Below are 72,089 nucleotides of genomic sequence, written 5' to 3'. Positions count from 1 at the left end.
CACGAGCACCACTCGGCAATACCCATAAAGCTGTAACATTATTCTCCTGCGTGTTTGTCCATCAGCCTGTTCTGTCATACTGTGACATACCTCTGCTACAGGCAGTACTTCAATCCAGGCCTTCTCATCCAGAGCTAGGAACACTACCACACAAGTTCAGGAATTGGAATCAAACCCCAGAGCTCTGGCTCAGAGACACGGACACTGCCCACTATACTACCATACCCAGATTTTGGGTCATATTTTAGTGCCCGCTTCCAGCTCAGTGTGGATTGATTATAATCAGGTTACTATTACTGAATTACAAAAAACACTTTGTATTATTAAACAAATGCAAGATATTTGTCTCAACTGTAGGATATTGAGTGTACTTGCTGAATATTGAAATTAACTATGACACATCTTTAATCGCTATTATCTGTAGTCTGCAATATTAGGGAAAGACATCCCACAGAAACACTCTGCCCAATGAAGGGTCTCAAATAGATGTTTATTACTGAACACCAGAGGCGAAGGAAGGATTAATTTCTGACCCCAAAACACCGATCAATCTTACCCACCTCTAAACGTGTGTCTGCCCTCTTCCTAAAACCATGAAATGATACCAGGCCGCTGATTCCTGTCCACCTCTCCTCCCCACTGACTGTGTCTGCAATCTGTCCCTCCTCCCTCTAACCACACAAGGCAACCCAAGCTCAGGGTCTTTGTGAAAATCAAGGCCGGAGTGTGCAGGCCTCCTGGAGAGGGGTGGGCATTTTAAAATTGAAGGGGGAAGGGGAGGTCGCAGTCATATCACACACTGGGCTGAGGGGTGGCAGATGGAGGATAGTCTGGATAATGCCAGGCATTGGATTTGGTAAATCAAACAAGAACAGGACCTATACAATTTAAAAGTAGGGTCTTTTGGTGGTGTTGTAGTACAGAGACCTAGGCTGTCAGGTTTAATTCTTTAAAATTTGCATCTGATATAGAAAGTGGCTAAGGTGTGTAACACACTTGTCTTCATAGGTCAGACCTTTGAGTATTGGAATTGGGATGTCGTGTTGTGGCTGTACTGGACATTGGTGAGACCTCTCCTGGAATACTGTGTCCAGTCTGGTCACCCTGCCCGCTCATTCCATCGCCACACCACCCTCGGGTGAAAAAGCTGCCCCTTATGACGCTTTTTAAATGTGACTCTCTCAGCTTAAGCCTATGTCCTCTAGTTTTGGACTCCCCCATACCCTTAGCAAATACCTTGACTATTCACTTTGATATTATGACCTTGATATTATTAAGCTGGAGAAGGTTCAGAAGAGATTAACCTGGATGTTGCTGGGAATGGAGGGATTGAGCTATAAGGAGAGGCTGAATAGGTTGGGACATTTTCACTGGAGAGTATGAGATGGAGGGTAACTTTACAGAGGTTTATAAAATATGAGGGTTACAGATAAGCTGTAGGGCTGATGTCTTTTCCCGAGAGTTGGGGATTCAAAACGGAGGGATATTTTGAGGCGTGAGGAAAAAGATTTACAAAAGTCAGGGAGAGTTAATTATTTTAGAAAGAAGCTGGCTTGTGTTGGAATGGCACCCGCATGGGACCCAGCTATGCTGTCTCTTCGTAGGATATGTGGAACAGTCCATCTTCCGCAACTACACTGGCACCACCCCCCACCTTTTCCTCCGCTACATCGATGACTGTATCGGCGCTGCCTCGTGCTCCCACGAGGAGGTTGAACAGTTCATCAACTTTACTAACACCTTCCATCCCGACCTGAAATTCACCTGAACTGTCTCAGACTCTTCCCACCCCTTCCTAGACCATTCCATTTCTATCTCGGGCGACCGACTCAACACAGACATCTATTATAAACCGACTGACTCCCACAGCTACCTGGACTACACCTCCTCCACCCTGCCCCCTGTAAAAACGCCAACCCATATTCCCAATTCCATCGTCTCCACCGCATCTGCTCCCAGGAGGACCAATTCCAACACCGCACAGCCCAGATGGCCTCCTCCTTCAAGGAACGCAGATCCCCCAGACGTGATCGACGATGCCCTCCAACGCATCTCCTCCACTTCCCGCTCCTCCGCCCTTGAGCCCCGCTCCTCCTCCAACCGCCACCAAGACAGAACCCCACTGGTTCTCACCGACCACCCCACCAACCTCTGCATACAACGTATCATCCGCCGCCATTTCCGCCACCTCCAAACGGACCCCACCACCAAGGATATATTTCCCTCCCCCCCCTATCAGCGTTCCGCAAGGACCACTCCCTTCGTGACTCCCTCGTCAGATCCACACACCCCAGCAACTCAACCTCCACCCCCGGCACCTTCCCTGCAACCGCAGGAAATGTAAAACTTGCGCCCACACCTCCACACTCACTTCCCTCCAAGGCCCCAAGGGATCCTTCCATATCCGCCACAAGTTCACCTGTACCTCCACACACATCATCTATTGCATCCGCTGCACCCGATGTGGCCTTCTCTATACTGGGGAGACGGGCCGCTTACTTGCGGAACGCTTCAGAGAACACCTCTGGGCCGCCCGAACCAACCAACCCAAACCACCCCGTGGCTCAACACTTTAACTCTCCCTCCCACTCCACCGAGGACATGCAGGTCCTTGGACTCCTCCACCAGCAGAACACAACAACACGACGGCTGGAGGAGGATCGCCTCAACTTCTGCCTGGGAACCCTCCAACCAAAAGGTATGAATTCAGATTTCTCCAGTTTCCTCATTTCCCCTCTCCCCACCTTGTCTCAGTCGTTCCCTCAACTCAGCACCGCCCTCCTAAACCTGCAATCCTCTTCCTGACCTCTCCGCCCCCACCCCACTCCGGCCTATCACCCTCACCTTGACCTCCTTCCACCTATCCCACCTCCATCGCCCCTCCCTAGTCCCTCCTCCCTACCTTTTATCTTAGCCTGCTTGGCTCTCTCTCTTATTCCTGATGAAGGGCTTATGCTCGAAACGTCGAATTCTCTATTCCTGAGATGCTGCCTGGCCTGCTGTGCTTTGACAGCAACACATTTGCAGCTGTGATCTCCAGCATCTGCAGACCTCATTTTTTACTGTGTGTGAATGAACTTCCAGAGGAACTGGTGAAAATAGGGACAGTTACAATATTTAAAGGACATTTAGATCAGTACATGGATAAGACATCAGTTTGGATGGTGCTGTGAGCAGCTGCCCTCTCCCTCCCCCTCTCTGAATGAATCCCTGTTGGTTTTCACCCTCTGCCAATGCCTGTGCAGTGGAGTGTGGAGGCCAGCAGAGGGAGGCATTGCATCACTTTCAGCACCACAGAGACAGCCAGACCTGCCCCACACAGAGACACAGATACACACACAGCAATTGTTAGGGCACAGTGTGAAGCTCATCTGATAACTTAAACTAAACATAAAGAAATGCTCAATTTACCTTGTAAACTGTTAAATATGAGTGATAGAGAACTCCCAAATTCTCGTGTTTAAACAAAAAGTATCAATGTAATTTTTTAACTCTGAAAGTGAACATCTTGCATCAACTATTCACAACTCTGGGACCCTCTTTCTCCTCACTGCTTATTACCATACTCCAACACTACAGCAATATACCGTTTCAATGAGATACTTACAAAAATTACATAAACGTGATTTCAAAACCACACAGCAGCTGTTGTTTCATCTGACCTCACACCAATCTCCCTTTTTTCCATCTTTCCTGGGAGACTGGTTCATGTTACAGGATGCTATCGAAGTGTCAGTTTTTCAGCATTCTGACACCTGGGAACACATCCTTCCATGACACTGTCTCTCAGTCTCCCCCTCTCTGTCTATACCCCAAACCCCTCCCATGTGGTGATATTTAAACTGATTCCCCCGCCATCTCTCTCTGGCAGTGATGTTCACACCCACAGCACCCCCTTGTCAGGGCACAATGGAGATATGGAGCTGTAAATGGGTGGGAGCTGTACGTCCTGTCACTTCCAGTATGGGCTGCAAGCTTCCCCTCACTGGGCAGGGATCTAACACAGTGTTAAAGAGCAATGCACTGGGGTGGTGTACACAGTCCTACATGCTGGGTGAGTAACTGCTCCTGGGTTACAGATCAATGCACTGGGGTGGGGGTACACAGCCCTACATGCTGGGAGGGTAACTGCTCCTGGGTTACAGATCAATGCACTGGGGTGGGGTACACAGTCCTACATGCTGGGAGGGTAACTGTTCCTGGGTTACAGATCAATGCACTGGGGTGGGGTACACAGCCCTACATGCTGGGAGGGTAACTGTTCCTGGGTTACAGATCAATGCACTGGGGTGGGGTACACAGTCCTACATGCTGGGAGGGTAACTGTTCCTGGGTTACAGATCAATGCACTGGGGTGGGGTACACTGTCCTACATGCTGGGAGGGTAACTGCTCCTGGTTACAGATGAATTCACGGGTGATCACTGCACAGGTCTCTGTGCTGGTCAGACTGTCTGGTTGAGGTTTATAGATAATACAATGATGTGGTTAGTGCAGCTCCCCGTGCTGGATGGATATTTGTGCAGGTTCACACATTACTGCCCTGCTGTGGTCTGCACAGCTCCCGGTACTGGACAGGTATGTAGCCTGTGCACAGTACAGCATGGTGGTGGGGTGGGTAGGGGGGGAAAGGTGATGGACGGTGAGGGAGCTCCCTGGAACGTTCTGTCCCTGACATTCTATAACTGACATTCCCCGGAACGTTCTGTCCCTGACATTCTATAACTGACACTCCCCGGAACGTTCTGTCCCTGACATTCTATAACTGCCATTCCCCGGAACATTCTGTCCCTGACATTCTATAACTGACACTCCCCGGAACGTTCTGTCCCTGACATTCTATAACCGACATTCCCCGGAACGTTCTGTCCCTGACATTCTATAACTGACGTTCCCCGGAACGTTCTGTCCCCGACATTCTATAACTGCCATTCCCCGGAACGTTCTGTCCCTGACATTCTATAACTGACACTCCCCGGAACGTTCTGTCCCCGACATTCTATAACTGACATTCCCCGGAACGTTCTGTCCCTGACATTCTATAACTGACATTCCCCGAACGTTCTGTCCCTGACGTTGTTTGTTTGTGAACGGCCGGACATCAGTGAATTGAACAAACGATAAGATCCCGAGGGAAGAGATCCCGTTCCAGGGAGAAGGAGACACTGTTCCGAAGGCCCCTCAGGCAGTGGGGAATACGTTTTCCCTGCGTTTACATTTCTCCACGATACAGGATCGACCACAATTTAGACCAAAATACAGAAATTCCCAAACTCCGTCTGTCTTCAGGAAACTGGGACAGAATTCTTCAGGACAGCAACGTTTCCACCCTCCATATTAGGAACTGGGAAGGAGTGACCTGTGTCTGCTCTCGAGTGATCGAGTGTGTGGGAATGTTCTAGAAACTGTCTGTCCTTATGGATGTGTCTCTGTGTGTTTGGGGAAGGGAGGGTTTCTTGTGGTTTATGTCACATTTTTGTCAGTAATTCCGACCTTCCCATTTGTTATTCCAGCTCCAATTATTTTAATAAATCCCTGAATACAGGGACACATTTGAAAATCTCACTGGGTCCCCGATCAAACGGGTCCCTTTGCCTCCAGGCTGATGGATAATGGGTTTGTTTTCCTTCCACACAGTTAACGTAGTGACCATCTACGTCCTGCTTTATAAAGATTGTGGATTGTCTCCATGTGTCAGACGTTACCTGGGGGCCATGGCAGCGGCGGATCTCCTGGTCATTATCCTCGACCTGATCCTGAGACACATTCCCATTGTTTATCGGGAACAGTTTTATTTCCTGTACACCGTCCCCGTGTGTAATATCCACGCCGTCCTGCTTTATGCAGCCACTGACTGCTCTGTCTGGTTCACCGTCACTTTCACCTTTGATCGGTTTGTGGCCATTTGTTGCCAGAAGCTGAAAAGTAAATATTGCAGTGAGAAAACGGCGGCTGTGGTTCTGGGAGCAGTGACTGTGCTGAGCTGTTTAAAGAACATTTCCTGGTATTTTATGCTCACGGCTCGGTATTTCCTGGGAAACGCCCCCTGGTTTTGTGATGTAACAGCCGCTGTTCTATTCTCCAGTGTCTGGGTCACAATCGAGTTCCTCCACCACATTCTAACCCCGGGTGTCCCATTTCTCCTGATTCTGCTGCTCAATGTTCTCACCGTCAGACACATTTTACTGACCAGCAGAGCCCGCAGGAGACTCCGCGCTCACATCAATGGGGACGCTCAGTCTGACACTGAAATGAGAAACCGAAAAAAATCATCATTTTACTGTTTGTGATCTCGGCCAATTTCATCCTGTTATGGTCAACGTTAATGCTGTATTCTTTATGGTACCGGATGACGTGGATTGTGCGTTCCCCTGTGTATCTCCATCGCTTTGTGCAGGAATTGGGCTTCATGTTGCAGCTCCTCAGTTGCTGCACAAACACCGCGATTTATGCCGTGACCCAAACTAAGTTCAGACAGCAGCTGAAGAATGTGGTGAAATATCCCTTCACCCAAATCCATCAATCCATCAAATTCCCTCAATAATCACACCATCCGGGATTTTCTCATTTCAGTTCAGTGTTTCAGCGATGGAGCAGCCTGTCGCTATGGTGACAGACTGAGGGTAGTGCTGGTTTGTCCATCCTAATCCCACAGCGGGGTTACAGAGAAACATTTCAATGTTTCTCACAACTCAGGGGCCAGTGAGAAAAGGCACCATCCCACTGACTGTATTCATCACTTCCATTTGTAACCAATAAAAATGCTGATGAAAGCGTGCCGAGCAGCAGAGTGACCGATGTTGTTGTGTGTCTTTGTGTTGGAGAAGCTGAGCTGGAGAGAGGCAGACTCAGCCCCAAGTCCTCGGCCTCAGGGAAGGGGAGGGGACCGCGCCCTGAGCTCAGGAGCTGGGTATAACTCCCTCTGTCCCCCCAACTCCAAACGTGGCCTTCCCATTACCTCCCCCTTTCTTTCTCTTTCTCCTCAATTCTCTCTGTCTCTCTCTTTCAGCACAGACTCTCTTTCTCAAACCTCTCCTCATCCCACTCTCTCTCTCTCTCTCTCACACACACCCTCCAAACCCGGTTTCTCCACCTGCCTCCACTCTTCCCTCCCCCCCCCCTCTCTCATGCCATCGCTGTCTTCCTCCCACAATTCCATCTCCACCACTTTTCCCCCACCTCCCACATCTCACCCTCCCTACATGCAGCCTCACCCCCAAACACTCCCAGTCTCTTGGTCAGAGGGAGAGGTAAGGACCAGGGAGCCTAAGAGAGGGAGGGAGGGACAGGAGGGAGAGAGATTCAGTCAGAGGGAAAGAGAGGGAGCTGGGAAGAGAGAGACACTGAGGGAGGTGGAGAGTGAGAAGGGGGACAGAGAGAGATAGGGTGAGAGGGAGAGAGAGAGAGAGACAGGAGGAGATAATGAGAGAGGGGTGAGAGAGAGAGTGAACAGAGAGAGGGGCGAGGGAGGCGGCAAGAGAGAAAAAGTGACACAGAGAGAGAGGGACGACGACGGAGAGAAAGGGGGCAAGAGAGTTAGGGGAGGCGAGAGAGAGAGAAAATGACAGGGCAGAGAGAGAGAATGAGGGTGCGAGAGAGACAGGGTTTGGGGGATGGGTCAAGAGAAAGCGGGATGACTAGAGAGAGATAGAAAATGGAAGAGAGAGAGATAGAGGTGCGAAGAGAGAAAGGGTCGAGAGAGGGAGGTGAGAGAGAGGGAGAGAGAGAGACTGGATTAGAGAGAGCAAGGGCGAGAGAGAGATGGTGAGAGAGAGGAAGGGCGCAATGGAGAGATGGGTGTGTGAGAGCGCGAAAGAGAGAGGGAGGGGGGGGGCGGGAGAGAGTGGGAGGGGTTGAGAGAGAGGGGGAGGGGGTGAGAGGGAGGGGGGGGCGAGAGAGAGAGTGGGATGGGGCGAGACAGAGGGAGGGAGGGGGCGAGAGAGAGGGAGGGAGGGAGCTAGAGAAAGAGAGGGAGGGGGGCGAGAGAGAGGGAGGGGGCGAGAGAGAGAGAGGGAGGGGGGCTAGAGAGAGAGGGAGGCGGCGAGGGGGGGCGAGAGAGCGAGAGAGGGAGGTGGAGAAAGAGCGGGAGAGGGGGTGTGAGAGAGAGAGAGGGAGGGGGTGAGAGAGAGAGAGACAGAGGTGAGGGAGAGAGAGGGAAGGCGAGAGAGAGACAGATGGAGGGCGATGAGAGAGAGGGAGGAAGGGGGATGAGAGTGAGAGAGGGAGGGGGTGAAAGAGAGGGGTCGGAGAGAGGGAGGGGGACGAGAGAGAGAAAGGGAGGGTGAGAGAAAGGGAGGGTGGTGAGAGAGAGAGGGAGAAGTTGAGAGAGAGAGGGAGGGAGGGGGCGAGAGAGAGAGAGGGCGGGGGACGAGAGAGACAATGGGAGGGCGGGTGAGAGAGCGAGAGGGAGGTGGACGAGAGAAAGGGAGAGAGGGGGACGAGAGACAGAATTGGAGGGCGGCCGAGAGAGAGAAAGGGAGGGGGACGAGAGAGAGAGGGAGGGGGTGAGAGAGAGAGAGGGAGGGGGGACGAGAGAGAGAGGGAGGGGTGCGAGAGAGAGAGAGGGAGTGGACGAGAGAGGGGAGAGGACGAGAGAGAGAGGGGAGGGGAACGAGAGAGAGAGGGAGGGGGATGCGACAGAGAGGGAGGGGCGAGAGACAGATGGATGGAGGCGAGAGATAGAGGGGGGCGAGAGACAGAGAGAGCTGGGGACGAGAGAAAGGGAGGGGGGCGAAAAAAAGGGAGGTGAATGAGAGAGAGGGAGGGGAACGAGAGACAGAGGGAGGGGGTGAAAGAGAGAGAGGGAGGGGGGGAGAGAGAGGGAGGGGGCGAGAGAGATATGCAGCGAGAGAGAGGGGGTGGGGACGAGAGAGAGAGAGGGAGGGGGACGAGAGAGAGGGAGGGGTGTGAGAGAGAGGTGGGCGAGAGAGAGGGAGGGAGGGGGACGAGAGAGAGAATGGGAGGGCGGGCGAGCGACAGAGAGGGAGGGCGATGAGAGAGAGAGGGGGTGGAGGGTGAGAGAGGGAGAGGGAGGGGACGAGAGAGAGAGAGGGAGGGGTGCGAGAGAGAGAGGGAGGGGGGTGATAGAGCGGGAGGGGGCGAGAGAGTGAGGGAGGGGCCGAGAGAGAGAGGGGAGGGGGACGAGAGAGAGAGGGAGAGGGCGAGAGAAAGAGAGAGAGAGAGAGGGAGGGGACGAGAGAGAGAGGAGCGAGAGAGAGAGAGGGAGGAGGGCGAGAGAGAGAGGGGGGCAAGAGAGAGAGGGAGGGGGATGAGAGAGGGAGGGGGTGACAGAGAGGGAGGGGGATGAGAGAGGGAGGGGGTAAGATAGAGGGAGGGTGAGATGGAGGGGTGGAGACGAGCGAGAGAGAGGGGGCGAGAGAGCGGGAGGGGAATGAGAGAGAGAATGGGAGGGCGGGCGAGAGAGAGAGAGGGGTGGGGGACGAGAGAGAGAGGGAGAGATTGAGAGAGGGAGAGGGAGGGGTCGAGAGAGAGAGAGGGAGGGGTGCGGGAGAGAGAGGGAGGGGACCGATAGAACGGGAGGGGGCGAGAGAGAGGGAGGGGATGAGAGAGTGGGAGGGGGATAAGAGGGAGGGGGACGAGAGAGAGATGGAAGTGGATGAAAGAGAGGGAGGGGGCGAGCGAGAGGGAGGGGGCGAGAGAGAGAGAGGGGGCAAGAGAGAGAGAGAAGGAGGGGGACGAGAGAAAGGGTGAGGGGCGAAAGAGGGGGGCGAGAGAGAGAGGGAGGGGAACGAAAGAGACTGGGAGGGGGTGACAGAGAGAGAGGGAGGGGGACGCAAGAGAGATGGAAGGCGACGAGAGAGAGGGAGGGGCGAGAGAGAGAGAGGGGGACCAGAGAGAGAGGGGGGCTAGAGAGAGAGAGGGAGGGGACGAGAAAGAGGGTGAGGGTCGAGAGAGAGGGAGGGGTCAAGAGAAAGAGGGGGCGAGAGAGAGGGGTGGGGACGAGAGAGAGGGAGGGGGACGAGAGAGAGGGGGAAGGAGGTGAGAGAGAGAGAGGGACGGGGAGGCAGGGGGTTCGGAGAGAGAGAGGGAGGGGGGTGAGAGAGAGAAAGAGAGAGGAAGAGTGAGAGTGAGGGAGGGGGGTGAGAGAGAGAAAGAGAGAGGAAGAGTAAGAGAGAGGGAGGGGTGAGAGAGAGAGAGGGAGAGGTGAGAGAGAGAGGGAGGGTCGCGAGAGAGAGAGGGAGGGGGACGAGAGAGAGAGGAAGGGGGATGAGAGAGAGAGAGGGAGGGGTCGAGAGAGAGAGAGAGGAAGGGGGCGAGAGAGAGCGAGGGAGGGGGACGAGAGAGAGAAAGGGAGGGGGGCGAGAGAGAGGGAGGGAGGGGACGAGAGACAGAATGTGAGGGCGGGCGAGAGAGAGAAAGGGAGGGGGACGAGAGAGAGAGGGAGGGTGGTGAGAGAGGGAGAGGGAGGGGGATGAGAGAGAGAGGGAGGAGTGCGAGAGAGAGAGGGTGGCGAGAGACAGAGAGGGATGGGGACGAGAGAGAGGGAGGGGGCGAAAGAAAGGGCGGCGAATGAGAGAGGGATGGGAACGAGAGATAGAGGGAGGGGGATGAGAGAGAGAGGGAGGGGGGTGACAGAGAAAGAGGGAGGCGGATGAGAGAGAGGGAGCGGAGCGAGAGAGAAGGGAGGGCGAGAGAGAGGGTGGGGACGAGAGAGAGAAGGAGGGGGCGAGAGAGATGGAGGGGCGAGAGAGAGAGAGGGAGGTGGACGAGAGAGAGAATGGGAGGGCGCGCGAGAGAGAGAGAAGGAGGGCGACGAGAGAGACGAAGGGGCAAGAGAGAGAGGGAGGGGGCCGATAGAGCGAGAGGGGGCGAGAGAGAGAGGGAGGGGACGAGACGGAGAGGGAGGGGGACGAGAGAGAGTGAGGGAGGGGGCGAGAGAGAGGGAGGGGGAGAAAGAGAGGGGGGAGAGAGAGAGTGAGATGGGATAAGAGAAAGAGGAAGGGATTGAGAGAGAGAGTGGGGAGGGGTGCGAGAGAGAGGGAGGGGACGAGAGATCGGGAAGGCACGAGAGAGAGATAGGGTAACGAGAGAGAGAGGGAGGGGTGTGAGACAGAGAGAGAGTGGGCGAGAAAGATAGAGGGATGGGGGCGAGAGAGAGAGGGTGGCGAGAGACAGAGAGAGGGAGGGGTACGAGAGAGAGGGAGGGGGCGAGAGAGAGAGGGAAAGAGTGGTGGGAGGGGACGAGAGAGAGGTTTGGCGAGAGAGAGAGTGAGGGGGACGAGAGAGAGAAGGAGGGGGTCAAGAGAGAGAGGGAGCGGGATGAGAGAGAAGGAGGGGGTTGAGAGAGAGAGAGGGAGGGGGATGAGAGAGAGGGAGAGGCGCGAGAGAGAGAGGGAGGGGGCGAGAGAGAGAGAGGGGGGCAAGAGAGAGAGGGGTGCGAGAGAGAGGGGTGGGGATGAGAGAGAGGGAGGGGGACGAGAGAGAGAAAGGGAGGGGGCGAGAGAGAGGGAGGGAGGGGGACGAGAGACAGAATGTGAGGGCAGACGAGAGAGAGAAAGGGAGGGGGACGAGAGAGGGAGGGAGGGTGGTGAGAGAGGGAGAGGGAGGGGGACGAGAGAGAGAGGGTGGCGAGAGACAGAGAGGGATGGGGACGAGAGAGAGGGAGGGGGCGAAAGAAAGGGCTGCGAATGAGAGAGGGATGGGAACGAGAGATAGAGGGAGGGGGATGAGAGAGAGAGGGAGGGGGGTGACAGAGAAAGAGGGAGGCGGATGAGAGAGAGGGAGCGGAGCGAGAGAGAAAGGAGGGCGAGAGAGATGGGTGGGGACGAGAGAGAGAAGGAGGGGGGCGAGAGAGATGGAGGGGCGAGAGAGAGGGAGGGAGGGGACGAGAGAGAGAATGGGAGGGGCGGGCGAGAGAGAGAGGGAGGGAGGGCGGGCGACGAGAGAGAGGAAGGGGCGAGAGAGTGAGGGAGGGGGCCGATAGAGCGAGAGGGGGCAAGAGAGAGAGGGAGGGGATGAGACGGAGATGGAGGGGGACGAGAGAGAGGGAGAGGGCGAGAGAGAGAGAGAGAGGGAGGGGACGAGAGAGAGAGGAGGCGAGAGAGAGAGAGGGAGCAGGGCGAGAGAGAGGGGGGCAAGAGAGAGAGGGATGGGACTAGAGAGAGGGAGAGGGCGAAAGAGATGGGGGAGAGAGAGAGGGAGGGGGATGAGAGAGAGGGAGTGGGGCGAGAGACAGAGGGAGGGGTACGAGAGGGAGTGGATGACAGAGAGAGAGGGAGGGGGTGACAGAGAGAGAGGGAAGGGGATGAGAGAGAGGGAGGGATCGATAGAGAGAGGGAGGGGGCGAGAGAGAGGGGTGGGGACGAGAGAGCGGGAGGGGGACGAGAGAGAGTGAGGTAGGGGGTGAGAGAGAGGGAGGGGAGAAAGAGAGGGGGGAGAGAGAGAGTGGGATGGGATAAGAGAAAGAGGGTGGGATTGAGAGAGAGAGTGGGGGAGGGGTGCGAGAGAGAGGGAAGGGACGAGTGAGCGGGAAGGCACGAGAGATAGATAGGGTAACGAGAGAGAGGGAGGGGTGTGAGACAGAGAGAGAGTGGGCGAGAGAGGCAGAGGGATGGGGGCGAGAGAGAGAGGGTGCAAGAGACAGAGAGAGGGAGGGGTACGAGAGAGAGGGAGGGGGCGAGAGAGAGATGGTGGGAGGGGGGACGAGAGAGAGGTTTGGCAAGAGAGAGAGTGAGGGGGACGAGAGAGAGAGGAGGGGGTCAAGAGAGAGAGGGAGCGGGATGAGAGAGAAGGAGGGGGTTGAGAGAGAGAGGGAGGGGGGATGAGAGAGAGGGAGAGGGTGAGAGAGAGAGAGGGAGGGGGCGCGAGAGAGAGAGGGGGGCAAGAGAGAGAGGGGTGCGAGAGAGAGGGGTGGGGATGAGAGAGAGGGAGGGGGACGAGAGAGAGAAAGGGAGGGGGGCGAGAGAGAGGGAGGGAGGGGGACGAGAGACAGAATGTGAGGGCAGACGAGAGAGAGAAAGGGAGGAGGACGAGAGAGAGAGGGAGGGTGGTGAGAGAGGGAGAGGGAGGGGGAATGGAGAGAGAGGGAGGGGTGCGAGAGAGAGAGGGTGGCGAGAGACAGAGAGGGATGGGGACGAGAGAGAGGGAGGGTCGAAAGAAAGGGCTGCGAATGAGAGAGGGATGGGAACGAGAGATAGAGGGAGGGGGATGAGAGAGAGAGGGAGGGGGTGACAGAGAAAGAGGGAGGCGGATGAGAGAGAGGGAGCGGAGCGAGAGAGAAAGGAGGGCGAGAGAGATGGGTTGGGACGAGAGAGAGAAGGAGGGGGCGAGAGAGATGGAGGGGCGAGAGAGAGGGAGGGAGGGGGACGAGAGAGAGAATGGGAGGGCGGGCGAGAGAGAGAGAGGGAGGGCGACGAGAGAGAGGAAGGGGCGAGAGAGTGAGGGAGGGGGCCGATAGAGCGAGAGGGGGCGAGAGAGAGAGGGAGGGGATGAGACGGAGATGGAGGGGGACGAGAGAGAGGGAGAGGGGCGAGAGAGAGAGAGAGAGGGAGGGGACGAGAGAGAGAGGAGGCGAGAGAGGCAGAGGGAGGAGGGCGAGAGAGAGGGGTGCAAGAGAGAGAGGGATGGGGACTAGAGAGAGGGAGGGGGCGAGAGAGAGATGGTGGGAGGGGGACGAGAGAGAGGTTTGGCGAGAGAGAGAGTGAGGGGGACGAGAGAGAAGGAGGGGTCAAGAGAGAGAGGGAGCGGGATGAGAGAGAAGGAGGGGTTTGAGAGAGAGAGGGAGGGGGATGAGAGAGAGGGAGAGGCGAGAGAGAGACAGGGAGGGGGCGAGAGAGAGAGAGGGGGGCAAGAGAGAGAGGGGTGCGAGAGAGAGGGGTGGGGATGAGAGAGAGGGAGGAGGGACGAGAGAGAGAGGGAGGGTGGTGAGAGAGGGAGAGGGAGGGGGACGAGAGAGAGAGGGAGGGGGAAATGAGAGAGAGAGAGAGGGCGGGGCGAGAGGGAGAGAGGGAGGGGGGCGAGACAGAGAGAGGGAGGGGTGAAAGTGAGAGGGAGGGGGCTGAGAGAGAGGGAGGGCGGGCGAGAAGACAGAGGGAGGGGGAGAGAGAGAAGGGAGGGGATCGAGAGAGAGAGGGAGGGGGACGAGAGATGGAGAGGGAGGGGGACGAAAGAGAGGAATGGGGCAGAGAGACAGAGGGAGGGTGGCGAGAGAGAGAAGGTGGCGAGAGAGAGAGTGGGAGGGGGAAGAGAGAGATGGAGGGGTTGACAGAGAGATAGGGAAGGGGGCGAAAGAGAGAGGGAGGTGGGCGACAGAGAGGGGGTGAGAGAGAAGGAGAGAGGTGGAAGAGAGAGAGAGTGAGGGGGACGAGAGAGAGAGGGAGGAGGGCGAGAGAGAGAGGGAGTGGGGCGAGAGAGTGGGAGGAGTGCGAGAGAGAAGGAGGGAGGGGGCTAGTAGGGGGTGAAAGAGAGAGGGAGGGGTGCCGAGAGAGAGAGGGAGGGGGCGAGAGACGGGGGGCGTGAGAGAGAGGGAGGGCAGGCGAGAGAGAGGGGAGTCAAGAGAGAGAGGGAGGGGGACGAGATAGAGAGGGAGGTGGACGAGAGAGAGAGGGATGGGGCGAGATATAGAGAGGGAAGGGCGCGAGAGAGAGAGGGGACGAGAGAGAGAGTGTAGGGGGCGAGAGAGAGGAAGGGGAGAGAGAGAGAGAGATGGTGGAGGATGAGAGAGGAAGGGGGCGAAAGAGAGAGGGAGGGGGGGCGAGAGAGAGGGGGGCGAGAGACAGAGGGAGAAGGGTAAAAGAGAGAGGGACGGGCGAGAGAGAGGGAGGATGGGCGAGAGAGAGAGTGAGGGGGCGAGGGAGAGCGGGAGGGGGCGGGAGAGTGAGGGAGGGGGCGAGAGAGAGAGAGAGGGGCGAGTGAGAGAGGAAGGGGCGAGAGGGAGAGGGAGGGGGACGGGAGAGGAAGGGGGCAAGAGTGTGAGAGAGGTAGGGGGGCGAGAGAGAGAGGGAGGGGGCGAGAGAGAGAGGGGGGATCGGAAGAGGGATAGGGAGGCAGACGAGAGAGGGAGGGAGGCGAGAGAGAGGGAGGATGGGCGAAAGAGAGAGTGAGGGGGCGAGTGAGAGTGGGAGGGGGGCGAGAGAGAGAGGGAGGGGCGAGAGAGAGCGAGGGGCGATTGAGAGAGGAAGGGGCGAGAGAGAGAGGGAGGTGGACTGGAGAGGAAGGGGGGCGAGAGCGTGAGGGAGGTAGAGGGCGAGAGAGAGGGGGAGGGTTTGAGAGAGAGGGGGGGCAAGAGAGAGAGGGAGGGGGCGTGAGAGAGGGAGGAGGCGAGAGAGAGAGAGGGAGGGGAGCAGGAGAGAGAGGGAGGGATGGGGACGAGAGAGGGAGGAAGGCGAGAGAGAGAGAGGGAGGGGGCAGGAGAGAGAGAGGGAGGGGGCCGAGAGAGAGATGGGAGCAGGGCGAGAGAGGGCGAGAGAGTGAGACAGAGGGAGGGGGCGAGAGAGAGAGGGAGGGGTCGTGAGAGAGAGTGAGGGATTGAGAGAGAGAGGGAGGGGGCGAGAGAGAGAGAGCGAGGGGGCAAGAGAGAGAGAGGGAGTGGATGAGAGAGAGGGAGGGGGCGAGAGAGTGAGTGAGTAGGCGAGAGAGAGAAAGGGAAGGGGGCGAGAGAGAGAGGGAGGGGTGCGACAGAGAGAGGGGGCGAGAGAGGGAGGGAGGGGGCGAGAGAGAGAGTGAGGGGGTGAGAGAGAGAGTGAGGGGGTGAGAGAGAGTGAGGGGGCGAGAGAGAGAGTGGGGGGGGCAAGAGAGAGAGGGACTTTCGTGTTGTCTGCAAATTTACTAATCCATCCACCTATGCCTGTTTCTAAGTCATTTATAAAAATGACAAACAGCAGTGGTCCCAAAACAGATCCTTGTGGCACACCACTAATAATCGGATTCCACGCTGAATATTTTCCATCAACCACCACTCGTCTTCTTTCAGAAAGCAAGCTTCTAATTCAAACTGCCAAATCACCCTCCAGTCCATGTCTCAGCATTTTCTCCAACAGCCTATCATGTGGAACCTTATCAAAGGCTTTACTGAAGTCCATGCATACCACGTCAACTGCCCTACCCTCATCTACATGCTTGCTGACCTTCTCAAAAAACTCAGTGATGTTTGTGAGACTCAACCTGCCCTTGAGAAAACCATGTTGACTATCTGAAATTAAATTGGTGTTTGCCAGATGTTTATAAATCTTATCTCTTAATAATCCTTTCCAAAATCTTTCCTACAACATAAGGAAGGCTCACTGGCTTATAATTAACTGGGCTATCTCTACTGCCTTTGTTGATCAGGGGCACAACATTTGCAATCCTCCAGTCCTCTGGTACCAAACTTGTAGACAATGACAACTCAAATATCAAAGCCAAAGGCTCTGCTGTCTTCTCCCTAGCGTCCCAGAGAATCCTCGGATAAATCCCATCCAGTCCAGGGGACTTGTCTCCTTTCACTCCTTCTAGAATTGATAACACCTGTTCATAACTAACCTCGATATTTTCTTGTCTAATATCTCGTCCCTCATTCTTCTCCTCTACAATATTCTCCTTTTCCTGAGTGAAAACCTTGGAAAATTTTCGTTTAGCACCTCTCCAATCTCCACAGGGTCCACCCTCGACTTCTCACTTCTGTCTTTGATTGGTCCTATTCCTACTCTATCCTCTTATTCCTCACATTCCTACAGAAAGCTTTCGGGTTCTCCTTTATTCTATTCGCTAAAGACTGCTCATATCCTTGACTAGCATGACATGCATGGACCCATTGCAGTGCCTCAAACTCCATGAGGCAGCCATACTCTCTGTGACAGACAGAGTCAGTCTGGAACCTCCTCTGTCCTTAAGACCTTAAACACTGCCTGCGCTCCTCCATTTCCCCTTTGCACATTCCCTTTCTTAACCACCCCACCTGCATCATCCACAATTGGAGCTGTCAAGGGCAGGAGTCTGTAGAATCGCCTCCCTAACCTTCTCTATCCTACTATTAAGATGTGTTTTAAAATCATTCGCCTTTATCAATGTTTTGATCATCCAGAAAGCACCTTAGGAGATTTGCCATTGTAAAAGATTCCATTAAATGCAAGTAGTTGTTGTTATTACTGTACATGTGGAGAAAAGGAATGATGCATTCACAATTTTAACAAGAAAGTCAGTGATAGGTGTAGTGTGTCGGCCACGAAATAATAACATCACATTGTGTTGGGCAATAAACAAAGAAATAACTAATGCCTGTGAAAAGGGTACAGCTATTATCATGGGTGATTTTAATCTACATGTAGATTGGTCAAACCAGTTCAGCGTAGCCTTGAGGAGTTTATTAAGTGCATCCATGATAGTTTTCTTGAACAGTATGAAATGGAACTGACAATGGAGCAAGCTATCCAAGATCTGGCCCCTGTGCACTTAGACAGGAATAATTAATGACCTCAGAGTTCTGGATCCTATTGAAAGAAGTGATCACTGTATGGTTGAATTTAGAATACATATGGAGAGTGTGAAGATAAAATCTAATACCTGGGTCCTATGCTTGAACACGGGAACTACAATAGAATGAGGGAGAACTTGGAGAAAGTAGACCGAAAACAAGGATTTTATAGTGGGACAGTTTATGAGCTGTGGAAAATTTTCAAAGACATTTTACAAAGTGCTCAGCAAAAGTATATTCCAGTGAAAAGGAAGGACAGTAAGAAAAGGGACATTCTGCGAAGGGTATCTAAGGAAAATGATCAAATTTAAAGAGAAAGGATACAAAGTGGCCAAAAACAGCATGAAACTGGAACTGGGAAAACTTTGAAGGTCAACAGAAAGCCACACAGCTAGTGTTGGACTGTTCAAGCTAATTGTTCTAATGATAGAAAAGTCTCCTGACCCTGATGGAATCCATCCCAGGGTAGTAAAGGAGATGCCAGGAAAAATAGCAAATGCACTGGCAGTAATTTTCCAAACTTCACTGGATTCTGTGGCAGTCCCAGCAGATTGGAAAGCAGCAAAAGTGACGCTACTGGTTTAAAACGGAGGTGGACAAAAGGTGGGGAATTATACACCAGTTGGCTTACTCTCTATAGTGGGAAAGATGCTTGGGTCTATTATCAAGGAAGAAATAGCAGGGAATCTCAGTAGAAATTGTCCCATTGGACAGACACTGCAAGGGATCATGTAGGGGAGGTCATGCTTGACAAATCCTTCAGAATTTTGTGAAGACATTACGAGCAAGGTGGACAATGGGGACCCAGTGGATGTGAAATACCGAGATTTCCAAAAGGACTTCAACAAGGTGCTGTTGCATAATACAATGGTGCATGGCATTAGGGTTAGAGTATTAGCATGGATCGAAGATTGGTTGACAAACAGGAAGCAAAGTGTGAGGATAAATGAGTACTATTCTGGCTGGCAATCAGTGACTAGAGGTGTGCTTCTGGGATCAGTGTTGGGACTACAAATATTTACAATTGATACAGATGACTTGGAGTTGGGGACCACATGTAGGGTGTCAAGGTTTGCATATGAGACTAATATGAGCAGCAGAACAAAGTGTGTGGAGGACTGTGAAACGTTGCAGAGGAACAAAGATACATTGAGTGAGTGTGCAATGGTCTGGCAAATGGAATACCATGTTCATAAATGTAAAGTCATACTGTTTGGTTGGAGTAACATTACAAAAGAGATTATTACTTGAATTTTAAAAAGTTGCGCCATTTGCTATGCAGAGGCACCTGAGTATCGTTCTGCATGAAGGTTGGTCACCAGGTACCACAATCAGTTCAGAAAGCAAATGGAATATTGTCCTTCATTGCTGAAGGGATTGTGTTTAAAAGCAGAGGTTATGTTCCAGCTGTATTGGGTGCTGGTGAGGCCACACCTGGAGTACTGCATGCAGTTTTTATCTCCTTACTTGAGAAAGGACCTACTTGCACTAGAGGACGTGCAGAGGAGGTTAACTAGGTTGATTCCAGAGTTGAGGGGCTTGGCTTAACAGAGATTGAGTAGATTGGGATTGTGAGAAATAAAACTCACAGTATCATAAATTTCAGTCCGAGTTAAAATCTAAAGCAGCAAATCTTATTGGAACCTGCTTGCAAGAAGGGGTGACCAGTGGGCACACACATTCACAGATTACTTTACAATTTATACAGTTTTAATTTTCCGTACTCCCTGTTTAACTCATAGGTCTTCAGACCTATCAATCTCCCTGATTGCATTGCTGCCTCACAGCACCAGAGACCCAGGTTCAATTCCCGCCTCAGGCGACTCTCTGTGTGGAGTTTGCACGTTCTCCCCGTGTCTGCGTGGGTTTCCTCCGGGTGCTCCGGTTTCCTCCCACAATCCAAAAATGTGCAGATTAGGTGAATTGGCCATGCTAAATTGCCCGTAGTGTTAGGTGAAGGGGTAAATGTAGGAGTATGGGTCTGGGTGGTATATCGCTTTGTGGTGGAAATGTTGGGCCGAAGGACCTGTTTCCACACTATAAGTAATCTAATCTAACCACAATTATACAATAAAGTTAGTAATTATTTACCTATATCCCACAATTATACAATAAAGTTCGTACTCCATTATACTAACAGAAGTAACGCTGTTTTACCTATATCCTGCAGGATTATATTATTTGTAATTTAGAAGAATGGAAACGTATAAAATTATGCATGGAATGGATAAAATAAAAATAGAGAGGGTGTTTCCACTGGCAGGTGAAGCTAGGAAAAGAGGGCCTCACCTTAAGATTAGAGGCAGCAAATTGAGGACTGATTTGAGAAGGAACTTCTTAACTTCTGTGGAATTCATTACCCAGGGAAGTAGTTGATGCTAGTTCAATTAACATTTTAAAAGCTAAGGTAGATTTCTTTTGTAAAAAAAGAAATAATTAATGATGGGATATCGTGAGAATGCGGGTAAATAGTTCTGCGTCCATGAAATGATTTTGATGAATGGCAGAGCAGGCACGAAGGGCAGGATGGCCTTCTCCTCTTCCTCGTTCTTTTGTTCTTATATTATGCATTCCTCCCTCACTCGTGACTTGGAGGGGCTGGTGTTGGATTAGGATGGACAAAATTAAAATTCAATGAACACCACTTTAGAGTCCAACAAGTTTATTTGGAAGCACTAGCTTTGCTGCTTTTTCATCAAGTGATTGTGTGTTTTTTAACATTGTCCCTCTCGTAAGTTATGAACAGCAGCAAAAGCCACAAAGCAGTGCACATTCTCCAACCAACAATGGGCCCCGGGTGATTGATGTCAGCGGCAGAGCAATGCAAAGACAGGGGCAGAGCTGGAAGACCTGGTCCTACGACCAATCAGAGTAAACGAGGGGAGGGACTAGACTATGGCACATGACCATCCATGTCGTAGGCGCGCATGTTCCGGATGCGTGGCTGAAGAACTGTCGGTAAGGAAAGAAATAAACAGCAGGAAGCGGGAGGGAAATGATGTTGGACTGGGCTGAGAGGGTTTACATACATTTGGTGCACATCGGAAAATACAAATTTGAAACTTACAGTCTCGTTTTTGCAGCAAACGGGAAAATGCCTCATCGAGTGATCCCGCCATCTTTATTCGGGGCAACGATTCACTGGACACGTGCGGCCGCCAGCTTTGTAGGGGGCAAAGTTCAGAGGGGAGTATGTGCAGCTCTCCCTGACAGAGAGTCATAGGGCAGGATTTACACAGAGCACATTCACACCCAGGGAAATGGATGCTTTTTATTCTGGATATTTCTCGTCATTCATTAAAAAAATTTTGATGTGAAGAGAGGCGGTACAGTTAGTAAGTTTGCAGATGACACCAAAATTGGAGATATTGTGGACAGTGAAGAAGGATATCTCGGAGTACAATGGGATATTGATCAGATGGGCCAATGGGCTGGGGAGTGGCAGATAGGGTTTAATTTAGATAAATGTGAGGTGCTGCATTTTAGAAAAGCAAATCAGAGCAAGACTCACACACTGAATTGTAAGGTCTTAGAGAGTCTTGCTGAACAAAGAGACCTTGGAGTGCAGGTTCATAGCTCCTTGAAAGTCGATAGAATAGTGAAGAAGTTGTTTAGTATGCTTTCCTTTATTGGTCAGTGCATTGAGTAACGGAGCTGGACAGGACATTAGTTAGGCCACTTTTGAAATATTGTTTGCAATTCTGGTCTCCCTCCTATCAGAAGGAGGAACTGAAACATGGAAGGTTTGAGAACAGATGTTCAAGGATGTTGCGAGTTGGAGGATTTCAGTCACAGGAAGAGGCATAATAGGCAGGGTCCATTTTCCCTGGAGTGTCGTAGGCTGAGGTGTGATGTTATAGAGGTTTATAAAATAATGAGGGGCATGGATAGTGTAAATAGACGAGGTGTTTAACTTGGGTTCGTGGAGCCCAGAACTAGAGGTATAGGTTTAGGGTAAGAAAGGAAAATTCAAAAGGGGCTTAAAGGGCAACTGAAATTGTAACATTTAAAAAGCATTTGATTGGTTCAGAGGGATGTCGGCCAAGTGCTGCCAAATGGGAATAGATTATGTTAGAATATCTGGTTGGCAAAGACGATTGGACTAAAGAGTCTGTTTCGGTGCTAGTCATCTCTGACTGTGGGATCATAAAAGTGAACACTATTCTGATTCTTCTCTGATCTTCTTGATGTCTACCTGTTCATTATCTAGCTTCCTCAGTCTCTCGTGTGTATTTTTGCTCTGTTTAGTATTTTACTATTACGTTAACAGACCCTTTTGTAAATGAATTGTCTCCTGCTGCCCAACTCGTGACCATATGCTTCTCATTATCAGGTTTTTTTCCACAATATCTTTGACAGACAAGAAATCTTTTTTCCAATAAGGGAGTGGATTTTCCTTCCATTTCTGACAGCCCAAATCTGCACCATTTTCATTCCCTATAATTTATTTTGCACTCCCTGAAACATCATGTGTATTTCTCCTTCCACAGATACCAGTGATCAAGACCAAAGCCCTGGTGCCTGTGGAGAGGGTAATGTTTGACTTCTTGTACTTCTGCAGTTTGTATGGTGAAGGTGCTCCCACAACGTGGTTGGGTAAGAGACATAACAGATAATTCACTCAGCGATAGTGAAGAGTAGAAGATACCGGTAAAAATCAATATGTTTTTAATTTCACAAAAACATTATTGAGAACTTTTGACAAAAGGTCACTGATGGAGAATATTATGCCAGTGCTGGAGCAGTACTTGTCTTGGTGGGCAGCAAATTCTGGAGCACAGCCATCAGTATTATTGCCACAATGTTGGCAGGGCCCAGAGCCTTTACACTATTTGTCCATTTCTTGATCTGATTTGAAATGAGTTTTCAACCAATTCGATTCCCATCTGTGTCAGGGACCAATGGGGAAGCTCAGTCACTTGGCACTGCTGTCTAAAGATTGCTGCGAATGCTGTTGTCTTATGTGTTGCATGGATGATTGAGACCCTTCTGTCTGTAGGGATGGGGATATCTATGATGCTTCTTGCACTGAGTCGTTTAATTGTCCATCACCATTCCTGACTAGGTGTGGCAGAAATGCAGAGGTCCCATCTGATCCATTGGTTGTGGGATCACATGATTCTATTTGGTGTTGCCTGCACTGTTTGGTATGCAGGTATGGGAGCTGCACCAGGTTGGCACCTCAATTTTATGTATGCCTGGTACTGCCCCTGGCACGTTCTGTATTCTCCATTGAACAAGGGCTGATCACCTGGCTTGATGTTATTGGTTGAGTGCGGGATATACCAGGCATGAGATTTCATATTGGGCTGGAGTACAGTTCTGCTGCTGTTTTTGTCCCACAGTGAGGCAGAAGTTGCAGTGTCAAGAGGGTTGATTGTGTTGTTGTATTTTCCAGTGCATTGGGAGATGTAATGTGGTCCATCCAGTTTCATTCCTTTGAGACTGTGCACTGATTAATACAATGAGTGATTGGGTGGGCCACTGTCTGGAATGCAATTTTAAAAACAGGTTTTGTGATTTACATATGAAAGAAGTGAAAATATCATGGTATTCGAACTGATGAAAGACTCAACAGACAATCAAGGTTTTTTTAATTGTATAATTTCAGTTTCATCACAATGTATATTTTTGCTATTAATTCTGTGCCTTAGAATTGTGCCCTCCACAATCACCTGATGAAGGAGCGGTGCTCCAATAGCTAGTGTGCTTCCAATTAAACCTGTTGGACTACAACCTGGTGTTATGTGATTCTTAACTGAGAATATGACAGCACTATAACAGGACTGCATGTAAACAGCCTCAGTCCAGTTAATCAGTACATTCGGAAGGATTTCCTCCAAGTTTGATGACGCAATATTAGTCAAAACCATCAACTTCAACCTGCAATGATGCTCTTAACGAACACTTCAGGCTGACACAAAGCTCCCCACCCCACTGCAATGTGGTAACCAGGCCCGGCCCAGGAACTGGAACTGGGACACTTGTGGACTGTGATCTCAAAGGAAGCGAGCAAACGCAATTCTGACAGATTAGTCCTCAAAGATGAGTAGCAAGTTTGAGACAAGGCCGGTGGTATGCCTTCTTGCACTTAGCTGAATTGCAAAACACGACTGTAAGTAAGAAATGCAAAGTATAAAGAACTGTTTTTCTTTCCATGGTTGGAGAGTTTTATCCTAGTTGATCACAGTTGCTGCTGCTTGCTCCCCAGGTCAAATCATAGGATCTATAACAAAACAATAAACTGCTGGAGATCTAAACCCCAGAAACAAAGTGCTGGAGAAACTTAGCAGTTCTGAGGGTATCGATGAAGAGAAAAAAAAGTTACATTTCAATTTCACTGACTCTTCGTCTGAACGGAAAAAAGATCATGAGACTTTGAACTTACAATGTTTTATTCCCCTCAGAGATGCTGCTGGACCTGCGGTTCTCCAACATTGTGCTTTTTATTTTGAACTTTATTTACAAAACAGATCAGAAAATACTAATCTGCAAAAGTGAAAGGTTCATTGCGAACATGAGCATAGTGTCCACACTTGAGTTACATTAGCACGCCTCAGTTTAAAAACAAGATTTAACTCAAAGTAACATTCCAATCCAAAATTAGCCAAGTTACACCAGTAATAAAGCTCATTCACCCAATGAGGCACTTCAGCACAACATCCTGCAGTGCTGCACACAGCCACCTTTTACCAAAGAATGATCACATGTCACAAAATTGAAGGCCAAGAGCATGTCTCTTTAAAGGAATTGAAGTCAAACTCTCAATTTTTTTGGAAGGATTTTTCTTAAACCTGATTAAACATTTAAATCTCAGAGCATAATCTTTGCTTGTTTAAACAAAGTTTGTGGGAAAGATCCCACATCTTGCTAAAGGTTCAGTTCAGTCTGATACTTAGAGCCAAAGGTCAAGCGAATATCACACTTTCTATTCACTTCTACAAATTGTTTGTAAAATCATGTCACGTTAAAGAACTGGACAATAAATGTCACTGTGTGCAATAAGAGTGAAGCCTGTGACAGCAGATTTGGCTTTGGAGGGCAGTGTGTATGTGCTTTCTAAATTCTGGGAGCACTTTGGGAGACTCCTCCCAGATGGTGACAGTGAGCATACCTGGAATGCACAGTTTAGACTTGGGAATCCTTGGGAGAGAATCTGTGGTTTCAGTAGTACTTGCCTTGTATTGTTGGTGTACAGTAAGCAATTCATTAAGTTACTTATGTATTGTTGTTGACTACCTGAATGGTATTCAAATCTGCCAGGTTGCCTTCAATAGTGTGAATGCATCTATTGTAAATATTTGGAATATTCCAGAACTGCCCAGTGCTTGGCAAGTTCAGGGGGGACAAGAATCACTGAGTAATTTGAAATAAAGAATCCAAGAGGACTAAACCACTGAAGTATTCAATTCAAATAGTTAAATGGAGTGCTCACATTTAAAATATCTGTTATCCATAGGAATGGATGGACTGACAGAATTGGGACCAAATTCCTAGCTGGGGAGTGTGAAATGTGCTTTGATAAAGTCACCTGCATTTACCAACAATAATTTGGCAAGCTCGGAAATTTAAAAAAACAATACGAGCTTCATTGCTGCTCCAGTCAGGTCACAAGCTCTGTGAAAACAATAACCATGTCCAGGTTTATTGCATACATTCTGAAACATGTTCCTGCTACAGATCCTGCAATTTTCCCCAATGAGCATAGTCCAGCCAAATGATGTTGCTAACTTTGGCCAACTCATTTCTTTCCTCGCCTTTAAAGCCTGAAGAGTGACCAGAAGCAATTACTCCACATATGTGGGAACATTACCTACGAGGATTTTTTCCTTCAGAATTGACTTCCATATATTCAGTGCCAGAACAGATAAAAAGCTTGTTACCTTTTATGGAGCAATGATTCAGTGGGCGTAAAATGCTAACCTTTTCTTGCTTAATTGAGAGAATGAAGTCACAGTTGTCTAAAACAAAATCAGATCCTTCAGTCCAACTTGCCCATGCTGACCAAATATCCAAAATTAATCTAGTCCCATTTGCCAGCATTTTTCCATATCCATCTTAAACCCTTTCTGCTGATTATCAGTTTATTTTACTGTATCAGCACTTGAAATACAGAATTTTTTTCTCTCCCAACATTGGTTAAAGAAATCATAAGTTCATTCATCCAAGTTAATTTTGTAATCTTTCACAAAGAAACAAGTGAGAAAAACATATAGCTGAGTGAAAAATAAAATACTGCAGCTGCATGATATCGGGGAACACTCTAAAGGTGAGGCACTGATACTGCACAAGTTTGTCAGCACAGTTTCCATTACTGACAATAATTTAGTAATGTCTTAGCCTTCATGTAGTTCAGGTAGATGTGAGATATCTGAATTTCATGAATTGGTTCCTATTGCACTTTGACCAACAAAAAATATTCTTGGTTTAATCTACTCAAAGGCGAAAGTGACGACCAAAGAAGCTGGACATCAGAGTCGAAAAGTGTCATGCTGGAAAAGCAAAGCAAGTCAGGCAGCATCCGAGAAGTAGGAGAGTTGATGTTTCGGGCATAAGCCCTTCATCAGGAATCACAGGCTTCAGAAAAATAACTGGCATAGACTTATGCCAATACATACGTAGAAGCGTCAGAACATGTTACTATCAGATTAGAGACTAATTTCAGATTTGATACCATTCAGTGCAACATTTCAGTATGACATTTACATATGTACCTAAAAGAGAAGTTGTCTAAAATTACAAGCTCTAGAATGATTATACGAATAAACCTGGAAATAAAGCTGGTGAACAAGAATGGCAAAGCGAAGTCCCATCAGTATCGCCTTGGGCAGTGTCAAGTAAGAATTTGACAACAGAGTTGCCACTTTGGTATAATCTGCAGTCTGGCCAAATTGCAGCAAAAATCTGTTCAATTTTATCTGCAAACTATTGAATGCAAAATCCTCCTTGCACAATAATGAGGTAGCATTTTGGGATGTCATTTTTAAAATATATTATTTTCAAAGTTACTCACAATTAAGAGTGATCACTTGGTGCTGCCTGCATAACACAGTACGAAAAGGAATTAACAAAAAAAAACATTATAACCCAAATTCAGAGTCACTAATTAATTGATATTGCATGGGTTCAGCATTTATAAGTAATCAATTTTTAAAAATAAATAGATACATTTATTAACTAGATTGGAGTACAGTCAAGTTTATTACTGAACAGTGACAGGATTGAACAGAGTCCGCGTGGATTTAAGATAGGGGAATCATACGTAGCAAATCTACTTAAAGAACCTACAGAGTGAAATATTAAAGTATGAAAATGCAGGACATTTAGAAAAGCTTATCATTAAACATGGCAGACTGGGTTTTGTGAAAGAGAAACTATATTTGACAAATTTACGACAGTTCATTGAGGAGATAACAATTAGGGCTGATAAAGGGCAATCCAATGATGCTCTGTATTTGGAATTTAAAAATGCAAATGATAAGGTGCTACATAAAAGTAAATTGTTAATGGTATCGGGTAATGTATTAGCATGGATTGAGGATTGGTTAACCACACTGGCTGTTGCTGAGTCCTCACTTGCAGTGCTGTGTACAATGTAAGCTCCCATATTTAATAAAGGATAAACCAACATTGGAGACCATTCAAAAAAGATTCACTTAGCTGCTTTGTAGACAAAAGGATTGACCTATCAAGAATAGATAAGCAGGGGGGATTTTATGGAAACCAGATTCTGAGGAGCATGATAGGGTAGATGTTGACCAAATCTTCTAGCACCAGTGAAGTCTCAAACCAGGGGACATTACATAAGGGAACATTCATTTTAAAAAAAAGTAAAGATTTTTTTTCTCGTGGTGAATGGCTAGAATTTTCTCCCCCAAACAATTGTGAAAGTTAAATGTGGGAGGGAAATGGTTGGGTTACTCTTTGGAGGCTCAGTGTGGCTTGTTGGGCTGAAGGGCCTGTTTCCCCACAGTAGGCAATCTATGATTCTATCTCAAATTATTTTAAAAGAGGGCGGACGGATTTTTGAAATATTGAGCAGTTGAGGGCTATGTGGATCAAGCCTAGAAGAGGTGTTGAGGTCTGGGTTGGCCCAGCCATGATCTGATAGAATGGGGGAACAAGCTGAAAGGGATGAATGCCCTCCTCCTGCTCCGATTCCCTGAGGCTCCGTTTCATGTTTTGTTTTTGTCTCCAAAGAAGAGTGTAATACAATGTGCTAAAGATCTCAGATGTTGTGAAAATGGGGTGTTTATGTACTGATTTAGATGGCATTGATTCATCAATCACAGCTATACAGTCATGAGTAGGAAGGCAATGCCCTCCATGAATGAAGGAAATCTACTGCAGAGCTCATTCTTATCCGCAGGAAACATGACCCAACATATCAGCAAAAGCAGGACACACTGCGCATGCTCCAGCCAACAGTGACCCCGGGTGATTGATGTCAGCACCGGACCAATGAAAGGACAGTGGGAGGAACAGGAGGACCGAGCGGGCGGTTGGTCCTCCAACCAATCACAGTGAATGAAGGGCGGAGCTAACGTAAACCATGTGATCATCCTCGCGCGCGGCGCAGAGTCGCTGTAATGAATGCTCGGGAAGTTATGGAGAGAAAGGATACGGTAAAAAAGAAATAAACAGGGAAACGGGAGAAACACTGTGTTGCTATGAGCGGAGAGGTTTTACAAACAAATTGGGCTCGTCGGAAAACACAAGTTTGAACGTCCCAGTCCCATTTTTGCAATAAATGCGGAATTGCCTCAGCGGCTGCAGGCCTGAGTGAGCGCCGCCATCTTTATTCGGGACAACGATTCACTGGACACGTGCGGAGCCGCCATCTTTGTAGGGGGCACGGTGCAGCCAGGCGCATGTGCAGCCTCTCTCTGGTACAGAGTCATTGTGACGACAGCAGCCAATCCTGCTCTGATTCACCTCTGGGCTCCCTCAGGACCACTTTGTCAATGTCTAGCTTCATCAGTCTCCAACCATGGGGGTATGTTTGGTCTGTTTAATACTGTATTATTACTTTTGCAGACCCTTTGTAAATGAGTTTTTCACGGTGGCCCAGCCCCTGACCATGTGCTGCTCTATTATCAGATTACTTTTTTCTTGAATATTTTTGACAGTCAAGAATTCCTTTTTCCAATAAGCAAGTGTATTTTCCTTCCATTTCTGACTATCAAATTCTGCACCATTTTCATTCCCTTTAATCCGTTTTGCACTCCCTGAAACATCATGTGTATTTCTCCTTCCACAGATCCCAGTGATTAATGCCAAAGCCCTGTTGCCTGTGGAGAGAGTGATGCTTGACTTTATTGTACAGCTGCAGTTTGTGTGGTGAAGGTGCTCCCACAATGTGGTTGGGTAAGAGACATTACAGATTATTCATTCCAGAAACAGTGATGATTTGAAGATAATGTCCAAATCAAGAACTTTGTAGTTTTATCATCATTCTTATAATTTCACAAAAATACGATTGAGAACTTTAGATATAAGGCCAGATATAGAGATATTTGGTCAAGTGTCCAAAACAGGTGCCACAAAGCAGATTTTGAGGGATGTCTTAACGGTGGGAAGCAGATATGTGAGGTTTTGTCTGCAAATTCCAGTTTGTGCTTTGGCAACTGGAGAATCAGCCACACAGTTGAAGTAATGAATTAACAAGTCGTTGGGAATCTAAAAGAAAATGGGTTGTCGAGGTCTCAAAGGATGTGTGGTGCAGGGAGCTAGGGATAATCACAGCCAGGAATATAATCAAGAATGAGAATTTTTAATTGTTGTTGCTTATGAATAGGATCCTTTTGACAGATGAACATGTTTGGGGAGAAGTGAGCACGTGGGCAATAGAGCTTTCAATTTTTCTTGTCGATTACAGGAAGGTTGAATTTGGGAGGCTGGCCAGGAGTGTGTTTGGATAATTAAGTCTGGAGGTTACATACAATGGATGATAGTTTGAGTATATGAGCTGAGGTGAGGGTGGAATCAGATAGAAATAGTAGTGTTGGAGTGGGACTGGGCTGTAACTCTCACCTCGCCTCTGGGATCCAGCTGGTTGTCAGGTTGTGAATCAGGCGGTAACACAATCGGGAGCTGAGTGGCCCTGGTGGAGCTTAAAATGAGTGTCGCTGAGCTGGCTGTTGCTGAGCAGCTGCTGCTTGATAGCCCCGTTGATAACATTTTCCATCACTTTACTGTTGATCGAGTGTGGACTGACAGAGGGAAATTTCCTGGGTTGGATTTGCCCTGTGTTTTTGTGTTGTACATGTCTGAGCAATGTTCCACATTGTCAGTAGATGCCAGTGCCGGAGCGGTACGTGGTTTGGTGGGTGGCAAGTTCTGGAGCACAAACTATCAGTATTGTTGCCCGAATGTTAGCAGGACCCATAGCCTTTACACTACTTAAACATTTCTCGGTATTATTCAAACTAAATTGAACTGGCTTAAAGCTCACATCTGTGATGTTAGGAAACACTGGAGAAGGCTGAGATGGATCATCCCACTTTGCATCTGGCTGGAAATTGCTGCAAAGCTGTCATCTTATCTTTTGCATGGATGTGTGAGGCCCCTCCATCAGTAAGGGTGGGGATATCTGTGGTGCTTCCTGCAACGTGTTGTTTAATTGTCCATCACCGTTCACAACTGGGTGTGGCAGAACTGCAGAGCCCTGATCCACTCCATTGGATGTAGGATCACTTAGCTCTGTTGCTTGGTGCTGATGCTGTTTGATATGCAGATGGTCCTGCTTGGTAGCTTCACCAGGTTGGTACTTCATTTTTAGGTATGCCTGGTGCTGCTCATGGCATACCCTCCTTTCCTGTTCATTGTGATGGGTGATTGTGGGATGTACAAACCTATGAGGTTACAGATTGTGCTGGAGTACAGTTCTGTTGCTGTTGTTATCCCACAGTGTCTCAGAGAGATCCAGTTTGAGTTCCTACATCTGTCCCATTTAGCACGGTGATAGTACCACTCAGCACAAGGGAAGTTTTTCTCAACTTTAAGGCGAGGCTTTGTCTCCACAAAGACTGTGGGATGGTCACTCTTACCGATACTGTCATGGAGAGATGCATTTGCAGCTGGTAGATTCATACTGATAAGATCTAGTATGTTTTTCCCACTTGCAGGTTCCGTTACCTCCTGCTGCAAACCCAGTTGAGCAGTTATGTCCTTGAGGACCCGACCAGCTCAGTCAGTAATCCTGCAGCTGAGCTACTCTTGGTGGAGGACATTGAAATCCTGTACTCGGGGAGTACACTTGTCACCATTTTATTGCCTCAGTCCTTCCTCCAAGTGTTATTCAACATGGAGGAACACTGATTCATCAGCCGAGGGTGCATGGTACGTGGTAATCAGCAGGAACCATGAGACTTCCTGGTGTCCAAAGTCAATGCTGAGTACTCCCAGGGCAAATGGTTCCTGTGTGTACACCACTATGCCATCGCCTCTGCCTGATCTGTCCTGCTGGTGGGACAGGACATATCCAGAGATTTCAGGAGAAAGAGAAGACTGCAGATGCTGGAGATCAGAGTCGAGAGTGTGGTGCTGGAAAAGCACAGCAGCTCAGGCTGATGAAGGGCTTAGGCTCGAAACGTCGATTCTCCTTCTCCTCGGATACTGCCTGACCTGTTGTGCTTTTCCATCATCACACTCTCGATATCTCGGGATGGTGATGGTGGTGTCTGGCCATTATCTGTAAGGGATGACTCTGTCAGTATGACTTTGTCAGGCTGTTCTTTGACTAGTCTGTGAAACAGCTCGCCACGTTTTGGCACAAAACAACCAGATGTTAGTGAGCAGGATGTTGCAGAGTGGAGAGGGCTGATTCTGTGGTTGTATTTCCTAATGCCTTGTTAGATGCCGAGTGCTCCATCCAGTTTCATTCCTTTGTTGAGACTTTGCAGTGATTACTACAGTGAGTAGCTTGTTAGGCGACTGTCAGGTTGGCAGGATCGTTTTTGCCATTGACAATGGTTCCATGGAGATCAGGAGATTCCTAATTCCAGTTATTTTTTTCTTGAATTCAGATTCCACCATCTGACAAGCTGGGATTCAAATAGTGACTTCAGTTGTACATTTTAATATTCTGGATAAAAGTTAAATACATTAGGTTTGTTCACTCATTTTAAATATTACGAACCCTGGTTTTGTTTCTTTGTAAAACACTGTCCATCATCCTGTCTCCTTCATCCTTCCCTCCAATAACAAGAGCAAGAAACACATTGAGTTTCTCTGTCACTAAGACTGAGACAATCCGACCAGCTGCCTCTGCTGCTTCCCTCCCTCCCACTAGCCCACCGAGCCAAACTGCCTCACATGGTGTTCCTGATTTATGTCCCAACTTGCATCGTTCTCCAGTCTCTTGCTAAGTCTTATCAGAGCTCATCTTGATCTTTCACTAGTCTCGCTAAACTACAAATATTCCAATTCTGTTTCCTCCTCATCACTCCCCGTCGCCAATTCACAGGTATTGTTCCTTGTTCTGTCTGTCTGTCTTTCCTGGTTATGTCCTTCTCATTCATTCTGCAAGAAAAACCAGCATTTGACCTCCCCATCATTTGTAAATCCTGCTCCATCTCTACTCTCCCTTTCCTTTCTGAATTCCTTGTATGTGGTGTCCCTCCTGTATCTCACCGACATACTGCCAGGAGGTGACATCGTCCAAAAGCGCTGTGTTAGGTTTCACATGTACACTGACAATGTCAAGCTCTCTCTCCCCATCATCCCTCTCCATTGCTCCACTGTTACTCAGTTATCAAACTGTTTATCACACTCCCACTACTCAGTTAGCTGCAATTTCCTCCAATGAAACATTGCAATGGTTAAACCCATTGCCTTCAGTTGGTATTACAAATTCCTTTCCCTCACTGCTAAGCCCCTCTCTCTCGCTGGGTGCAGTGTGAGATAGAACTAGACTCTTCACAACATCGCTGTCATATCTGTAACCCCAAGGTGATTTTGTGATCACACATCTACACAAACACAAACAGGAATTCCAATCTCTTAAACGTTGCTTGTCTCCACCTCATCCCAGCTCCATTGCTACTGAAAATCCTTACCTGTGTCTGTGTTGGCTTAAACTTGATGAATCTGAAACAGAACCCTTGATTTTGTGACTGACCTAGAATCTGCGAGCTTTCTGTGTTTCCTGCACAATTACCCCTGGTCCCTTTGTGGTGCAGCTTTCTACAGTTTCCACCAAGTAAATAGCACTCTGTTCTTTTATTATCTCCTCCAAAATGACCAACTTCCCATTTTCCCAAATTCATACTCCATGTGGCAACTTGTTGCCCCCTTCTCCTGTGCATCTCTCACTCTTCTCAATCCTCTTTGAACTTTACGCCTTTTCTAGGAGCTCCCCCCCCCCCCCCCCCCCCCCCCCCCCCCCAATCATTCTTCTAAACATTTACTGGGAGCACTGGGCAGTGGGAAGCATGCAAAGTTGCTCTGTTTTTAGAGATATTCTATGGGAGGAGCTTGCTGCCCATTGGTCAGAATGGAGGCAACTTGCCCATCGAACTGCATGAGCCTTTCACACCCCATGTCTTTCTGATGAGGCACAGCAGCAGCACAGAAGGAAAACGAAAGAAGCAAATCCTGCTCTCCACATCTCACTGACTCTTGGAACATTCTGTCCCATGTGTCAAAGATCTGACTTGTTCAGTCACATGAAGTCCCAAGGTGGAAACTCCTAGAAGCACACATAGATTTCCCTGTGAACTGACTGCTGATCTCCACAAGGGGTAATGTGTCCAGTCATCCTGGGCCAGGAGGAGGGGATGGTGTGAGTTTCTAACCTGAACTGACAGTGATGGATTTTATAAACTTGTATTACAGGATGCTACAGGTGGACATTCAGATGGTAATCTCAGTCATTATAACACCAAACTCTGATTGAATTAGTCAGTTCATCAGGACTTGGATATTCGCATTGTGTGTGAGTATTGTATTCCATCTGAATCCCATTTGCTGCATAAAAGTTCTCCTTTGAATCTTCCCAAACCTTTAATATGTGTCCTGTACTCCTTGTATAATGAGCTGATGGATGTAAGGTTTGTTATTACACAGGTAACTTTTCTAAACCCCTTTGTCACAGCTCCTCTCAATTGCCTCTGCTACAAAGAGAACAACCTCAGTTTCCCCAAACCCCTGATTCCCCAGTGTCTGTTTGCTCTCTATAAGGCACACATCAGGATTGTGTTGGAACATTCTCCACTTGCCTGCATCAGTGCAGCCCCCAACAATATTAATGAAAGTGAACATCTCCCATGTACCACCTTCAGCATTCCCTCTCCCCACCCCAGAGACACAGTGGCATCACTGTGTAAAAGGTAACGGCAGCATTGTCCGCCCAGACCATAGGGCTGCTCTCTCATTAGGGAGGGAACTGGAGCCCCTGGAAGAAACCCATGCAGACACTGGAAGAATGTGCAACTCCCACAGAGACAGTTGTCCAAAGCTGGAATCCAACCTGGGGCCCTGGCAGCAGGGCTAATCACTGTGCCACCCTAAAGTTGTAATTTGATTCACAACTACCACTTCCTCTGATAGTTCATTCCACACATAAACCATTGTCTGAACAATTTTTTTTATAAAAGGTTCCGAACACCTTTTTAAAGCCGTTCTGCTGTCACCTTAAAAGGCATGTACTCAGTCTTGAATCGCATCCCTTCCTGGTAAGGACACCTGGTATTCACATTACTGATACCACCCCTCCATGATTTGAGAAACGTCTAATAAGGTCGCTCCTCAGCCTCCTGCGCGCCAGTGAAAGAAGTCGCAGCCTATCCAGCATCTGCTTATAATTCAAACTATTCATTCCAATCAACATCCTGGGAAATCGCTTCTGAATCCGCTCCAACTGCATAATGTCCTCCCGATATCAGCATGACCAGAACTGGACACAGAATTCCAGAAAAGTCTCCAAAATAACGTCCCAACTCTTGTACTCAGAGGTCTGAGAAATGATGGCAAATGTGCCAAGCATCTTCTGAACCACCCTGTCTACATGTGACACATACTTGAAAGACCCGAACAGATCGGCCTCTTTGTTCCATAGCGCTACTCGTGGCCATGTTTTTAATTAGTGTAACTCTGCCCTTGTTTGTTTTTTCAAGATGTAATATTTTGCATTTATTCCATTCCAAAAATCCTAAAAAAAAAACCCTGAGCATTAAAGACAGTAGGAGTATACTTAAGAGGGAAATCAGGAGGTCAAAATGGGGACATGAGCTAGCTTTGGCAAATAGGGTTATGAATAATCTCAAGGGTGTTTATAAATACATTAAGAACAAAAGGGTAACTCGAGAGAGAATAGGGCTCCTCAAAGATCAGCAAGGTAGCCTACGCGTGGAGCCACAGGAGATGGGAGAGATACTAATTAAATATTTTGCATCAGTGTTTACTGTGGAGAAGGACATGGGTAATATAGAATGTGGGGAAATAGATGTTGAATATGTCCATCTTACAGGGGAGGACGTGCTGGGTGTCTTGTAACCCGTACAGTTTGGTTAATCCCCAGCGCCTGATCAGGTGTACCCTAGATCTCTGGAAAGCTGGGAATGTGATTGCTGGGCCTCTTGCTGAGATATTTGTATCATCGATTATCACAAGTGACATGCTGAAAGACGAGAGGTTGTTTAACGTGGTGCACTATTTAAAAAAGGTGGTAAGGACAAGCCAGGGAACTATCGCCCGGTGAGCCTGACATTGATGCTGGGCAAGTTGTTGGAGGGAATCCTGAGGAGCAAGATGCACGTGTATTCTGAAAAGCAAGGACTGATTAGTGATAGTCAGCATGACTATGTGCGTGGGAAATCATGTCTCACAAACTTGATTGAGTTATTTGAAGACTTATCAAAGAGGATTGATGAGGGCAGAGAAGTGGACATGATCTATGGAATTCAGTAAGGCTCTCGACAAGGTTCCCCATGGAAGACTGGTTAACGAGGTTAGATCTCATGAAATACACGAAGAACTTGCCATTTGGATACAGAACTGGTTCAAATGTAGAAAGCAGCGTGGTGGTGGAGGGTTGTTTTTCAGATTGGAGGCATGTGACCAGTGGAGTGCCGTAAGGATGAATGCTGGGTCCACTACTTTTCGTCATTTATTTGTATGATTTGGATATGAGCAGAGGAGGTATAGTTAGTAAGTTTGCAGATGACACCAAAATTGCAGGTATAGTGGACAGCGAAGAGGGTTACATCAGATTAAAACAGGATGTTGTTCAGGTGGGTGAGAAGTGGCAGATGGAGTTTAATTGAGATAAATGTGATGTGCTGCATTTTGGTAAAGCAAATCTTAACAGGACTGATACACTTAGTGACAAATTCCTAGATAGTGTTAATGAACAATGATATCTTGCAGTGCAGGTTCATATTTCCTTGAACGCAGAGTTGCAGGTAGATAGGATATTGAAGAAAGTGTTTGGAATACATTCCTTTATTGATCAGAGCATTGAGTATAGAAGTTGGAAGGTCATGTACAGGATATTGGTTAGGCCTCTTGAAATATTGTGTGCAATTCTGTTCTCCGTCAATCGAAAGGATGTTGTGAAACTTGAAAAGGTTCATGAAAGATTTACAAGGATATTGCCAGGGTTTGAGCTGCAGGAAGAGAGCAAAAAGGCTGCGGCTTTCTTTCCCTGGAGCATCAGAGACTGAGGGGTGACCTCCATAGAGGTTTATAAACTCATTAGTAGCATGGATAGGGTAAACAGGTAAGGTCTTTTCCCTGAGTAGGAAAATCCAGAAATAGAGAGCATAGGTTGAGGGTGAGAGGGAAAAGGTATAAAAGGGAACTAAGGACCAACTTTTTCACGCAGAGAGGGTGCATGTATGGTGCATATAACTGCCAGATTAAGTGGTCGAGGCTGACAATTATAGCATTTTAAAGGCATTAGGATACTTGACATGAATGGGAAAGATTTAGAGGGATATGGCCCAGCTGCTGGCAAGAGGGATAAGATTAGGTTCTGATATCTGGTCGGCATGGACAAATTTGACCGAAGGTTCTGTTTAGTGCTCTTCATCTGTGACTCACAGCTCAGTGGGTTTCGGTCTCTTCAAAGATAAATCTTAGTCTGTTTTATTTGAGTAAAGCTACAACATTCAGTACAGCGACAGTTTATTTCTTTAAATACACATCTTATGATACACTTTGATTAAGTTTTTAAATATGAAATATTGGTACTAATTTATTCTATAGTCGTGTTTTGTAAAGCTGTAAGACTGGGTGCCTTTTTCTGGGTCTGTGGACTGTTAATGTGCAGAGATGGCCATTCGTGCAGTGATGTGCTCTTCCTGTTGGATGTAGGAGATTAAGGAAAGTTTCAATGATCCTGATTGTCTGTTGCAGGAAGTGAGGATGCAAATCCTGTAGGATTTCATGGATCAGATGGAGCGATGGTTAAAGGTAATGAAGAACTTACAGGAGCCAGGGGGTGTGATAAGTGGCAGTTTCAGAAAGGTAGGAAAACTGCCAATCCAGTCAGGTAAATGGGTTTCCTCTTGGAAATGGAGGAGTGGAGGGCAAGTAGTGCAGGAGTCTCCTGTGGTTATTTCCATCTCAAACAAGTATACTGTTTTGGAAAGCGTTGGGGTCACACTCTCAGGGGAATATCACACTGACAGCTAAGTTCCTAGTGTAATGGATCTAGTGTAATGTGAGGTATATCAGGTTCCACGCGATCGATGGTGATAGGGGGCTCTCTAGTCTGCAGCACAGACTGCAGTTTCTGTAGCTGACAGTGAGACATCAGAATGGGGTGGTGCCTCCCTACTGTCTGGGTGAAGGATGGCTCTGAGGGTGCAGAATATTCTGAAAGGGGAGAATGATCAGTGGGAGGTCGCTGCACATTGGTACCAATGACATCAGAGAAAAGGATGAAGTCCTGATGAGAGAATATAGCAAATTAGCCTGGAGGATAATAAGCAGGTCCTTGTGGGTAGTAATATCTGGATTACTCCCTGTGCCACATGCTAGTGAGAGTAGGAATAGCAGGGTAGAGCAGATGAATGCGTGGCCAAGGATCTGATACAGGGGAGAAGGATTCCCATTTTTGGATCATTGGAATCTCTGCTGGGGGAGAGGTGACGTGCATAACAAGGATGGATTACACCTGAATTGGAAGGTGTCTAATATCCAAGCAGGGAGATTTGCTAGTGCTACTCGGGAGGCATTAAACCAGTGAGGGCATGGGGGTAAACCTAAAGAGATAGTGAGAAAGGAGGTAACCCTGAGGCTGGTACAGTTGAGAAGTTAGACAGGCACGGGCAAGGCACAGAATGAGGTCGGACTGACAAGGTACAATAGACAATCGGTGCAGGAATAGGCCATTCTGCCCTTTGAGTCAGCACCACCATTTATTATGATCATGGCTGACCATCCACAATCAGTATCCTGTTCCTGTCTTATCTGCGTAACACTTGATTCCATTATCTTTAACAGCTCTATCCATCTCTTTCTTGAAAGTATCCAGAGACTTGGCCTCCACTGCCTTCTGGGGCAGTGCATTCCATGTGTCCACTTCTCTCTGGGTGAAGACGTTTCTCCTCAACTCTGTTCTAAATGACCTCTCCCTTATTTTTAACCTGCATCCTCTGGTTCTGGACTCACCCATCCATGGAAACATGCTTCCTGCCTCCAGAGTGTCCAACCCTTTAATAATCTTGTAGGTCTCAATCAGATCCCCTCTCATTCTTCTAAACTCCAGTGTATACAAGCTCAGTCGCTCCAATCTTTCAACATATGATCATTCCGCCAATTCCGGGAATTGTCCTCGTGAACCTACCCAATACTCCCTCAATAGCCACAATGCTCTTCCTCAAATGTGGAGACCAAAACTGCCCACAATACTCCAGGTGCGGTCTTACCAGGGCCCTGTACAGCTGCAGAAGGACCTCTTTGCTCCTATACTCAATTCCTCTTGTTATGAGGGCCAGCATGCAGTGAGCTTTCTTCACTACCTGCTGTACCTGCATGCTTGCTTTCATTGACTGATGTACAACACACCGAGATCTCGTTGTACTTCCCTTTACAAAACATGACTCCTTTTAGATAGTAATCTGCCTTCCTGTTCTTGCCTCCAAAGTGGATAACCACACATTTATTCACATTGAACTGCATCTGATATGCATCCGTCCACTCACCTAGCCTGACCAAGTTAACCTGTATTCTCATAACATTGTCCTCACATTTCACCCTGCCACCCAGCTTTGTGTCATCAGCAAATTTGGTAATATTACTTTTAATGTGTTCATCTATTTTATCAATGTATATTGCGGTCCCAGGACCGAGGACACAGCTGCAGTCCCAGCACCGAACCTTGTGGTACCCCACTAGTCACTGCCTACCATTCCGAAAGGAAGCGTTTATCGCTACACTTTGCTTCCTGTCAGCCAGCCAATTTTCAATCCAAGTCAGTATATTCCCCTTTGTAAATCCATGCTGACTCTGATGAATCCTATTACTGCTATCCAAATGAGCCATAATTTCATCTTTTGTAATTGACTCAGCGTCTTTCTCACCACTGACATCAGGCTAACCGGTCTATAATTCCTTGTTATCTCTCTCCCACCTTTCTGGAAAAGTGGGACAACATTAGCCACCCTCCAATCTGACTCTATATCTCCTGATTCTGTATCTCCCCCTTCGCAAGGGACTGAACGTCATTCCTCACCAACAGGGCCATCCCACCCCCTCTGCCCATCAGTCTGTCCTTTTGATAGCACTGCACTGCATTTATTTCAATGCAAGAGGTTTTACAGGGAAAGCAGATGAGCTTAAGATATGGTTTTGAACATGGGACTGGGATATAGTGGGTATGACAGAAACGTGGCTTAGGTTGGACAGGCCAGGTAGCTTAATGTTCCAGGGAATAGATATGAGGAAGGGTAGAAAGGGGGATAAGAGAGAAGGTGGAATGGTGTTTTTGAGTAGGGATAACATTATTGTTGTGCTTAGGGAGGATATTCATGGGGGTTCGCCCGTTGAAATTACTTGGGTGGAACTGGGAAATAAGAACAGGACGATCACCTTATTGAGGTTGTCTGTGTGGGTTTCATCCAGGTGTTCTGGTTTCCTCCCACAGTCCAAAGGTGTGCAGGTTGGGTGGAGAATCCAGGCTGGATTGCCGTATTGTTCAGGGATGGGCAGGTGGGTGGATTGGCCATGGGAAATGTTCAGGGATGTGCAGGCTAGGTGGATTGGTCATGGGAAATGCAGCGTTACAGGGGTAAGATAGGAGGCTCTGAGGGTCAGTGTGGATGTGATGGGCCGAATGGCCTGCTTCCACACTTGGGATTCTTTGACGACAATTCTACTGGTTTTAAAATAGTTGCAGAAAATAATAGATCAGATCTGTTTGCAAATCTACATTTTGCCTTAAAGACATTCAAGTTGATAACATCAACTGCTACACTCAGCAGGGAATTCCACAGATTCATAACCCTTTGGCTGAAGAAGTTCCTCCTCAACTCTGTCCTAAATCAGATACCCCCTTATTTTGACGCTGTGCTGTCTAGGCTGACCCGCCCCCCCAATGGAAATAACCTCCCTGCTTCTATCTTATCTATTCCCTTCTTAATTTTATTTTTTCCAATACAGCCTCCCATTCTTCTAAATTCCAACAAGTATAATCCCAGTCTATTCAGTCTCTCCACATACACCAATCCTCTCAACCCCTGACTCAAACTAGTGATCCTCCTCTGCACCCCCTCCAGTGTCAGTACATCCTTGTTGAAGTAAGGAGATCAAACCTGTACACAGTACTCCAGGTGTGGCCTCACCAGCACCCTGTACAACTGCAGCATAACCATCCCTCTAGCAAGGAAGGACAATAAACCCTTCACCATCTCTTTTAGTCCCCTGGGATGCATTCCATCACGGCCAGGAGACCCATGTTCTTTTGGGCTGTTATCTTTTCCAACACTACTTCTTTACTGAGAATGACTGTTTCCATGTCCTCATCTGCCATTGCCTCCATAGGCCTGTGAAAATGAGACAACAAGAGTACATGGACAGTATGTTCCTGTTAAAGCCAAGTCTGGTAGGTGTAGAGAATGCTGTGTGTCTAGAGAAATTGAGGGTCTGGTCAAAAAGATGAAGGAGGGATATGGCAGGTACAGACAGCTGGGTTTGAGTGAATCCCTCGGAGTATAGGGGCAGTAGGAGTACACTCGAGGGAAAACAGGAAGGCAAAAAGGATACATGAGAGAGCTTTGGGGGGAAAGAGGTTTAAGGACAATCCAAAGAGATTCTACAAAACACTAAGGACAAAAGAGTAACCAGGCAGAGAATAGGGACCCTCAAAGATCAACAAGGCTGTCTGTGGAACCACAGAAGGTGGGAGAGATACTATCCAAGGATTTCATGTCAGCTTTTACTGAAAGAGGATATGGAAGCTAGAGAGTTTGGAGAAAAAAATAGTGATGATTTGACAACTGTCCATATTACAGAGGAGGTTGTACGGGATGTCTTATACATAAAGCTGAGTAAATCTGTGGGACCTGATCAGGTGTATCCCAAATCTTTGTGGGAAGTGATCGCCGGGCCCCTCGTTGAGAGATTTGTATCACCGATAGCCGGAGGTGAGGTGCTGCAAGACAGGAGCCATTATTTGAGAAAGGTGATGAGGAAAGGCCAGGGAACAATACACCGGTGAGCCTGAGGGTAGTGGCAGACAAGGTGTTGGAAGGAATTCTGAAGGACAGGTTTATATGTAATTGGAAAGGCAAGAAGTGATTAGGGATAGTCAGCATGGCTTTGTACATACATCACTAACTTGGACTTCAGAAAGACATTCAAAAAGCTCCACATAACAGACTGGTTAGCAAGTTAGACACCATGGGATGCAGAGAGAGCCAGCTGTTTGGATACAAATTGGCGGGAAGGTTGGGGACGGAGAGTAGTGCTTTTCGGACTGGAGGCCTGTGATGAGCAATATGGTGTAAGGATCAGTGCTGGATCCACTGATTTTCATAATTTATATCAATGATTTGTGTGTGAATATATGAGGTATAGTTAGTAGGCTTACAGTAGACATCAAAATTGGAGGTGCACTGGACAGTAAAGAAGGTTACCTCAGAGTACAATGGGACTTCAATCAAATGGGCTGAGGATTGTCAGATCGAGTTTATTTCAGATAAATGTGAGGTGCTCCATTTTGGAAAAGCAAATGAGGGCAGGAATTATACACTTAATGGGAAGGTCCTGGGGGGTGTTGCTGAACAAAGAGATCTTTCAGTGCAGGTTCATAGTTCCTTGAAAGTGGAATCATAGGCAGGGTAGTGAACAAGGTGTTTGGTGTACTAGCCTTTACTGGTCAGTACATTGAGTAGTGGAGTTGGGATGTCATTCTGCGGCTGCACAGCACATTGATTCAGCCACTTCTGGAATTCTGCTTTCAGTCCTGGTCTCCCCGCTATCGGAATGATATTATGAAATTTGAAAGGGTTCGGAAAAGATCTGCAAAGATGTTGCTAGGGTTGAGGGTTTGAGCTATATAGATAGAGGGTGAATAGGCTGGAGCTGTTTTCCCTGGAGCATCGGATACATTTGTGAGGAGCATGGATAGGATGAAATCCCAGAGTCTTATTCCCAGGATATGTGAGTCCAAAGCTTGGGGGCACAGGCTTCAGGTGTGAGGGAAAAGATTTAAAAGGGATCTAAGGGGCAATGTTTCCAGCTGAACATAGTACGTGTGTGGAAGGAGCTGCCAGAGGAAGTGTGGAGGCTGGTACAATTACCCAGTTATGCCTTTGAGATGTTGTATGTGATTAGCAAAAGTTTAGAAGGATACAGGCCAAGAGCTGGCATATGGGATGATATTAATTTAGGATATCTGGTCGGCATGGACAAGTTGGATCGAAGGGTCTGTTTCTCTGCTGTACATCTTTATGGCACTACTAAAATTAAGATGGGTTTCTCTTTTATGGAGAGTTAGCAGAAGATCAACTAATTCTCCTTGGAGCTGAGAAGGTTAGGCAGGGATTTCGACCAGGAGCAGATTTGTTTCCAGGATATTTAATTTACAGAGAGACAGACGGAGAAATTATTAACGTCACAATTTTGAGTAACTACTTTCAGGTAAATGGCAAATAAAACAGGTTAAAAATGTGAAGATTATTGTACTCACTAAGTTCTGAGCATCTGGAACAGTTTGGACGCAGATTCAGTAGTTATTGAGAAAACAAATTTGGAATTTAACTTTTTTAAGGAAGGATTTGGAGGGCTACAGACAAATGGGAGGTGAGTTGGGATAGACTGGCACCATCTCCAGAGGGGCCAGTACAGCTGAATAGCCCCAAACCCCTGTGCTCTGTGTTACTGCCCCATTCACTGTGAATGATGAAGCTCATCCCAGGGCAGAGTCCAAGAGACATACAGCATGGAATTAGACCCTTTGGTTGAACTGGTCCATGCCGACCAGATATCCCAACATTTGGCACATATCCCTCTACACCCTTCCTATTCACATACCCATCCAGATGCCGAATGGTGTAACTGTACCAGCCTCCACCACTTCCCCAAACAGAAGATTCCATACAGGCACCCATCTCAGTGTGAAAAAAGTTGCCTCTTGGGTCCCTTTTAAATCTTTCCCCTCTCACCTTAAACCTACACCCTCTCGTTCTAGACTCCCCCCACCCCAGGGAAAAGCCCTTGTCTATTTTTCCCATCCATACTCCTCATGATTTTAGAAAGCTCTATGAGGTCACCCCTCATCATCCGATGCTCTTGGGAGGAGCCCACTCATGTCACAATGGGGCCCAGGTGATTGACAGCAGCTTCAGACCAATAGGAGAATTGGCGTGATCCTTCGGCCAATGGGAGTGAATTGGGGTGGGTCCAGCAGGCCAACACATGGCCATGAGCTGTGCAGGCGCAGTGTCACTGTGAGAGAGGTCCTCATGAGTGTGAAGGGAGTGGGAGAGACTGCAAAGTCTGGGGAAGAAATTGAGTTATTGTGGACTGGGAGGGTTTTTAAACGCACAGTTTTAGGCTGCTAGACTTAAATTAGAAATTCCTGGTAAATTAGAACCAAAAGAACTGCGGATGCTGTAAATCTCACTCAACAGCCAAAAGATACTGGAAAAGCTCAGCAGGTCTGGCAGCATCTGTGAAGAGAAATCGGAGTTAACATTTTGGATCTGCTGACCCTTCCTCAGAACTGATGCTACTGAAAAAAAATGTTGGTATATATGCAGAAGATCGGGGTTAAGGAGTAAATGATAGGTGGTGATAGAGTCCAAAGAGATGGGAGCAGTTGGACAAAGGAGTGGATAACGATCTGGCTGGGGCAGGGTGAATAGCCGTTTATGGGGACTGTTGGTGGCTAACTATAGCTAATGTGTAATGGTAGGTTATGTACTAACAAGGCCTGGTGTGTGGGTTAAGAGGCTATGGCGCTAGGACATTGGAGAGTTCAGGACCTAAATTATTGATTTTGATACTGGGGCTAGAGGGGTGCAGGGTCCCCAAGTAGAAGATAAGGTGTTGTTCTTCCAACTTGCGTTAACATGTGGCGCTGGAAAAGCACAGCAGGTCAGGCAGCATCCCAGGAGAAGGATAATCGACGTTTTGGGCATATTCCATTCATCAGGAATGCCGGGATTGGGAGTGGGGTGGGAAGTAAGAAGGCTGAGAGATAAATAAGAGGGATGTGTGGTGTTGGTGGGAAGTGGGCTAGGAAGGCAATGGGTAGATGTAGTTAGAGGGTAATGGAGATAGGGTGGAGTGGATAATTGGAAAGGAAAGTGGACAGGTGGGACAGTTTAAGGGCGTGGTGTCGAGTTGGAGGGTTGGATCTGGGATAAGGCAGGGGAGGGGAGATGAGGAAACCTTGATTCTGTGGTTAAAGGGTCCCAATTTCTTCCTCCAGGCGTCGGGTAGCTGGGATTTGGTGGTGGAGGTGGCCCATGACTTGCATGTCCTTGGAGGAGTGGGTAAGGAAGTTGAAGTGGTCAGCCACAGGATGGTGGGGTTGGTTGGTGCATGTGTCCCAGAAATGCTCCCTGAAACATTCCGCAAGTTGGTGTCCCAGGAGACAACATCGAAAGCAAAGGCCATAATAGGTGAGGTGTTTGGATGTGCAGGAAAATCTCTGCTGGATGGGGAATGGTCCGTTGGAGGTGAGGGGGAGGTGTGGGCACAGGTTTTGCACCTCTTGTATTGACAAGTGAAGGTGCTGTGAGTGGAAGGTGGGTTGTTGGGGAGCATGGATCTGACTAGGATTCACAGGGAATGGTCTCTGTGGAATGCTGAAAGGAATGGAGAGGGAAATATATCTCCGGTGGGATCTGATTGTAGGTGGTGAAAATGGCGGAGGATGATGCGTTGTATCTGGGTGGAAGGTGAGGACTGGGGGGTTCTATCCTTGTTGCAGTTGGAGAGGTGTGGTTCAATGGCAGAGGTGCGGGAAGTGGTGGAGATAGACTGGAGGGTATTGTTGACCACGTAGGAGGGGAAATTGCAGTCCTTGAAATATGGTGTGTTTTGGAATGTTCTGGAATGTTCTGCCAGCTTGCATCAAGCTTCACTGGAACACTGCAGTAAGCATGAGACAGAGATGTTGGCCAGGGAACAGGTTCGTGTGTTAAAGTAGCAGGCAGCTGGAAGCTCAGGGTCAGTTTTGCAGCAGAACGTAGATCATCAACTGCCATTTCCAGCACCTCCACTGAGCTGCTGCCAGACACAGGTTCCTGTCCCCTCCATTCACAGCTATTCACCCTCCCAGCAGATTGTTATCTACTCCTTTCTTTCCAAATGTTATTTTTTCTTTTGGGCTCTGTCCCCACCTATTATTTACTCTTTACCCCCTATCTCCTGCAGTCCAAAGATGTGCAGTAAGGTGAATTGGCCAAGCTAAATTTCCCGTAGTGTTCAGGGATGTATAGGTTAGGTACATTAGTCAGGGTAAATGTAAAATAATAATAGGGTCGGGGAATGGGTTTGGTTGAGAAACTCTTCAGAGGGTGAGTGTGGACTTGTTGGGCCGAATGGCCTGTTTCCACACTGTAGGGATTCTAATTTTCCCAGCTGCAGTCAGTTCTGAGTGAGGGTCACTGGACCTAGAGTGACCCTTAGTGTGTGCAGGAGGAGGAAAGGGGAGTTGGATCAGTTTAGACTGGAAGGGTTTAATTACACTCTGTACAGGTAGTTAGGCCTGAATTAGAAACTCTTGGTCCCACGTTTACAGCAAATGGGAAAACGGCTGTGGGCCTCAGGCGGTGATGGGTTCTGGGTTATGGCCACCATCTTTATTGGGGACAAGGTACAGCGAGGCGCATGGGCATATCCTCTTCCTGGGTGGGGTCGGGGTGATTTGAAGAGGAGCATTTACACATCAAACACATACCAAGAGAAGTATTTGTCTTTACTGTTCAGCCTGCACTGACTGTGAGTTTTATTTTGTGAATTCATTTTATAGGATTTTATTTAATAATTGAGACAGGGATCTCAAAATCAACTTTCTATCGTCAGCAGGGTCATCAGGATCGGAATACCATTGACATTTAACTGGGGAAGGAGAAAGGTGTGTCTGTTCTGTCTGTGGGAAAGTATCTCTTTTTTTCAAGCAAAAAGCAGAAAGATGTTCCAAGGGATCACCCTTTGGGTTTGTGCTCAATTCTGGGCCCTGAGAGGGAACACAGATTTGTCCAAATTACACCTCGTCTCTACATAGGAACTGTCAGATTTAGACCCAATCACCCACTTTCTGATGTTAACCTGTAAACTCCTCATTTTCAATTCCCTGCAAGCTTCTGATTAAAATTCCTTATGGACTCAAATTCCAGCACCATTTCGGGTGGAATGTTCCAGGTTTTGACAACTGTCTGTTCATTCAGAAACTGCTGAGGTCCGTATTGACTCTGGGGTTACAAAGGGCTGAACTGAAAGATGAGATGCAGTTCTTCAGCTCCCATTGAGATGCATTGGAACAGTACAGGAGGCTGAGGGCAGTGTAGGTGTGAGCAGACAATGAAAATGACAGGGCTGCACCGTGAGGGCTGCTTGGTTCAATGAGAGTGTTTTGGAGTTGGGTGTAAATAGAGCGAGGGGAGACAGGGAGAAGGTGAACCACAGCTTCAGTTTTAGTCCAGGCCATTCAGCAATTCACATGTTCCCAAAGGGAACAGCCAAGTTGTAAGCGATACCTGCTGAGTGTTTTCTTTAAAACAGTTTTTAAAGTGTAAAATGTCAGCTTAAGTAAAGATCGGGGCTTTTGATGATAATGGAAATGTTGGAAGAGAAGGAAGGTTTTTGCTCACTTAAATTCTCCTAATGGGAGTAACTAGCTGAAACTAGAGACACATTGTTACAGGAGCCCTCAGACCCGTGGGGCGCTCCTCTTGTACAATGTGGGAAATAAGGGACACTTCCAGTGTCCCTGACGGCTGTGTGTGCAGGAAGGGTGTCCATCTGCAGCTACTGGGAAACTGCTTTTCAGACCTGGAGCTGAGAGTGGACTCACTGTGGAGCAATACTGAGAATGCTATGGACGGCACGTTTAGTGAGTTAGTCACACTGCAGGTGAGGGTTACACAGGCAGAAAGGGAATGGGTGACCATCATATCAAGCAAAAGGCTCAGGAAGGGAGTGCAGGACGCCCCATGATCATTTCGCTTCTCATACAGATATTGTGCACCGCTTGGGATTCTATAAGGGAGGGAACAGATGGGGTTGCCTCTCAGGGGAAATCAGCAACAGCCAGGTTCATGACCCCATAGAGAGCTCTGCTGCACAGAACGGGAGGAAGGAGAATGGCAGAGCTATAGTGACAGGGGATCCAGTCGTCAGGGTCAGAGACAGGCGTGTCTGTGGCCACTGACATGAATCCAGAACAGTGGAATTGAACCCAGGTCCATTTATTGATAAAGTGCACAGACTAATAAAGGTCAACGTCCCAAATGCAACCTTCAGCACTTGGTCACCCTAAAGCTCTATTTTCCAGGGTCTGTGCACTTACTCTGAGCCCTTCAGAGGGATTGAAGGGGATGGGGAGAAAACAGGAACAGGATTGTGTTGTAGATCTACAAGCTAACCGTCACCCTCCCCTCTCAGTCTCCCTCCTCTGTCTCCCACCCCCCATCGTACCTCCTCCCCACCGCAGGGAAAAGACCTTGTGTATTTACCCTATCCATGCCCCTACTGATTTTATAAACCTCTATAAGGTCACCCATCAGCCTGTGACGCTCCAGGGAAAACGGTGTATTCATCCTCTCCCTATAGCTCAAATCCTCCAACCCTGGCAACATGCTTGTAATACTTTTCTGACCCCTTTCATGTTTCACAATATTGTTTTGAGAGGAAGGAGACCCGAATTGCACGCAATATTCCAAGCATGACCTAACCAATGTCTGTATAGCCGCAACATGACCTCCCAACTCCTATACTCAGTGCTCTGACCAATAAAGGAAAGCATATTAAACACCTTCTTCACTATCCTATCTACCTACGATTCTGCTTTCAATGAGCTGTGAACCTGCACTCCAAGGTCTCTTTGTTCAGCAGCGCTCCCGAGGACCTTACCATTAAGTGTATACATCCTGCTAATATTTGCTTTTCCAAAATGTAGCACCTCACATTTATCTGAATTAAACTCCATTTGCCAATCCTCAACCATCTGACCAAGATCCCGTTGTAATCTGAGATAATCTTATTCACTGTCCACTACACCTCCAATTTTGATGTCATCTTACTAACAATACTTTCTATATTCACTTCCAAATCATTTATATAAATTATGAAAATTAGTGGATCCAGCACCGATCCTTTGTGACACCCCACTGGTCACAGGTCTCCAATCTGAAAAGTAACCTTCTGGCACCACCCTCTGTCTTCTACCTCTGAGCCAGTTTTGTATCCAAACGGCTCGTTCTCTCTCTGTATTCCGTGAGATCTAACCTTGCTAACTAATCTCCCATGGGGAACCTTCTTGAACGCCTTACTGAAGACCATGTAGATGATTTCCACCCTTTTGCCCTGACTTAAGTTCATGAAACGTGATTTCTCACACACAAAGCTGTTAATAGTATACAGGACTTAACTCTGTACATTGGAGTCTGCGTCACCCAGTTATGGGTGTTCATATTCTGGATAAAGTTCACGTACACCAGCTTTGTGTTAGTGACTGTGTATCGAGTCTTATTAATATCACCAACACAGTGAGTTCCTTTTCAAAGGCAGTCCCTATATCCCTAACCCTGCTCCCATCTGCTCTGTCTCCTCCATCCCCACCAGAGACAGTAAGTGGTAGGAGCTCATGGAGTTTCCATGTGAGTGAGACGGAGAACATCTTCCCTTCTTTCCTCTAGTCCACCAAGAAATGGTGGTAGTGTCCTTACCTCTGGACCAGGAGGATCAGGTTCAAAGTTGAGTGACAGCATCTTTGAAGTGGCTGATTGGAAAACCTGCCCAAGCCACCAGGCCATACTGTCTCCCAGCTGTCCCTGCCTGAGCCTCTAAACAAAACCTTCCTGTAGTTTCTCTCCTGTTAGACTCTCCCATTGCTCAGTTTGTCCAGGATCCCCTCCTGCTGCTGCACTGCTCATGTCCCTCACTGACCTGTCCATCCCCCAGTGTCCTCCACATTCATTCATTGTTTACAATCCCATTGTCCCAGTCCTCCAGCCCCGCCCCCTCCACCCTATTGGGCAGTGGCTGCTGTCAATCACTCAGGCTCCTGTGTGATCTGGAGCATGCTCAGCAGGAGGGGAGACCGGTGCATGGGCGCAGTGCTGGGCAATTGTTGGTGTATGTGCAAGGTGGGTCAGTGCCAGGGAGAGCGGCTGTGGGTGTGTGGGATTGATCTTTCATTGGCAGCTCACTCCCTTCCTCCCTCTGGGAACAGGTCCCAGGGGAATGGCCCCTCCCCTGGTATCGGGACAAGTGGTCGGCGTATCAGTGGGGGAGTATTTTGCAGAAAGTTATCAGAACTCGGGTGAAGATTCAGGGATGTTACGGAGAGGAACATTCATTTTAGTTCATTTTTATTCAACCAGATATGATTTGGCCAGTGTGTGCAGGATGGTTCTCATCAGAGGATCGGAGTAGGGGAATAAATAAGAGGTTCCAGATTGGGGGGGAAAACGTCAGTCCGTTCTGTCCCAGAAGGAAGCCCTGGGAGGTGTAGGGAGGATTCACCAACACCCAGGAGGCTCCGAGTCAGACTCATTGATTTGATTAGATTAGATTTCCTACAGTGTGGAAACAGGCCCTTCGGCCCAAACAGTCTACACCGACCCTCGGGTTACCCACCCAGACCCATTTCCCTCTGATTAATGCATCTAATATTATGGGCAATTTAGCCTGGCCGATTCACCTGACCTGCGCATCTTTGGATTGCTGGAATCGAACCTGTGACCCTAGTGCTGTGGGGCTGCCGTGCCATCGTGCCACCCCTTTTTTTGGTTTTTAGTCTGTAGGCAGGAGCTAGGAAGCTGAATTCAAAGAGAGGAGAGTGTTAGAACTAGGTGTGGAGGGAAGGAGTGAGGAGATTATTTTGGATTTCAGTTCACAGAAGAGAGAAATTGTGAGACTGAGATTTAAAGCTTTGGGGGAACAAAGAAACTGCAATTTAATACTATAATTGTCTTATGAATTTCCATCCTGTGTTAACGGTGGTGACTTGTTTTCTCTGTTGTAGAGAACTGAAAGGGCAGATTTGCAGATGAGAAATTTAAATTGAACTTCATTTTCAGTTTTGATAGTTACTTGATCCGTGCCGATCTGAATATCATTGGCCTTTTTCATGTGGAAGGGAAGGTGTGTATTCTGTCCGTGGGTGAATATTTCAAATGTCAGTGTGACTGGGAAAATTACTGAGGTACAGCCAAGTCCATGTTAGCGTGGTGACTGTGGAGAGAGGATCAATCTAAACATCAGGTCATAGGCAGAGAACAAAGGGAACTAACACCTTCAACATATTGTCTCACTATAAACCATTGTTAGCAGCTAACCTGAGAATGCAACTTTAAAAAGAAGGGTTTTGTGATTTACACATGAAAGAAGTCAAACTATCACTGTATTCTCACAGATGAAAGGCTTAACAGACAATTAATTTTTCAATGTATAATTTCAGTTACATCACACTGCAAATTTTTGCTATAAACTCTGAGTTATGATCGAGCCCTCCACAATCACTTGATGAAGGAGCGTCGCTCCAAAAGCTAGTGTGCTTCCAATTAAACCTGTTGGACTACAGCCTGGTGTTGTGTGATTTTTAACTTTGTACACCCCAGTCCAACACCAGCATCTCCAAATCATGACTCCTTTGGGGAGGGTGGTGAGTTTTGGATTCAGCTTTCCAGTGATTACCATAAGAAGATGAGCACTGGGTACAGGAGAGGGAATGCAGCTCTTCGAACCAGCCCCACCATTTAATACGGTGATGATTGAGCTCACCTCGGTCTCAGCTGGGTTTTCCTGCCTGCTCTCTCTCACCCTTCATCTCATTGCAAATTCAACATCTGTATCTCTTCATTAAATCTGCTCATTGTCCTGGCATCCACTGCATTTTGAAGAGGGAATTCCACAGATTCACAGCACATTGAGATAGGTACATTCTTCTTCATGAAATTAGAATAGAATCCCTACAGTGCAGAAACAGGGTATTCGTCCATGGAGTCCACACCAACCCTATAATGAGCATCCCATTCAGACTCACCCATTCCCTGTATTTCCCATGGTTAATGGCTTAACCTGCACAGGCATGGACGCTGTGGGCAATTTAGCATATCCAATCCTCCTAACCTGCACATCTTTGGACTGTGGGATGAAACGGGAGCACCCAGAGGAAACCCGCTCAGACACGGGGAGAACGTGTAAACTCCACACAGTCACCTAAGGCTAAAATCAAATCCAGGTCCCTGACACTGTGAGTCAGCAGTGCTAACCATTGAGCCACCTCTGCTTAAAATCTGCTCCTCCTATTCACTTCCCACGCCCCAGTTGGCTGAATCTATATTCCTTACATCAGAAAATCAGGTTGTGGAAGCAGGTGTCTCAGTAAAACCCAGTGACAGCCCATATGTCCCGTGTGTCTGAATGGGGATCCTATACACAACACCCTCCAGTCCACATTTTTCATACACTTTCCAGAGACAGGGCTCCAGTGGCTTCTTGGGGACTACAACACCCACAATCCCTGTGGCAGGGACCACACGTGTGTGGGGAAACCCCGCACTGTACATGTACAGAATGTGGGCGGGTTTTGGAGCATGTGCTTTAGGTAAGTATACTTTGCAGAAAGTATTTCACACTGTGATTGGCTGAAGGGATGCATCTGCTTCTGGTATTGATCTGTTAGGGGGTCACCACACCCATGTAGGACCACTCTCCATCCCCAATTCATTGTAATGCTGGGAATCAACAAATGGGAAACAAAGAAGGATCTGACCCATTCTCCCAGACTGAAGGTTCCTCTTCTGTCCAGGATCTGCCACCTCCCTTTCTGTTTCCTTTTGTTTCATTCTGCTGTTACATTATTGACTTGCAGCAACTGAAGGGAAAGGAAGTGAACCCAGAAAGGGTGCTGAGTCTGACCAGGGACGGGAAGTGGTGGCATGGATCTGTTTATCAGTAACTCCATGAGAATGGGGAGGGTGTACACTAGGGGGTAGCAGAGTCAGAATGGTGGGAGAGTAAGTGGGCTGGAGGGTAACAGCTTCGGGGGAAGAAAGGGGAAAAAGATATTCCAAAGAAGCTAGAATTGTCTGCTCTGAATTTCTAACCTGTACATATTCCTTTATACAGGGTGCTAGATGGTGAAGGTTTGCAGACTGAAATCTCAAAATCATGTGCAGATTGTGATTATGTTAACCAGCATTTGAAGAACCAAAGATAGAGAATCACTCGGCCAAAATCCTGCAACACTCCCTCACAGCATTGTTGGTCTATCTCCACCAAATGGACTGTGAATGGTTCAAGACAGCAGCTCACTCCCATCTTCTCCAGGGTAACTAGAGATGGGGAATAAATGCTGGCTGAGCCAGTGATGCCCATATCCTGGAAATGGTTTCTATCTCTAGTTGCTGAACCCCAGTTGATGTTACTGCAGGATGGTGAGGGACGCTGAGTGCATCCTCCAGGAGGCAGCACCATCACATTACCCCTGCCTACACCCACACAGTAACACCGCCACGTCACTGGAACAAAAGGTAGTGAAGCCAAAGGAGGACTTAGATATAGTTCTTCGAGGTAAAGTCATGAAAGGGGATTGGAGCACAGCAGGAACAGGAGACTGAGCTGGATGGTCAGCTGTTTCCCATTGAATGGTGGAGCAGGATTGAAAGGCTGAATGGTCTCCTCCTGCTGCTATCTCCCAGGTATGTATATAGCCATGGAGCCCGGGTAGGAAGGAGTGGGCAGGGCAGGGATTCTCCAGGAGATTGCACTTCCACAACAGGTTTCAGTGAGGGAAGGTTTGATGGATTTTATTTAACATTTATCTTTAACACAAAGTTTGTAAATTTTGGTTTTAAAATGTTGTAAAAGTTTTTTGCAAAGCAAATAAAATTAAAGAAAATAAATTAAACTGTCTGAATATAACAGTTTTAAAACTCTCAACCACTGTAAAACAAAATCCCTTTTGTCACGGACACCATCACTTTCCAGTTACTCAAGCTCCAGGGAAATATTCCCTCCCTGTCTGAACCTTTGGTTTGATGTAATTGCTTTTCAGGTCTCCTTCTGTGAGCTGCGAAGCGTTCTTTTTCCCCATTTCCCTGACACAGAAATGTTATCACAGCAACCTTCCCACCATCAAAATCATCATTATGCCATTTTGCTTTTGGTTAACATATAATCACCAGTAGTGCAAAAGTGAGGACTGCAGATGCTGGAAACCAGAGCCGAGATTAGAGTGGTGCTGGAAAAGGGCTTTTGCCAAAACGTTGATTTTCCGGCTCCCCGGATCCTGCCTGACCTGCTGTGCTTTTCCAGCACCACTCTAATCTAGACATATCATCACCAACAGTAAACCATTTGTGTAACCAATTGAATATTTCCAAACAAAGCCCATTACGGGCCAAGCAAACCATTACAAGTGACAGAGTGAGAAGGGACTAAATCAAAGTAGAGTTGTGGGGAGGGGGCAGCGGTGGGGATAAAGCACTGTATCCCCTGCGGTGCCCACCTCTATCTAAAGGCATCGAGAGAATTGATACACACCACATGGTCCTTCTCCAAGGACACCCGGCTGTGTAGCCTTTATCCTCAATCATAGAATAGAGTCCCTACAGTGTGGAAGTAGTGCACTGGCCCATCAAATCGCGCCGACCATCCAAAGAACATCACACCCAGAGCACGCTATCACTGTAACACTGCATGGCCCATGGCTGATCCACCTAGTCTGCACAATCCTGGATACTGTGGACAATTTAGCATGACTGATCCACCTGCACATCTTTGGACTGTGGGAGGAAACCAGAGCACCTGGAGGGGACCCACACTATCATGGGGAGAATGTGGGGACTCCACACAGGCCGTTGACCAAGGCTGGACTCCAACCTTGTACCTGATGCTGTGAAGCAGCAGTGCTACAATCACAATTTAAATCAAAACAGATGATCCTTGCGCATTGTCACATTACTGTTTTTAGAGACTTACTGCCCAGAGACACAGCCTGAGGTTCAGAAAGTGGCAATGTAAGATCAGTCAACTCCAGCCCAGTTAATGTGGTTAACAACATCAATACTCCAACAGTGTCATCATGTAAAAGGTCAGAGAAATTGATCCATCAGCCTCAAACTGACTGACCACGTGGCTGTCAGTGACTCCAACACAAGTGAATGGAAACATTGCTCAGAGCCTGTTTCTGTAACATTCTACACAACCAGGAAATAAAAAAACGAATAATTAGCTGAAAACAAGGCAACTGCTCTGTTAGAGTCAAAATCATTCAATGTTCAGTTATTGACCATTACTGACTCTCAGAATATTCTAATCTGCAGAATCACAGTAAAAGGGGAAAGTAAACAACATTCTTGGCAAAGACTTAATGAACCAACTGCTTGTATAAAAACAGCTTGGAACAAAGGGGCTGAATCCTCCACAAACTGACAAACACAGATACCATCAGATTTATAGATAAAGATTGGAATTCTTTGGAAAAACACTTCCCTGCTTATGGTGTGCGGTAAAAACCATTCTCAGTGAAAAGAATATGTTTCCCCTCAGAAAAGCAGGTGTGTCGCGCACTTACAGACTGACTTACAGACAAAGGAAACCTGATCTGAGACTCGCAGGTTAATGAAGCTATTAGTGACAGCCCATTGCACACAACAAGAGCTTAGACCACAACAGATTCTAGTGAAACCAACAATGCAATGAAAAAGGTGAAATAGTCTTTATAATCATGCAGCCTCTCTCAATCAAATAATCCTAGTCGACTTCCAAACATTTTAAAACTATTAATACCAATGTATATGTATTTATTTACTTTCCTAATTTCCTCCAAAAAATATATATGATTATTCTCTTCACAATATATTTTAAATGGTCAATTAATAATCTCAATTCATTTCCAATTATTCTTAGTATAAAACAACTTGCAAACTAAAATAGTTTTCATGTTAATAATGACACTGGAAACATTGTTATGTAGTTTAACCATATTTCCAAATATTGTTTTGGTTCATTATTGCAGTGAAGCTAAACATAAAGTCTATTGATTTTCTCTGATATCCTTCCATTACTTTATTCCCTAATAACAATGCCCATGGTGTAATGGGTGACAAGCATTAAATAAAATTGAATTTTCATTGCAAGAACTTGTGCAAAGATTCACATATTATTCAGTTCATTCACTGTCGTTGATTATCAGGGTTATTTTCACTGGATGATCACATTAAATTTACTTAAATAAACACAGTAGAATTTTCACCTCTATAGATATGTAAAGTGAATGTCGAATTACTAATATTTCAAGTCAAACCAAATTTACATTTTGTTCTGTTTTATTCCAGGAATGACAGGATGAGTTACATTATTGTGGGAAACAGGAACAAGTGAAGGTGGTGGCTCTCAGACGTGAGGCCTAAAGGAAGCCTGAGGTGTGGAAGCCTGAGGTGTGTAAGGACCATGGGGGTTTACCAAACCCCAACCTGTGATGATGAAATAGGTTTGATGTATTTTAAAGATGACATGGGACCCCATTTAACTGTAATCATAAATATGGGACTCCCAGTGGGAGATAATTTTAACCACATTCTGAATTGGGCCATGACAGCTGAGGCAAACTCCGAAACAAAGGGGAATAGCTGAAGTGCAGGGAGGGTAACCAGACCCACAATGTTACAAGTGAAGCAGGAAAGGGCACACAGCCAAGGAACGTAGGCAGAGAGAGGGAGATAGATGTTCACATTGTGTGTGTGCATGAGTTCACGTAGGCACATGAATATTCATTGATGCTGTGTTTGGGAACTAGTAGAACATATTATTAATACAGGAACACCTGTATCAATTACTGATACGGATTTGCCCCTTACCCCTCAATTACTAAAATGAGAGCAGTTGGAGAGGGAATCGAGGAAACTGGATGAAATAAACCTGTCCCAATGCAGATCATGGATATGGAAAAATATATTCAGATATGGGAGTGTGAAACTGAGGAAAGGACCATTCTGGGAGTTGCCATTTTAGAACAGTTCCGAAGAACTATTGACGTAGAGACACAAACTGTAATATGGGAACAACCTGGCCAGGCCCGGGACAGGAAGCAAAGGAGAGGCAACATTTCCAGAGTAGTTACCTTGCAGGGAGACTGGAGCAGTCAGAGAATCTGGAGAGTTATAGCTAGGACCCAAACAGCAGTGTGGGGAACTCAAACAGGAATGTGGGTTATTATCTGCAGATCCTGTAAAGATCGAGGGTCCTCTCACTCCCCACACACACAGGATCCCATTAAAGCTGGGGCTGAGGAGGCAGTAATTGAGACAGTAACAGATTGAGAGAAGCAGGAAATAGTCAGACCAACAGTATCACAGACGAACTCACAGAAGCCGAACGGCTCATCCCACCTCACTATTGATTATACCTCCCTCAGTAAATCCGCCACTAAACAGTATCCTACAGTAGCGAACCACACCACTTCAGTTAATGGATTAAAATTGCAACAGGATACAGTCTCAGCCCTTGATATTGTGAATGGGTTCCTGTGGACCTGGAATGGCAGAATAAGCTAATATTTACTGTCTGAGGAAAGCAGTAGACCTGGATCCAGTTACCTCAGGGATCCCGTAATATTCCAGTATATCCCACTGATATATGGCTGATGGAGTTAGTCAATTTAATCTTACCACACCTCATTACCTCAGTTGGAGAGAAAACACATATCCAGATATCACACAGAGTATTGTGTTGGATCAGGCAGGCCGAGCTTAAAATTAACCCACAGAACGTGGGAAGGTAGGGGGAGATGTACCTGGGACATCACATCAGGGCGATCAAATCAGGAAGGGAGGGGGACAATCCCAGTGTAACGAAAGATCATGATTTCAAAACTATACACCCACACACCGTGAAGGGGATAAGGCAAACTTTAGGATTGTTTAATTATTGGAGGACTTTTGTGGAGAATTACCCAGAAATGGCAGAACCATCACGAGCCCTGACAGAAGCACAGACATTAGCCAGGGGTCAGGGAGTCAGCATATACACAGACAGACAGCATTCCTTTGGTATAGTTCATGACCAAGTGTTGGCCTGGGCTCGGTGAGGGTACATCACCCTGTCTGGGGGCATATAGAGCATGAAGGACAGATCAGAGAGTTTGTGGAAGCAGCTACCTTTCCCAGAGAAGCAGCAATAATGAAGAGTAGAGCTCACAGGGAAGTAGAAACCCCACACCAACAGGGCAGTGAGTATGTGGGGAAGGCAGGTGAATAGACAATAGGTGCAGGAGTAGGCTGTTCTGCCCTTCGAGATAGCACCATCTTTCATTATGATGATGGATGATCATCCTCAATCAGTATCCTGCTCCTGCCTCATCCCCATAACCCTTTATCCCACTATCCTTAACAGCTCTATCCAACTCTTTCTTGAAAGTATCCAGAGATTTGGCCTCCACAGCCCTCTGGGGCAGAGCATTCCATACATCCACTACTCTCTGGGTGAAGTAGTTTCTCCTCAACTCTGTTCTAAGTGGCCTACTCCTTATTTTTAAACTGTGTCCTCTAGTTCGGGACTCACCCATCAGCGGAAACATGCTTCCTGTCTCTAGAATGTCCAATCCTTTAATAATCTTACACGTGAAATACTGACTGAAACAGTGAAGACATTTGAGGAGATGGCAATGGGTGTAGCTACAGAAGTGAGAGAGGAAGGTTTAAAGATATTCCCAGAAACAGTCCCACAACAGGAGAAACAGGAATGGGAAAAGGGTGGGACAATAATAGGACAAGACAAAGTCTGGATGATCCAGCAGTGTCACCACACTGTATAAGACAAACAGTATTAAAATCATATCATGGACTGGTCCATATTGGGCAGGATAAAATGCAATATCAGATGATCCACTACAATCCTTGCCTGGAACAGGGAGAAATACAGCAAGGTTTTGTCGAAGGTGTGTAATGTGTTCACAGTGTGAGCCAGGGAAAGCAATCAGGATAAAATGGAGGCAGCCCAGGGGCCCATGGGAACAATTACAGACGGATTTTACACACACACACCCATCCCAATCCCAGGAAAGGACGTCCTACTGGGTTTTAATAAATAGGTTTACTCAGTGGGTGGAAGCATTCCCCTGCAGATTATGACCAAGGGTCAAATGTTACAGGGAACATAGCTCTTTAGCTATGTGCCCTGTTTGGTACTGAACAGAAATCCCATCCCCCATACCACCCCCAGAGCTCTGGGACAGTAGAAGGAATGATGCAGACACTGAAAGCTAATCTGACTAAGGCTCTCTCAGAGACAGGCAGCGATGGGTTAGAGTACTCCACACCAGCCTAGTGAAACTGAGGACAACCCCAGCAAAGGGGACGGGACTGTCCCCTCTTGAATTAGTGACTGGATGGACTATGCAGATGCCACAGGGTATGGTAGTGGGAGGGCCGGAGATGTGTGGTAGTGGGAGGGCCGGAGATGTGTGGTGGTGGGAGGGCCGGAGGTGTGTGGTAGTGGGAGGGCCGGAGGTGTGTGGTAGTGGGAGAGCTGGAGGTGTGTGGTAGTGGGAGGAGTGTGTGTGGGAGGGCCGGAGATGTGTGGTAGTGGGACAGCCGGAGATGTGTGGTAGTGGGAGGGCCGGAGATGTGTGTAGTGGGAGGGCCGGAGATGTGTGGTAGTGGGAGGGCCGGAGATGTGTGGTAGTGGGAGGGCCGGAGGTGTGTGGTAGTGGGAGGGCCGGAGATGTGTGGTAGTGGGAGGGCCGGAGATGTGTGGTGTGGGAGGGCCGGAGATGTGTGGTAGTGGGAGGGCCGGAGATGTGTGGTGGTGGGAGGGCCGGAGATGTGTGGTAGTGTGTGGTAGTGGGAGGGCCGGAGATGTGTGGTGTGGGAGGGCCGGAGATGTGTGGTAGTGGGAGGGCCGGAGATGTGTGGTGGTGGGAGGGCCGGAGATGTGTGGTGGTGGGAGGGCCGGAGATGTGTGGTAGTGGGAGGGCCGGAGATGTGTGGTAGTGGGAGGGCCGGAGGTGTGTGGTAGTGGGAGGGCCGGAGATGTGTGGTAGTGGGAGGGCCGGAGGTGTGTGGTAGTGGGAGGGCCGGAGGTGTGTGGTAGTGGGAGGGCCGGAGATGTGTGGTAGTGGGAGGGCCGGAGATGTGTGGTGGTGGGAGGGCCGGAGATGTGTGGTAGTGGGAGGGCCGGAGATGTGCAATGACAACGATAGGGTTAAACCATTTGTGAAAGAACTGGCAAAGCAGCTGCATGAGCTGAGAGAATCAGAGACTGTGGAAGGGAACACGGAAATATCCGAGTGACATTCCAAATCCTGGAGTTCAGGTCAGGGGGAAAATATTACTGGAACATATGAAGTAAACACATCAAAATGCTGGAGTTATCTGGGGGAGCCAGAGAGGGACCTCTCCCATCTTGTATTAGTAAGGAGCTCTGAATAAACGTTGGTCATGCTGCTCATCACAGAACTCAAGGCTCCTCTTTGATATTTCTCCCAGCAACAATTGTGCAGGGGCATGTTGCTGGCTGGAGGTCTGTGGCTAGTGCTGTTCCACAAGGATCAGACCTGGGCCATCTGTTGCTTGTAATGTATATAAATGAAAAGTTTGGAAATGTAAAAGATTTAATGAGCAAGTTTGTAGATGGCACAAACTGTTGAAGTTGTGAATCATGAAGAATGATGTCAAAGGATACAGCAAGAAAGAGATGAGTCAGAAAGTTTTGTGGAGAAATTGCAGATATATTTTAATTCAGACAAGTGTGAGGTGATGAGTTTTGGAAGACACATAGCAAGAGGAATGTATACACTAAACGGAAGGGCCCTGAGCAGCATTGGTATACAGATGGATCTTCAGTTGCAAGCTGAAAGATCCCTGAAAGTGGTGAAGGAGGTGAATGGCAGGGCTTGCCTTCTTCTGTCAGGGGAGTGAATATAAACCTAGAATCAGGCCACCTTTGGGGTATTGTGTGCCGTTTTGATCACCACATTATAGGTAGAATGTGAAGGCTTTTGGGAAGGTGGAAACAGGTTTACCAGAATGTTGCCTGGATTGGGATAGGTTGGAAAATCTTGGATTGTTGTCTTTGGAAAATCAATGGCTGTGGGGTGACCCAACTGGCATAGACAGAGTTTGTAAACCATGGTTTACTACAGAAATTGCATCTCTTGTTAAGAAGAAGAAAGAGGCTTATGTGTTGATGAGGCAAAATGGTACAGATGAAGCAATAGAGACTTACAGATCAGCTAGGAAGGATTTAAAGAGAGAGTTAAAAATAAACAAAGGGAGGACACGAGCAGTCTTTAGCAAACAGAATAAAGGGTAACCCTGAAATTTTCTATAGGTATGTGAAGAATAAAAGGATGATTAGGGTAGGAATAGGGCTAATCAAAGACAGAAGTGGGAAGTCGAGTGTGCACCCTGCAGAGATCGGAGAAGTGCTAAATGAACATTTCTCAATGGTGTTTACACAGGAAAAGGGGAATACTGTAGAGGACAAAACTTGGTACGAGATATTAGACGAGAAAGGATTGAGGTTAGTTACGCACAGGTGTTATCAATTCTAGAAGGAGTGAAAGTAGACAAGTCCCCATGGGGTTTATCCGAGGATTCTCAGGGAAGCTCGGGAGGAGATAGCAGAGCCTTTGGCTTTGATATTTGAGTCACATTGTCTATGGGTTTAGTACCCGAGGACTGGAGGATTGCAAATGTTGTGGCCTTGTTCAAGAAGGGCGGCAGAGATGACCCAGGTAACTATAGACCAGTGAGCCTTCCTTCCATTGTAGGAAAGGTTTTGGAAAGGATTATAAGAGATAACAGTTATAATCATCTAACAAGCAACAATTTGATTTCAGATAGTCAATATAGTTTGGTCAAGGGCAGGTCGTGTCTCATAAACTTCATTGAGTTTTTTGAGAAGGTGACGAAGCATTTAGATGAGACTAGGGCAGTTGACATGGTATACATGGACTTCAGTAAAGCCTTCAATAAGGTTCCACATGGTAGGTTGATGGAGAAAATGCAGAGGCATGGAGTTGAGGGTGATTTAGCAGTTTGGATTAGAACCTGGCTTTCTGAAAGAAGGCAGCGAGTGGTGGTTGATGGAAAATATTCAGTCTGGAACCCAGTTACTAGTGGTGTTCCACAAGGATCTGTTTTGGGACCACTGCTGTTTGTCATTTTTATAAATGACTTAGACGCAGGCATAGGTGGATGGATTAGGAAATTTGCAGACGACACTAAAGTCTGTGGAGTAGTAGACAGTTTGGAAGGATGTTACAAGTTGCAGGGGGATTTCGATAACCTGCAGAATTGGGCTGAGAGGTGCAAGTGGAGTCCAATGTAGCTAAATGTGAAGTGATGCACTTTGGGAAGAATAACAGGAAGGCAGAGTACTGGGTCAATGGAAAGATTCTTGGTAGTATGGATGTGAAGAGCGATCTTGGAGTCCACGTACATAGATCCCTGAAAGTTGCCACCCAGGTGGATAGTGCTGTTAAGGCGGCATACGGTGTGTTAGGTTTCATTGGTAGAGGGATTGAGTTCTGGAACCGCAATATCATGCTGCAACCATACAAAATGCTGGTGCAGCCACAGTTTAATATTGTGTACAGTTCTGGTCGCCCCATTACAAAAAAACATGTGGAACATTGGAAAAGGTGCAGAGGAGATTTATCAGGATGGTGCCTGGTCTGGAGGGAAGGTCTTATAAGGAAAGGCTGAGAGACTTGGATCTGTTCTCATTGGAAAGAAGGCGGCTAAGGGGGGGATTTGAAAGAAACTTGCAAGATGATCAGAGGATTAGATATGGTAGACAGTGAAAGTCTTTTTCTTAGGATGATGACGATAGCTTGTACAAGAGGGTACAACTACAAATTGAAGGGTGATAGATATAAGACAGATGTCAGAGGCAAATTCTTTACACACAGAGAGTGTGAACTGTGTGGAATGCTCTATCAGCTAAGGTAGTCAACTCAGCCACATTAGGGTGATTTACATAATCCTGAGATAAATTCATGGATGACTTTGGGATATATAGGGGGACGAGTTGAGAAAATTCCACAGGTCGGCGCAACATTGAGGGCCGAAGGACCTGTTCTGCACTGTATTGTTCTATATTCTATGTTCTATAATCTGAATCTTTTTCCAAGGCAGAAATGAGAAATTCCAGAGGCCATAGATTTCAGGGGATAGGGGGAAATTTAAAGAAAATAAAAACCGAGAGAACAACAGATGCTGTAAATCAGAAATAAAAACAGAAGCTTCTGGAAATGCTCAACAAGTCTGGAAGCATCTGTAAAGAGAAATAAGAGTTCACGTTTCAGATGAAGAACCAGAAACATTAACGGATTTTTATTTTCTCAGATGCTGCAAGACCGGCTGAACCTTTCCAACAACATGTGAAAGTTTAAAGGGAGTTATGTCAGGCAAGTTTCTAATGCAAAAGGTGGTAGATGACTAGAATGTACTCTCCTGGGAGGTGGTAAAAGCAGAAACAATCACCATGCTTAAGAGAAATTTGGGCAGGCACATAAGCATGCAAGGGGTTGGCAGGGATATGGATCATGTCCAGGCAGGTGGAAGTAGTTTAGAATGGCATCATGGTCTGCACAGACACGGTGGGCCGATTATTCCGGTGCTGTCCTGTTCTGTTTTCCAGGGGGTACAATATGTGGAGCGAGAGATAATATTTTGAGTGGAATATGTCTCTTCTTTAGAACACACAGTAAGTTGATGCATTTTGAGAGAAACAATGCAGAAAGGGAATATATATTTGAATGGCACAGACACAGAGAGCAGGACAGCGGGAGTGGGGACAATGTGCACCAATCGTTAAAACAGAGGCAACATATAGTGTCTTGAGTAAAAGAAATGGGATGCTGGGCTTCATTAATGGGAGAATGATAACAAACTCACGGAAAAGATGCTGACCCTTGACAAAGCTCTAGTTAGGTCACAGTCAATCATTGCATCCAATTCTGGTCAACAGATTCCTGGTCAGAATGGGAAGTTAAAATACCATAGAGGGGCCACTTCCATACCTTTTGCTTCTCTTTCAGGACACCGTGGGGTCTCAAGGGTTAAACATTCCCTTGCCAAAGGCCTTATTGCATCAACTGAAGGCCTGTACTCTTATAATACAGACAGGACACCTCAGAAGGGGGGAGGCTGACAGTATCTCAAAATAGAACCTCTTGCAGCCATACATGTGGATTCCCCCGTAACCCCAGAAAGAGGAATTTGCCCTTTCCAGACAAGACTGAGTGCCCTGGGCAAAACCCTGTTAAACTGCCTCCCGCTCCCATTGTCTTACCTCCCCTCCATATTAGCATAGGTAAGTGAATCCCCCATTTACTGAAGGAAGAACCCTTCTGCCTTAATCTCTTCCCATCAACACATAATCATGAACAATGTGATAATCAGTTTCTGTAATCCATCACACGTTATCACAGGACATCGTCATTCATCAAGCTTTGTAAGGTCATAATTACCTACTTTAAACTATGTAATGGCAATCGCCCATGTGACTGATATGCCTTTGTCTAATTCCTATTAAATATACTGTCTCTGTGGGTAAGGCAGAGATTCGTGAAGAACAGTCTCTGCAAGTAGACACTCGGCTACTTTAGAGACACTTTGAAACTCTCGCCGGCTGTCCAATAATAAAGCTACTGCTGTTGTGCAGAAAACTTGCATCGTCTGGATTTGTGGAACAAAATAGGCACCAACAATGAAGGATATGAGTGATCTTCAGGGTGTGGAGTACAGACTTACTGGAGTGGTTCACTGATGAAGACAATGCAGTCACTGGATTGATTTGAAGAAATTGTGATTTTCTTTGAAGTAAACAAGTTGAATATATTTTTGATAGAGCTGTATAAGATTATAACAGACCTAGATATAGCAGACAAAAATATCTGTATTCGATAGGTGATGGCACAAGAATTAAGGTCAGATGTAAGGTTTTGAGACAGCCGGAGATGAGCAAGTGTTTCTGCTGTCTGTATTGGCTGGAAATATGCAGAACATGCTGCCTATTATGGTGGTGCAAGCAGAGAAGATGAATGATTGATAAAAACAATTAGATCAGATCAGAGGGAAATAAACTTGCAGAGTTTGGGGGACGTATGGGGAGTGAGAATATTGGATTCGGCTACAGAGAGCCAGCTTGGATTTGATGGGCCTCTCTCTGTGCTGTAATGCATTTTATTTGGACTTGCTTAAATTGCTCTGGTCACCGATTAAGTTGTCATTTAGGGAAATCTGCTCAGTGATCCTACTCAGTCCAATACAGACTGTCCCTCCACAGCAGGAGATAATATTTACTGCTTTATACTGGGTTCTGGGAGGGGGGGGTGGAGGGGTTGTGGTGGGGGGTGGGGGGCTAACGGTGTGTGTAACAGTCTGTTAGCATTTATCTGAAATGGCAAAACACCAGTGCAGCCACACTAGGGACCGACTCTGGAAATGTGAGGAATGCCAGAAGGGAATTCTTTACCCATTCCCACCTGGAAACTGGCCAAACCAGTCAGACTGGGGAGAAGCTGTTCACCTGCTCTGTGCGTGTGTGGGGGGAAGGGAGTCACTCAGGCATCCATCCTGCTGAAACACCAGTCAATTTACTGATAGCCACAGTTTGAGGATGTTTTTTTCTCTTTCTCACGCCAAGTAATGAACAATGGTTTTGGCAGCTCATAAAGATTTGCACACAGAGAACTTAGCTTTGGAAATGTTCACAGCAGTGTTGAACATGTACAGATTCACACTAGGTACAGACTTTTATTTTCCTTTATTCATGCACAGGATGAGGGTGTCGCTGGCCCGGCAGCATTTCCTGGCCATCCCTAATTGCCCAGAGGGCAGGTAAGAGCCAACCACATTGCTGTGGGTCTAAGGTCACAATGTAGGCCAGACCAGGTAAGGATGGCAGCTTCCTTCCTGAAAGGGCATTAGTGAACTAGATGGGCTTTTCTGACAATCAATTAATGGTCAGCATTAGACTCTCAATTCACAAGTTTTTTTTTATTGAATTCAAATTCCCCCATCTGCTGCAACAGGCTTTGAACCCAGGCCTCCAGAACACGATCTGGGGTTTTAGATTAACTGTCTCGCGACAATACCACTAGGCCAACACTTCCCCACATCGCTGTCCATCTGCACAGAGTGAACAGTGGTTTTCTGGTTCATCAGAACAGGTTAATCACATGTAAGTTTGCTCAATGATTGCAGGAGTTGGATGTTGATTGGCAATTGACATCCATCTCCAAACCATGTATTCTGGGGTTTGTTTCTGGTGATGATTGGAAGCATCATCAGTCTTGTTATCTTTTGGGGATAAAAAGAGTTTCAATTAGCTTTCTGTTAAATGCATGGCAATCAATTCTATTTCACAACTCTCAGGCAGATTAGTTTCTTTAGAAGGGCTCTCGGTCTCCCCAACCTCGTCCATCCTTACCCCCAAGAGTGCAATCATCTCATAGAGCCTCTTTATGACAATGAATGAGACAATTTGATCAGTTGCTTCTTTCCCTACTCCTATGTCAAGTTGGATCTCAAACTCCCCTTGTTGCAGTTGTGATCCTGCATCATTGTACAGTGTTGCTCGTATTTCATGTCTTGGCCTATCAGTGTTCATGATACTGCATGTAGTATATGGGGCCAACAGTGTAAGAGTTTAGCTCTTTCCTTCCAACAACAGCAGTAGAATTGTACTCCAACAAAACTTACAGAATCATAGCCCAGCATATCCCCCAATTTACCTCTTACCATCGAATCAGAGGATCAATCCTTGTTCAACTGAGAGAATTCAGGAGGGCATGTCAGCAACAGCAGCATGAACACTTAAAAATAAGGTGTTAACCTGATGAAGTTACCAAAGAGGACTGCTTGTGTGCCAAACAGCATAAGAGGCAAGTGATAGATACAGCGAAGCAATCTGGTAAACAACGGAACAGATCTAAGATCTGCAGTCCAGCCACACCCTGTTGTGAATGAAGTCAGAGCACAGCTGAAGTTCTGAGGACAGTTCTCTTCAAGATATTAACCAACAAGAACATCAGACTGGATTAATTATCATAAAACTCAAGTCCGTTTGATATTCATATATTTACAATCAATGTTGAATTCACCAATGTAGCTGAAGGTAAAGACAATCTTCAAGTGATTGTAACAGTGGAGACATCTGAATACTTGATCAGCAAATTTAAGTCTGTTGTGTTTAGAAACTAATAATTTTAAAGAGATTTTTAAAAAAGTAAGGTGACGAGTATAATGGAAGAAATTGGTTGGTGGGTAGCTGATAATCGTGTTTTAATCTGAAGTTAATTTAGGATTTGTTAACAAATAAACACATAGTAAGGAATCCCAGCCCCATGGAGTGCACATCCAGTTCCATGTGGGAAAACCAGGACACTTCTTGTCTGAGCGACAACCGCAAGAACACAGAGGTGACACGGGAAATGTCAGGAACACTCGTTAAAGTACTGCACACACTTCTGATCCCCACATTCTAGGATCCCTCACACCAGAGAGGGTACAGAGGAGATTGATCAGAATGTTTCTACAATTGGAGAATTTCTGCTGTGAGGAAAGGTTGGATAGGTTGGGGATGATTCCGAGGAGGATGAGCTGAGATTTAATTGAAGTGATAAAATGCTGAGGAATCGAGATTGAGTGGATAGGAAGAAGCTATTCATTAACAGAGAGGTCAGAAACTGGAGGATTTAGATTGAAACTAATTCTCAGAAATAAGGGGAGGGGAGAATTCATTTCACTCGGAGATGGTGAGGAACAGGAACTCACTGATGGGGTGGCAGAGGCAGTAACCAGCATCACATTAGAATAAAAGGACATGGATGTAACTGAGATGCTGGAACATGCAGGGCTGTGGACTAAAGTCTGCAGAATGGGATCATTGTGATTTATTTAACATTTCTCCAGAATATTAAACACAAGTCCAATTTGAGAATTTATGAACATCATCTGACCTGAATTCCAAATGTTAGAATAAATTTATCAGAAAGTTACAGCACAGATCGAGGCCACTTGGCCTATCCTGCATGTCTTGGCTGTAATAGAATGACCCAGGCTTTACAGCGTTCTGTACTCACCAATGAGAGCAACAATTTCAGACTGCGTACTCTGCCCTCTATGTTACTATAATGTTTTTTCAATGTATTTCTTTGACAGCTGCTCACCTTGTTTCCTGGTTTCTTTCCCAGCCATAACTCCATTCCTCGTGGCCTTGAGGGACTACGATTTCTGCAATTTAATCTCTCCTGCCTTCCCCTGTGTGACAGACTGCCTTTTTGTCCTTGTCTCACCCCAACCTTGCTCACACAACTTGTTATATTTCTGATGGTTCCCAGACCTCTGAGACTTCACTGCACCCCCTGGGTCGGTGGCATGAGTTTTGAATTCTCTTCCTCATGAGACAATCGGAAATCTTTCTGGCTGCAGTTGCCCCCAGATTTTATTTTGAAAAAAAAGAGGATTTCCGTCAGAGTCAAGTGTTTGTGAGCCTTCATCCACAATCCTGAGCATTTAGACATAATCTGTGACCCTCCCACAGATGTGCAGGTTTGATGGATTGGCCGTGCTAACATGGCCTGTAGTGTGTAGGTTAGGTGGGTTGGTTTAGCCATGCTAAATGTGGGGTTATGGAGGTAGGATGGGACAGCAGGTCATTGCAGACTCGATGGACTGAATAGTCTCTTTGTGTGCCTAAGGGATTCTGTAATTCTAACTAGTTGTGATTGTTGTCACATTTTCCTAAGGCCAGGTTGATTCAGCTTAAGTACACATGCTGCCTTTTGTGTTTCTGTGGGTGCTCACTCAATCCTTTACTTCAGTTTTCCATCAATTTCACACTGTATGTGAGGGTGGGAATGAACGTGTAAATATAAATACTCCAACCGAAACCCCTCACAAGTTAGGAACTGTTTCTGCTACTAGCATCACTCACAAGGAACAGAACAATAAAGGTTCACTCACAAATCTGACAGAAACAGAGATTATAATCACCAGGAAAGGCTTAACAGCTTAAACCTCTTTTCTTAAGAAAAGAGGAGGCTCAGAGACAACCTGGTACAAGTAGGAAGCGTTGTGTCTGTATTTTCAGTGATTTGAGTTTGAAATCATTGGGTTGGAAGCATGTTTCATTGCCCAAGGTCAACAAAGCTGCTATCTAAATGTGCATCTTTCCTTCTGCCTATCTGTCTGAGTCAACAATCAGACGGATATGTCATTGTCTGAGTGTTTTCCCGAATCCCTGATTGAATCTGCCTCTCCCCACAATCTCAGGTGCCAGCTGCCTCGAGTCCACCCACACGGGCATGTTGAAGAGCATGACAGGAGAATGGATTGAAACCGAGAGTTCAATGCCAGAATGAAATAGGAAGAAGAAAATAAACGGGATTTTTGGATCCCGGGGATACAGACTCCAAGATTACTCCTTGTGGGCATTCCCGCAGTTAAATGAGACAGCATTCCATGATCAGAGTTAAATCCGGGTGGCAGTAGAGCGAGCCACAGAACATTAGCAGGTTTAATTCAAACACAGGAGGTGTGTTCAGTCAGTAACAGTGTGTTAGACATGGAGGTGAAGTGAGCAGTGAGGGGAAATGTTACCACAAGCTGCAGATGGATAACTTTCATTGGAACAGGAGGAGGCCATTCAGCCCCTTTACTTTGCTCTGCCATTCAATAGATAATGGCTAATTTGTGGCCTAAGTTGCAATGTTCGAAACTCTCCAAACTCATCAATAAACTCCTCTGCAACAGACAAGATCAATATTCAAAAATGAAACATCTGCAAATGCTGGGAAATCAGGAAGTAAAACAGAAATTGCTGGAAAAAGTCAGCAGACCAGGCAGCATGTGGAGAGTGAACCTTTGGGTCCAGTGACCGGTCAGGTGACCAGCTGCAGCTGACCATTCTGCCTTTTCTGTAATACTCTCTGGAACAGGTTCTGGTGTGAGGGGGATGAGACTGTCAATAACAACTGAGAGAAACAGGAGGATGTGCTCAATCAGAATAAAACCCATTTTGGTCTTGCACTTTTAATCAAAGGCAAACATTATTCATTATCATTTCAGAAATAAGCTAGTAGGCCAGAAATCAACTCTTCATGTCATTGGGCCTGGGAAACTGTGTTAATTCTGACCTGGTCCAGCCGACATGTCAATCCAGACCCTGAATAATGGGGTTGACTCTGAACCATCTCCTGGGCAGTTAGAATGGATGACAAATGCTGCCCCAGCAAGTGATGCTGTGATCCCATGGTGTTATTGGAAGAGGATGAATGGAAAGGTTTATGGGGTAAAGGGAGAAGAATGGCATTCAGTGAGGTGATCCTTTGGAGAGCTGATGAGCCAAATCAGCCTCCTTTTGTACAGTAACAATTCTGTGAATAATTAATTCTGAGCCCTCTAAGGAAACATCAGGGCAGGGTTTGCAAAGAGGTCAGATTGAACGAGTGTCTCGGTGAACACAAGTGAGACACAGGTACAGAGAGGCTTTGGGATGGATTAAATTAAATTTTATACATTTGCCCAGTCATCAACATTACAGCAGTGAAAAATGGGAGTGATCGAGAGAGTGGCATTAGAGCAGCAAATAAATCTTCAACATTGATGCAGCTAAAGAGGATGCTGGGTAAAGATACTGTAGTTAGTGCTTATTTTATTCCAGGCACACCAGCCTAGGAGCACATCCTTCCTGTATCTGTCCTATCGAGCTCTTGAAGATTTATGTTCATTTGAAGGGTTTCATGTTTAGATACTCCAGAGAAGACAGCTTCAAGCTCCTCAATCTCTCCTACCAGGGCAATGCTGCTACTAGAATTCAATTCACTGGGGCATGTAACTGGCTGCTTCATGGACTAGAAATGGCAATTGAGACTGAAAGGTTACTGTATGAAATACCTTCAATGGAATTGCCAGATGTGAGTGGTTTTAGGAAAATGACCTTGCCTTACGGGCATTGAGTGTCAGAGCACTTCCTGTTGTGTGGCATCCTGTTTAGATACAATCTATTGATAACTATTAGAACTGACTAGCACTGGCTCTGTCAAAGTGGTCAGAGCATTATGGCTGTCAGCGAAGCTGGTAACAAACTTCCCATGGGGTAAAAATCGTAAATGTTAGAGTAGGTACGAGTTCTGATGACACTGCTGGAGTATTGATGTTGTTGTTAATCACATTAACTCAGCAGGAGTTGACTGAATTCATATTGTCTCTTTCTGAATCTCAGGATGTCTCTCTGGGCAAGGAGTCTCCACAAACAGCAATGAACAGGGGTCATCTATTTTGATTTAAATTGCTCTATAGCACTGCTGCTTCACAGCACCAGGTACAAGGTTGAAGTCCAGCCTTTGTCAACAGTCTGTGTGGTGTTTGCACATTCTTCCCAGCATAGTGTGGGTCCACTCCAGGTGGTCTGGTTTCCTCCAAAGATTTGTGGGTTAGGTGGATCAGTCGTGCTAAATTGTCCACAGTGTCCAGGATTGTGCAGACTCGGTGGATCAGCCATGGGAAATGCAGTGTTACAGGGATGGAGTGGCTCCAGGTGGGATGCTCTTTGGATAGTTGGTGGGGTTGGATGGGCCAATGCTCTCCTTCCACACTGTAGGGATCCTATTCTATGATTGAGGATAAAGGCTACACAGCTGGGTGCCCTTGGAGGTGAATGTGGTGTGCATCAAAGCTCTCGATGCCTTCAGATAGAGGTGGGCACCGCAGGGGCTTTATCACCATCGCTGCCTCCTCACCCCCAACTCTACTTTGATTTGGTCCCTTCCCATTTTGTCATTTGTAATGGTTTGCTTTGCCTGTAAGGAGCGTTGATTATAAATATTCAATTGGTTACACGGGTGGTTTACTGCTGGTGATTATATGTTAACCAAAACCCAAATGGCGTAATGATGATGTTGATGGTGGGAAGGTTGCTCAGCCATGTGTGATAACATTTCTGGGTAGGAGAAATGGAGAAAAAAAAGAAAGCTTCACAGCTCACAGAATGAGAACTAAAAATCAGCTCAAACAAACCAAAGGTTCAGACAGGGAGGCAATATTTCCCTGGAGTTTGAGTAACTGGAAAATGATGGTGTCCGGGGATAGACAGGATTTATCTTACAGGGCTATTGAAATTTTAAAAAACTGTTACATTCAGATAGTTTCAATTCATTTCTTTTAGTTTTATTTATTGTGGAATAAACAGCTACAACATTTTAAAAACAAATTCACAAACCTTGTGTTAAAGATAAATGTTAAATAAAATCCATCAAACCGTCCCTCACTGAAAACTGATGTGGAAGTGCATTCGCCTGCAGAATCCCTGCCCTGCCCACTTCTCACTACCCAGGCTCCATGGCTGTATATATACCTGGGAGATAGCAGCAGGAGGCTATTCGGCCTTTCAATCCTGCTCCACCATTCAATGGGTAACAGCTGACCATCCAGCTGTCTCCTGTTCCTGCTGTGTTCTAATCCCGTTTTATGACTCTACCTCGAAGAACTATATCTGAGTCCTCCTTGAGCTTCACTGCCTTTTGTTCCAGTGATGTTGCGGTGTTACTGTGTGGGTGTAGGCAGGGGTGATGTGATGGTGCTGCCTCCAGGAGGATGCACTCAGCGTCCCTCACCATCCTGCAGTAACATCAACGGGGTTTCAGCAACTAGAGATAGAAACCGTTTCCAGGATATGGGCATCACTGGCTCAGCCAGCATTTATTCCCCATCTCTAGTTACCCTGGAGAAGATGGTTGTGAGCTGCTGTTTTAAACCATTCACAGTCCATTTGGCGCAGAGAGACCGACAATGCTGTGAGGAGAGGGTTGCAGGATTTTGGCCAAGTGATTCCCCATGTTTGGTTCTTCAAATGCTGGTTAACTTAATCACAATCTGCACATGGCTTTGAGATTTCAGTCTGCAATCTTCACCATCTAGCACCCTGTATAAAGGAATATGTACAGATTAGAAATTCAGAGCAGACAATTCTAGTTTCTCTATAATATCTTTTTTTCCCCTTTTCTTCCACCAAAGCTGTAACCCTCCAGCCCA

At 46.8% G+C, this 72,089-nt stretch overlaps 1 long non-coding RNA gene across 6 annotated transcripts; it reads left to right on the top strand.

The window, feature by feature from the left end:
- Nucleotides 1-21,898: 21,898 nt before the first annotated feature.
- On the top strand, nt 21,899-62,759 carry LOC132813774 (uncharacterized). 6 transcript variants are annotated; one of them, XR_009644163.1, is made up of 5 exons: nt 27,996-28,405; nt 28,670-28,776; nt 33,247-33,346; nt 55,380-55,481; nt 62,394-62,759. It is a non-coding gene; the product is annotated as an uncharacterized LOC132813774 (long non-coding RNA). The 6 variants fall into 6 exon arrangements; XR_009644167.1 differs by lacking the exons at nt 55,380-55,481; nt 62,394-62,759 and adding exons at nt 31,437-31,519; nt 52,168-52,948; XR_009644165.1 differs by lacking the exons at nt 27,996-28,405; nt 55,380-55,481; nt 62,394-62,759 and adding exons at nt 21,899-21,941; nt 52,168-52,948.
- The last annotated feature ends 9,330 nt before the right edge of the window (nt 62,760-72,089 follow it).

This window comes from Hemiscyllium ocellatum, unplaced genomic scaffold (genome assembly GCF_020745735.1).
Source record: "Hemiscyllium ocellatum isolate sHemOce1 unplaced genomic scaffold, sHemOce1.pat.X.cur. scaffold_465_pat_ctg1, whole genome shotgun sequence".
In the NCBI taxonomy this organism is placed as follows: domain Eukaryota; kingdom Metazoa; phylum Chordata; class Chondrichthyes; order Orectolobiformes; family Hemiscylliidae; genus Hemiscyllium; species Hemiscyllium ocellatum.
The sequence above is the reverse complement of the archived record's forward strand: the minus strand, read 5'-3'. Positions and strand labels throughout refer to the sequence as shown.